Source organism: Nomascus leucogenys, chromosome 3, assembly GCF_006542625.1.
Source record: "Nomascus leucogenys isolate Asia chromosome 3, Asia_NLE_v1, whole genome shotgun sequence".
Lineage (NCBI taxonomy): Eukaryota > Metazoa > Chordata > Mammalia > Primates > Hylobatidae > Nomascus > Nomascus leucogenys.
The window spans coordinates 86034054-86106142 of NC_044383.1; the positions used below are offsets into that span (position 1 = coordinate 86034054).

The 72089-nt window shown below is 40.1% G+C and overlaps 2 protein-coding genes and 1 pseudogene across 3 annotated transcripts in view; 2 read left to right on the top strand and 1 right to left on the bottom strand.

Moving 5' to 3' along the window:
* Positions 1-621: 621 nt before the first annotated feature.
* CCNC (cyclin C) lies at positions 622-27462 on the bottom strand. Of its 2 annotated transcripts, none has more exons than XM_030809496.1 (12): positions 27124-27462; positions 21470-21576; positions 20227-20311; positions 19989-20058; positions 17069-17120; positions 10116-10171; positions 9265-9300; positions 8490-8581; positions 7776-7843; positions 4653-4732; positions 3358-3476; positions 622-1853 (listed from the first exon to the last, which is right to left on the bottom strand). In XM_030809496.1, the coding sequence occupies exons 1-12, from the start codon at positions 27153-27155 to the stop codon at positions 1799-1801; spliced, it is 852 nt and encodes a 283-aa protein (XP_030665356.1). In that variant the 5' UTR covers positions 27156-27462; the 3' UTR covers positions 622-1798. The 2 variants fall into 2 exon arrangements, with proteins under 2 accessions (XP_030665356.1, XP_030665357.1); XM_030809497.1 differs by lacking the exon at positions 622-1853 and adding an exon at positions 2021-2516.
* Positions 27463-34347: 6885 nt separating this feature from the next.
* Positions 34348-35163, top strand: LOC100606270 (annotated as a pseudogene).
* Positions 35164-65544: 30381 nt separating this feature from the next.
* PRDM13 (PR/SET domain 13) overlaps positions 65545-72089 on the top strand; it is an 8861-nt gene continuing 2316 nt past the window's right edge. The window contains exons 1-4 of the mRNA XM_003258371.2: positions 65545-65949; positions 67543-67674; positions 67989-68109; positions 71875-72089. The exon at positions 71875-72089 is cut by the window's right edge and continues 2316 nt beyond it. Coding sequence (XP_003258419.1) covers positions 65806-65949; positions 67543-67674; positions 67989-68109; positions 71875-72089 — 612 coding nt within the window. The 5' untranslated portion in view covers positions 65545-65805. The remainder of the gene's footprint in view (positions 65950-67542; positions 67675-67988; positions 68110-71874) is intronic.

Genomic DNA, 72089 nt, shown 5'->3' on the forward strand with positions numbered 1-72089 from the left:
TTTTTGAGGCACAATAATACTTTTAGTTTTTTTAAAGAGCTATTATTTCTTAGGAATATATGCTGAAATATTTATGGATAAAATTATGATATCTAGGATTTGCTTCAAAATAAGATGGGGGATGGCAACTTATGGAAAGTGGGTAGGAGTTTAGATGAAATGAAATTGGCCATAAATTGATAACTACTGAAGCTAGATGATAGGTACATGGAGGTTCCTTACACTACTTGACTCCTGTATATGTTGTTTTAAATCTTCCACAATAAGAGACTGAAAACAAAACTATGAGGCATGGTATTAATTTTAAAAATAAACACTTAAAGACTATAGGTCTCACCTAAGCCCAACATTAATTCCTTCAGACCTGAGGAGAGCTTTTTTTCTTATTAAGCCTAGGAAACCTATGTATGTCATCAGTCTGACTTTACACATAGTCTCCCTTTCCAGCTCATCTGATACCCTCCATCAGAAATAAATTTTCTATTTAAAATCTGTTTATAACGATTTGAAATTACCCCCTTGACAACCTATAAAAGGCTTTAATACTTAACTAAAGGAAGAAGAATTCTCAAAAGACAACATCAGGCAAATTCAAAAAGATAAATTCAAGACACTAGTCGATACAGCTGGAGAAGTTACTTTTATTCTTGCAGTTTTATACTAGGAAGTCAACATTTAATTTAATAAGCCATCATCCACAATTGATTAAAAATGTTTAATCCTTAAATTGTGCATCAATATCCTATGACTCCAAATTTTATTTATCACTCTCCTTCAAGTCTGAAGAAAATGATTAATTTGCTAAGTTCCACAGACAGTACAGTCCCACTGACATAACATTTAGTATGATGTCCTACTCTCATATTAGAATTAAGGACAGCCAGTATCAAACTGGCCTGAAACCTGATTGTGTTCCTGGTTCAGAATACCTGTAGTAAATTTGTAAATCCACACCAAGACACAACATTAAACTAGGGTGTGTATATCTTATAAAAAACTTTTCACAGTAAAAATCAACATTAAAATTTTACCAAATTCCAACATTATGGTTTTTGAATCCAATTAAGCTTTCAAAATGCCTGATTAGCTTTGAATTAATTATAAATAACTTCATGTAGTTTGCCCAGCATTTCAAAATGGTTATGGACTATCATGTTTAAAATGTCAAAGTATGCTATACATATTGCACTTTTCTGCTAGGCTGGGCTAGTATCTTCCATGGCAAGATCCTCAAACTATTGAATAAAATACACTTTTAAATCAATATAGGTACTTGATTAATTTCCCTGAAATTATCAACATCATTACCAAAATCTTCCAGGATTTTGTAAGATTTGATTCCTTAAATACAGTTTTAAAGTTAAACTTATGGAGGGGAAAAAACCCTCATAGACTGACTGTAAATTTTACGTCCTTTTTTGGTCCCTCAGTGACCAAAGAGAATTTTAAACAAATTATGCTTCATGTTTCCTGGCTTAATAAAAAGCTACAATTTCTATTATCCAAATTAAGAAATATTATACTAATCAAAAGCTATTAATTTTGAAATGTCTATGTATGTCTGTCTGTAGGTCCCCTTAGAACCTTTCCAAACATTTATAATCAAGAGATTTTAATCAATTATGTACTAGAATCATATTAGATAAAGAAAAACTTATTTTGCAAAAATAAAATCACTTTCCAATATGCTTGACAGAAACAAGCTATTCATTTTCATTTGTGTTCCACTGTAGACATTACTGAAATCTGTCCAATGGTTTATTTCCAAGTGGTCCACTATGGAATTCTTCGGAATGTTTTAAGATTGGCTGTAGCTAGAGTTCTGACTTCCATTTGGACCCTGCTCTCCTTCACTGTTCAAATGGGGGAAGAAAGAGATTTTATACCAATTAAAAGATCCATTTTTACACCCTGATAAGCCTACTGACTTTTAAATTCATTATTCTGTGGCACAAGTATACAGAACAAAGACATTCCTCATTATAAGACATGTGAAAAATTAAAATCCAGAAGACTAACATTTGGTTTTATGTTTTTATTCTTATATAACTTTGTGCCCTCACATATAACAAGCATTCTGGAAGTTAGTGTCCATATATACTCAAAAACTTTAAATTAGAGTATGGGATTTCATTGTTATTACAGGTATCACTCAACATAGAGATTACAGCTTCTTCTAAACAAATTTCCTATAAAATTAAATCTTACATATAAAATCCTATTCCTACTATTTATGAAAAATAAGAAGTGTTCTTCAAAAACAAAAAAAAAACCAAAACTGTTGTCCAAAGGCATAATAAAATCATATATAAATACAGCAAACCTTTATAAGTCAGCAAGAAATATGGTAATTTCCTGGAAAATGCTGAATACTTAAAATAAAAATGCTGAATACTTAAAAATAACTAAAACTGAAAATACCAGTAACTTTGGCAATAGGATTATTGCCTTATCTTGTCCACCATCATCTTGCAGCTTCAGGCCCTGCCACTAGTGGAGAATCACTCAGGGAATTTCTGCAAAAAATGCATCCAAAGGTAGCTGTTTGAATGACTGCCTTAAACAGCTCCTTGAATAAAATATTAACTTTTTCCAAATTGTAACATTAACTTATCAGTAGCAATCCATAAATCTATCTTGTTATATAACAATCATTTTTCTAAAGAAACAATTAAGATGGATGGCATTTCTTTATTTCCCTTCTGACTTTTTCTCCCTGCCCCAAATGAACTGATACACAGTGAGGGCTGAGAACCACTGAACTAAATAAACAGATCTTACTTAAAACACACATACACACACACCCCAATAACAATAAAAAAAACTCTCTTAGCACAGGTGATTCATTTTTAGCAAAAATATATTCTTATGTGCTGTAGATCTTAGGATCACTTAAAAACCAAAATTCTTTATCTTTACAATATCAGATCATTCATTGAAATTTTTGAAAATTGCTACTGAAATTTATAAAACAGGACAATAGCCAGCAGTGAAAAAAAAAACAAAAAAGATGGCACAGAATCCAACTGACATGAAACTACTATAGTTCTGAATTCTGCCCTGAATTTCAGATGAACTTGTCTAATTCTGTCAGCTTTAAATTTATGGTATATGACCATATGTTGAGAGATACCTGTAATATACCTCCACTGCATTAGGAAAAGTTACTAATCAGATTAGTGATTTTTTTAAATGAGACATTCTCAATCAAATCACAAATTTAAAAAATAAAATTAACATGGATCATGAAGTTTTGGAAGAAATGTTTTAAAAACTACAAAACAACATAATCTAAAAAAAATATGGTAAGTATGATATATAATTCAATGACATCAATAATTAAAGTCTACAAAGTACCTGTTTGGAGGTGGTTTTGGTTTTGGCATCTTACTAAGAATGGTTGCCATCTCTTTTCTCTCATCGAAATTCTTCCACTGCTCATATAGTTTTAAAATAACCCTGATTATTTCCAAAATCTAGAAGAAAATATTTGAAAAGTTCTCAGTGGCAAAAACAAGCAACATTTCTTATATAAAGAGCATACATCACTTACTACACAACCCTCAGAAAACAGTAAATAGTCTCTGTCCTTAAATCCTGATAAATTTGAAAGCAGTATTTTTCACCACAGTGCTGTTTAGGATTTTCCTTCTAGCCTCTCATTTTTCAGCATGTGTGCACTGTCCATTCTAATCTATCTCTGCAGTTGATTTCCTTACATCTGATGATATCTTTTAAACTGAAACATACTAAGAATAAAGGTTCTAATCATGAAGGAATATACCACTATAGAGCACACTCCTCTAGTATAAATTATTTTAAACAACTTAATCGGGGGTAGTGCACAAAAGATGTTTTGATTCTGTTAACTACACATACATTAAGGTGCTCAAAAACTGGCAGCTACAAATTTGAAACAACTAGTTTCCAAATTAGCCATTTTTTTCCCACCTGAGTAGAACCTAACCTTAGGATTAATTTCAATGCATTTAACACTTGAGCAGAAAAGCTAGAAACACAGCAAAAGCCATTCTGCCAGGAGATAGGCTATGTTACAGAAGTTCACAGTAGTATTCAGTGGTTACCAGGGAGATTTTAAAATAATCCTGGGAATTAGAGGCTACTTTGCAACCAATTAAACCAAAAGTTTACCATTCTGTTTAATCCTAAACTGAAAAGAGATATATAACTTAATAATCAGCATTAACTCTTCCTACCAAACTTTTTTTTTTTTTAGACGGAGTCTCGCTCTGTTGCCCAGGCTCACGTGCAGTGGCATGATCTTGGCTCACTGCAACCTCTGCCTCCCAGGTTCAAGCAATTCTGTCTCAGCCTCCCAAGTACCTGGGAGTACAGGTGCATGCCACCACGCCCAGCTAATTTTTGTATTTTCAGTAGAGACGGGGTTTCACCATGTTGGTCAGGCTGGTCTTGAACTCCTGACCTCAGGTGATCTGCCCACCTAGGCCTCCCAAAGTGCTGGGATTACAGGCACAAACCACCATGCCCAGCCCATGTTTCTTAATATTTTGTAATCAATAATCTTCTTAGCCTGGTGGACATCACAAGATTTTAGGCTCATGATAAGTAAATATGACATTAATTTTTAAACATTTAAGTTTACATACAACTAAGGGAATTTTACAGAATACCTTTTCCATATCCACAGAAAGCTCAGCAAACCATTGCCTGGCATCTTTCTGCTGTACAACACAGGCTACATGTAGGCAAGCTGAAATGAAAATGAGAGACAACTGTCCATGTTTAACTGCAAACACAGAATATATGATCTAACAAAGATTTTTCACTATTTCCTGTGTATTTTCCAACACTCTTAAAAAAAAATTAAACAGCTACATATGAGAGTTACCACTGACCATCTCATCAATGTAATCCGAGACAGAAAAAATTACTAGATTACATCAAGTTCTTGACATCTGGTCCTCACTGCGTGCTACTCATGGTGCAGTTGCCTTGAGAGTCAGGCATGTTAAAGAGGAAAAACATCCAATGAGGAGAGCAGAAAAGGGAAGTTATCCCTGAGTAGTGTACAAAGTAGCAGTTAAACTGCACCAGAAGTCAGTGTGACAAAACAAAACAAACAAAAATGTCAATTAATACACTAGGTTTTAACAATGTTGACTATGTTTCCACATTTCAGTTAAAAGCAGTGTTGCCTGGCCTTTTTTCTTCCTTTTCATTATTAGCGCATGATCAAGTTGTGTGAAAGCTGGGCACATCCTTACAGAATTCAGTGTTGTAATCAAATAAAGGTTAGAAAAAAAATGTAATATACTGTATACAATATTAGTTATATATGTTATATACAATATAAACTAACAAAAGAGAAGAATCTACATCATAATTTTGCCTAAAACAATTTCTACTGAGCAGCCTGGATACCCTGAACCCGCCCCAGCTTAAGTTATACTCCTTGGTCTGGTTATCCATGTCTTGGCTAAGGATGACATTCTAGGCAAATAGCAACTCAAATGTCAACTGACACACTGGTTGCCCTAAGTCAAGCAAAGCTCTGAGTAGGGCTTAGGTCAAGAAGGGGTTAAAAAACCAAAGGACTGAAATGATAAAAACAGGAAATTAAAATACAGTGGACAATGCTATTAACATGGGCATGCATAGAGTACACTGAAGATTGAGGAAGCATCCTAAACCTAGACTGAGGTGATGCTGAAAGGGTGGGGGGAGGGTCACTGAAGAGGTGATATCTAAGCCAAGTCTTATTAAAAAAAAATGAAAGTGGGAGAAGAGAATAGTATGTGTATCAATTGGGAGATGAATTCGGCTAGCTCTGGGTTTCTCAATCTTGGCACTACTGACATCTTAGGTTGAACAATTCTTTGACACTGTCTTGAATACTACAAGATGCTTGGCAGCATCCCTGGCTTCTACCCACTAGATGCCTGTAGCACCCTACCCTAGTTGTGACAACTAAAACCAAACATTGCCAAATGTCCCCTCGGGCCAAAATTATCCCCAGGTGAAACCATTAGCCTAGCTCAACAGTTTGGAGGATAGATAGGCTCTCTGAGGATGGGAGTGCTGGAGGCTAATAAGCCAGTTAGGAGACTGCTGTGGTAACATGGATAGAAATGAGAAGATGACTATGAGATTACAGAAGGAACAATCGAGAGGAAGGCACAAAATGTATTGATAAACAACTACATGTGGGTATTGAGGGAGATGAAAGGGCCTAACTGCTGGGTTTCCAACTAAGGCATATAACTAGTGCTATTCACCAAACTGGCAAAGACATTAAAAGGAGGAACACATTTTGGGACAAAGTGATAAGCTCAATCCTTATCATGAGTCTGATGTGCTGGTGGGATGCCAAGTGGAGTTATGTAAAACAAAGATGGATATAAAGAACTGCCAAGTGGCAAGATCTTGGCTAAATAAAGAAATTTAAATGTTTCAGCATGTAAGTGATAGTAGAAGCCATGAGTCTCAGTGAAAGTACCCAAGAAGAAGACAGTAGGGATGGCAAAGATGTGACACATGTTCTGTTATCCCTTGCTTCCTACCTATGCAGATCCCAGTATTCCTACCCACTGGGTAAGACACCACTTCAGAATCCTTTCAAATGGTCCTTTCAGGGAACTGCCAGTAATACAGAAGTGTAAGTATAACCTATTTGTCAGCCCTGATGTAAGAAGGCCAAGAAACATCAACATTTATGGAATAATTGAACAACTGAACAAAGACAAACCAATGGAAAATAAGAGGGGAAAATCAAGAGGATGGAGTTACAAAAATCAATAGAAGGGGCTGGGCACGGTGGCTCATGCCTGTAATCCCAGCACTTTGAGAGGCCAAGGAGGGCGGATCACCTGAGGTCAGGAGTTCAAGGCCAGCCTGGCCAACATGGCAAAACCCTGCCTCTACTAAAAATACAAAAATTAGCCAGGTATGGTGGTGGACACCTATAATCCTCCTGTAGCTACTCAGGAGGCTGAGGCAGGAGAATCGCTTGAACCCAGGAGGCAGAGGTTGCAGTGAGCTGAGATCACACCACTGCACTCCAGCCTGGGAGACAGAGTGAGACTCTATCTCAAGAAAAAAAAAAAAAAATCAACAGAAGGAAAAGGAACAAAAATTAACAAGTACCCAATATATAACAGGCATTATTTGGTGCTCTACAACCTATCTCATTTAATTCTTCAAATGGCTCAGTGGAATTATTAGTATTCTCTCCATTTTACAATTAAGGAAACAAACACGGAAAGGTCAGATAATTTTCCCACAATTGTAAAGGAAGTAAAGTTTAAGCCTAGGACTATCTGACGCCACCCATTACAGCACTGCTTTCCACAGACAGTAGAATGAATGTACTTAACTTCTTCCTCCAGCCAAGCATTATGGACCACAGATGCTCCTTTACTCAACCTCTGAGTATTTGTTTGGGCTCAGGATATGAAAGGCCCAATTATTTTACATGCTACAACTAATATTAGCTGGCTTAATTCTGAACTTTTCCCTCTAAACAAACAAATATGTTCTATGCAGACACTGATTAAAACTATTTTGAATGGTTTCAAAAAAAAAAAAAAAAAAACTTACCAAAAAAGGGGGTGGGGGAATAATAATCCTGATTTGTGACAGTTGCAGTTCATATTATTGAAAGCTCACATGCAAGGATTAGTCTATTACTTCATGGAACATAAAAACATAAAGTACAATAGGGTGAAATTTAGTTTAGGATGACCTAAATAAGTTTATAACAATTTAACTCATAAAGGCACACCATGCTTACATACCTAAAGCTATCATGAAAGGAGGATACAGTAGGCAAAGATCCGTTCTGTAGGTATCATTCACTATCCTCCTATAGAAATGTAAATCATATTATTACTGAAAGCAGAACTACCTCATCTGATTGTACATTTCCTCCAGAGAGGGCCAGATTTCCCATCTTTGCACACATTTATTTCCTTTTTATGCTACTGAAGCACAGCTATAAAAGTGAAAACATCAGGGCAAAAGGATGGATACATGAATGTGACAACAAATAAGCACATATCAATGAATAAAATTACAGCTAAATATATTTTAAACTTCAAAATCTCATAACAAATTATAAACACATTTTTCTAATTTTTTAAAAATCAGAAAAATCAAATTAAAAAACTAGAAATTATACAGTAAATTTATACGTATGTTGCATACTACCAAAAAGTATTCTGATTACTTTAAAGATAACTTCAGTCTTAATTCTTATGTTAACAGTCTGTGTTTTGTATAAAATTAAATTTTAATAGGTATATTTATGGAACAGATAATAATTTAGGATTGTTTTCATTTTGGCATTTACACCACTATAGTTATTAAAATTCAACAAGTGGTATTTTGCTCAACATAAAATATCTTGGGGCAATAGTTTAATGACTTTAAAAATACTGAACTTCATATTTAATTGTCAACCTTCCTATCTAATAACATGTTACACTATTAATAACTTCTGTTCTAATTACCATGCAAGGGGAAGCAACATGTCTTCTTGGCCCATGTCCTGCACATACTGGAGCAAAGGTCTATAAGGATGATACACTATCAAGCAACAATCCTAGAAACAGTTTAAAAAATGTGTATGTATAAAAAACAGATTTATTACAACACAAAAATGTTATCATTACCCAACTGATTTGTAATTGTGTATTTCAAAGTGAATTTCACTAACTCATGCTTGCTTCCCTTTTATTCTCTTAAGCTAGCAGTATGACAGCCCTAAACTCTACTATAATAATGAAGGCAGTGCTCTCTCTGGAATATACCTTGGTAAATCGGTTGGCAGTCAGTCAGCATCCATTCATTCCCTTAGAGACTCAAAGTGTCACATCTGCAACACACTGAAACCTCTTATTAGCCTATAAATTCATAATTCCCAACTGGAGGAGCAGAATTCTGCCAAAGACATAATCTATCTTTAAATAACACTGCACGCACACACAAATTGTGCACATAATTTACAGTGGTTTAATGTCCTGACTTGTCTGTTTGTAATCCTTTCATTATAGTTACTTACTATAGAACAGAAAAATTTTCCCATCCTAAGTAGGATATACAAATTATTTTACAGGCTTCAGAGAGACTCTAGATGCTAATATAAATAGGCTACCATTATTTCACCATCACATATCAGGTGGATGGTTTTAAAATGTACCTCTCTAAAATCATTTCTTTAAATAATTTCCAACTTCATTTAATTTAAAAATGTTTTAATCTATTAATCACAGAAGATTTACTTACCATTAGTTCTAACAGATAGAATTCACATTCTAATATCTGTTTAAAACAAAGATTATAAATGAAATGTCAATATGAAACCAAATTAGATAAGTCCACTTAATCTAACATAAATTACAGACATTATAATAATTTATCAAAAATTTTTACTAAAAAGTTTTAAAAATCCAGACAATAAACATAGTTTATATTAAAATAAATATCTGCACTAAAAAATTACTATTATATTATAAATGCAATTATGATTATAAGGATTTTAATCCTTGTAAGGAAAAGCCAGCTTCTCACTATCATTCTTATTACTCACTTTTATTTAAAATATCCTGTAAAACCATCAGATTTTCCAGTATACTTTCTACTCAGCAAATGCAAAAATACAATTATTTCTACTTAATTAAAAAAATGTAACTTAAAGAGAATAAACAAATCCCTTGCAAGGTGGAAAAAGGACATACCACTAGAATGTCAATAGAAATTCACCTTATATTTCATATTGTTCCATTAGTTTTTAATCCCAGCTGAGTAGTAGTATCACCTGGGAGCTTTTATACAGTACCAATGTTGGGAGCCCCAAGCCTGAAAATTCTGATTTTGTTGTTCTGGAAAGGATCCAACATCAGTATTATTTACAAGTTCCCAAGGTGATTTAATGAGCAGCCAGGGTTGATAATCACTACTATGAAGTATTTTTTTTAAATGGTAAAAGCTATTTAGCTTTAATTTAGCATGATGTCTGTATTTATGTAATATTTGAAACTGCCATTTCTAGGAAACTATTAAATTTAGTCTAATATAAAATAGAGCTAGTTTATATATAGCTTTGATAAGTGTTCCATTTTATACCATATACTTACATGATTCATCCTATAAGGAAATTCCTTTGGAAAGGCATATGAAAATCTAGTTTTTACTGCAGAAAATAAAAAAAAAATTTAAACTGAGAAAATGGGAAATAAATTAACTCAAAATTCCTTTAACAGAGCAGAATATTAGAGGGTAGAGCAAAATTATTTTCAGCAGGAATTCTTGGCAATACTTAGGGACCCAGATTTTTATTTGTTTTCAGGGAAGGGGAAAGACTGGGTGGCAGGACACTCTACACAGCTTCAATTTTATATTTACTACCTTAACAAAGGGTTCTGATGTTTAAAAAAGAAAAAGATCAGGAAAAAAAAAAATCACTGGCTTTTATCATTTCTAAAATCTTTTCAGCTACAGAATGGTATTCTTCTGTTTTCCAGTGACTGAGCTTAGAAGGAACGCAGGGGTTATATATGTGTTTACAATATATACAATTGGTAAAAAATATACATATAAAATATTGGGAGGATAGTACACCAAAAAAATGTTAACAGTGGTTATTTGTGAGATTTAAGAACTTTTTACTAATGTGCACTTTCTAAACTTTTTACAATGACCAGGTATTTATCAAATATTTATTTTAATAAAAGCATTAATATATGTGCAAAGGTCTCTAAAGTTACTCATAAAGTAGTAGTAACACATAAAGTTAGTACTCTATTATCTATTACTTTATTGTTTAGTCACTAAAGTACAAATGAAAAAACAATGTTAACCAATCCCCCATCTCCTTAAAATGGTGTGAGCATATACATATAAGTACTATTTGAAAAACTGTATTCAAGCCATTATGGCACATTTAATTCAACCAAGTAACTACTGACAGGTCCTAAAAAATGTTTGGTGTCGGCCGGGCGCGGTGGCTCATGCTTGTAATCCCAGCACTTTGGGAGGCCGAGGCGGGCGGATCACAAGGTCAGGAGATCCAGACCACGGTGAAACCCCGTCTCTACTAAAAACACACAAAAAAATTAGCCGGGCCTGGTGGCGGGCGCCTGTAGTCCCAGCTACTCGGAGAGGCTGAGGCAGGAGAATGGCGTGAACCCGGGAGGCAGAGCTTGCAGTGAGCCGAGATTGCGCCACTGCACTCCAGCCTGGGCAACAGAGCGAGACTCTGTCTCAAAAAAAAAAAAAAAAAAAGTTTGGTGTCAGCTACCATTTGTACAAAGCCCAAGTGATCTCACTGAAATGAAAAGAAATTCCATTTCTGGCTAGGCATGGTGGCTCATGCCTGTAATCCTGGCACTTTAGGAGGCCAAGGCAGGTGGATCACCTGAGGTCAGGAGTTTGAGACCTCCTGGACAACATGGTGAAACCCCATCTCTACTAAAAATACAAAAATTAGCCTAGTGTAGTGGCATGCGCCTGTAGTCCTGGCTACTCGGGAGGCCGAGGCAGGAGAAACCCTTGAACCCGGGAGGCAGAGGGTGCAGTGAGCTGAGAACACACCACTGCACTCCAGCCTGGGTGACAGAGTGAGACTCCATCTCAAAAAAAAAAAAAAGAAAGAAATTCCATTTCTTCTATGCACTATATTTTCAAAATGATTTGTTTTGCAAATTAAGTGCCCTACAGCTAATTTAGATGTGTAATATCTGCCAGGATTTGAAACCTAGAACAATTTAAACTTGACATTAGTAAATTTATAATCTTTCCTTTCTTCTCTCCTTTATTTAAATTTAAGACGTACCTATTAAGGTTTCTGAGTTTTACAAATCCTTGTGATGTAAAGTATACCAGCACAACAGGTTCTTATATAATGGTAGACAATCAACAAAGTAAAATTATCTCTCTATATAAAACAAATCTACATCCCTATCCCCTGGACCTTGACACCTAACACCTCTATTGGGAATATATTTACCTGATACTGTCACATGTCTGTTACTCCACGCTAAAACTGCTCTGCATTTTTTTCTATCTTTTAATCCTTTTCTTCCAACTTGGAGAAAAATACATTCCTCCTCTCTATTGTTTGTCTTACCACTTATACACTTGTTATCATCTATTCAATTGATAACTCCTACTAATTTTTTTCATCTTTAACCTTTCCTCCTTCAGCAAATCTTCCATCACATACTAATATGCTCAAATTTCCCTTGAAAGAAGCAAAACAAACTCTACCTAATTATATTCCTCTGCCTTTTATTTTTGTAGACTCACTGAGATCATACACAGTTCTCTTATACCCACCGTTATTGACTTCCCAGCCTCCAGAACTGTGAGAAATAAATGTCTGTTGTGAAAGCCACCCAGTCTATGGTACTTTCTTATATTAGTCCAAGTGGACAAGACATGCCTTCACCCAGCTTCCCCTACTATTAACATCTTACATTAGTATGGCGCATTTGTTACAATTACTGACCCAATATTGAAATGTTATTATTAACTAAACTCTGTACTTTTTTCAGATCTCCTTAGTTTGTACCAATGTCCTTTTTCTATCCTAGGGTCTTATCTAGGATACCACATTACGTTTATTTGTCATGCGTTTCCTTAGACTGTTTGGCTGTGACAGTTTTCTAGCCTTTCCTTGTTTTTGATGACTTTGACAGTTTTTAGGAGTACCAGTCAAGTATTTTGTCAAATGCCCCTCTACTGGAATTTGTCTGATGTTTTTCTCATTAGACTAGAGAAAATGGGTTTTTGACAGGAAGACCACTGAGATAAAGTTCCATCTTCATCATATCACATCAATGATACATGATATTAATGTGATTTATCACTGTTGCTACTGACCTTGATCGCCTGGCTAAGGCAGTATTTCTCAGGTTTCCCCACTGTAAAGTTAATTTTTTCCTCCCTTTCCATATGTACACACTAGCAGGAAGTTAACATGTATAGCTAGCACCTTAGGAGTGGGGAGTTATGCTCCCTCTACTTGAGGGCAGAATAGTTACATACATTATTTGGAATTCTTCAGCATGGAAGACATGTCTCTTCTCCCTCATTTATTTATATCAGTATGGACTCATGGATATTTAGTTTATACTTTGAGTTATTATCCAATGCTATTTTTAAAATTTTGATGCTCAAATTCTTTCAGCTTTGGTCAGTGGGAGCTCTCTTAGTTGGCTCCTATATCCTTTTGACATATCCTCATCAATGTAGGTTTTTGTTTTTCTTGTTTGTTTTGAGTACTTCTTTATTACTGGCATTATGAGATGGTCCAGGTCCATCTTGTGTATTTCTTGCCCCAGTCCTAGAATCAGCCATTTCTCCAAGGAGCCCTGGTATCTTTTATTGGAGAATGATATTAGAAACCAAGATATGGGTACTAGGTGAGCTCATTGCTACTGGTATGTCATTGCTTACAGACTCTTTCAGCTGAGAAAGCCAAAAAATATACACACTAACCCATGTATATACACATATCTATAAATATTTCTATATGTAACCATCTATATTGTATTAAGGTACACGAGTTCATGCTGTTTCCAGCCCTTTGCTTATCTGTAAATTCCCACTCCAACAACGAGAAACCCGGCTCTCAAACATTTGCTACTGATTTATGTAATTGTTTAATTCCCATATATATGTATAGCATTATCAGAATTGTTAACTTGTACACCCATGGGTAATAACTTCATCAACTAGAGTACAGTGCTTATGTGTAGTTCGTTTTGCCTTTACTTTTATACTCTAATCATTTCCAAAGCTACTTATGTCAGCACCTTTCCCCCAATTCCCTTCATTGAAGTTGTTCATATATTTGTAATATAGTTAGACTATTCCTTTCTCAGCACCTATTCGTTTCTTAATTCCTTGCAATCTGGCTTCTACCTCCACCCCCACATTGTTAATGACACTATGTTCTCTCTCAAAGATCTGTTTTTTTCTTTGGCTCACGTCTTTTTCTAAGCAGCATAAGACATTGTGCAACTCTTTTTTTTTATTTTTAGAGACAGAGTCTTACTCCATTGCCCAGGCTGGAGTGCAGTGGTATAATCATAGCTTACTGCAACCTTGAACTCCTGGGCTCAGGCAACCCTCCCACTTCAGCCTAGTTGAGTAGCTAGGACTACAGGTGAGTAGCTAGGACTACAGGTGTGTGCCACCAAGCCCAGTTAGTTTTTCTTTAATTTTTTGCACAGCTGGAATCTTGCCATGTTGTCCAGGCTGGTCTTGAACTCCTGTTCTAAAGCAATCCTCCTGCTCCAGCCTCCCAAAGTGTTTGGATTATAGGCAGGAACCACCATGCCTGGCCTGTACAACTCTTAAATGTTACCAAATTCCAAATTTCTACTGCTGGCCTCACATTTTTAAGAGGATGTTCTACTAACATATTTATACTTAGAATGTCAAAGATTAAATTTAATTCTTTTCAGAACTCACTTACTCTCTTTTTCAGTACCAGCTTCAGCTCCCCAACCCCCGGCAAAAAAACTTCAAAACACATTTCTGACTCTTCTTAAATCCCTTCTTTTTACAAGAAATGCTGACTCTATCGCTCAAATCTGGCTCGTTTGTTCTTCTTGCTGCCTGCCAATATTATTTTAAGCCTTCATTAGTGTTCACTGGTATGACTTCAGCAACTTAAAAATTATTTTTTCCACTTTAAACTTGTTAGGTTTTATTTCTCACAGCACCCTGTGGTAAGTGACAGCACTCAATACAGTTTGCAGTTTTACTGTATTTCAGAAGGTTTTTGTTTTTAAATTGTGTTAAGATACACAAAATTTTTGCAAAACTGAAACTCTGTACCCATTAATCACTCCCTATACCACCCTTCCTCCAGCCCTACCATTCTACTTTCTATCTCTATTAATTTGACTACTCTAAGTATTCCATGTAAGTGTAATCACACAATATTTGTCTTTGTTACTGGCTTATTTCACTTACCATAATGTCCTCAAGGTTCATCCATGTTGTGGGACGTAAATAACTTCAAAATTTGTCTAATTCTACCTGCCCTCTCCTCCAATTCATCTTACATAATTCTGTCAGATTTACCTTCCTAATGCACAATGCTAGCATTACCCTCATGTGTAAAAACAAATAAAACTGGCCAGGCACAGTGGCTCATGCCTGTAATCTCAGCACTTTGGGAGGCTGAGGTGGGTCAGATTTACCTTCCTAATGCACAATGCTGGCATTACCCTCACGTGTAAAAATAAATAAAACTGGCCAGGTGCAGTGGCTCACGCCTGTAATCTCAGCACTTTGGGAGGCCTGAGGTAAGGAGTTTAAGACCAGCCTGGCCAAAATGTTGAAACCCTATCTCTACTAAAAATACAAAAATTAGCCTGGTGTGGTGGCACACACCTGTAATCCCAGCTACTAGGAAGGATGAGGAGGAGAATCGCTTGAACCTGGGAGGCAGAGGTCGCAGTGAGCCAAGATCGTGCCACTGCACTCCAGCCTGGGTGGCTGAGCGAGACTCCGTCTCAGATAACTAACTAACTTTCATTACTGTCAATAGAACAAAGTGCAGATTCCTTCATTTAGCATCGAAGGCCCTCTATTAGCTGATGTTAGTCAGGTAAGGATTTTTCCCCACTATTTCCTTACTCACCATTCAGTTAATCTAACTCATGAGCTTTCCCTATTTGACTAAACTATTCAGTGTTCTTAGACTGTCTATCTCTTCCATTTCCCCAGTTCAACTTCCTTCACCAAATTCTACTTAATCCTTTCTGGATTCATGAAACAATCTTTTCCCACCCGAAACATTCACAGCATTCTCTGTAGCTCTCTTATACTATTTATTTCCTTCTGTATTAATATTTTTATGTGTCTTTTTTTGTCCTTAAATTCCTTGTATTTTATCTTGGTACCAATGGCACTGCATTGGTACAGTGTTTTCCAATGATAATGATGTTGTTGTCATTGATGATGATGATGATGAAGATAGCCCCTAAAGTTTACTGAATATTGTGGACCAATATATGTCCCCCTCCAAAATTCGTATGTTGAAGCCCTAACTCCTAGTACCTCAGAATGTGACTGTATTTGGAGAGAGGGCCTTTAAAGGGATAAGATTAAATGAGGACAGGCTGGACGTGGTGGCTCACACCTGTAATCCCAGCACTTTGGGAGGCCGAGGCTAGTGGATCACGAGATCAGGAGTTTGAGACTAGTCTGGCCCACATGGCGAAACCCCGTCTCTACTAAAAAATACAAAAATGGGCTGGGCATGGTGGCACATGCCTGTAGTCCCAGGTACTCAGGAGGCTGAGGCAGGAGAATCACTTGAACCCAGAAGGCGGAAGTTGAAGTGAGCACTCCAGCCTGGGTGACAGAGCAAGATTCCATCTCAAAAAAAAGAAAAAAAAGATTAAATGAGGACATAAGAGTGGGGCCTAATTCTGTAAGACTATTGTCCTCACAAGAAGACGGCAAACCAGGAGTGTGTGTGCTCAGAGAAAGGTCCATGTAAAAATAGCCAGACACCTTGATCTTGGATTTCCATGCTCTAAAACTGTGAGAAAATATGCTTCTGTTGTTTAAGGCACCTATTCTGTGGCATTTTGTTACGGCAGCCTCAGCAAAGTAACATACTAAGCAAGGCACTGTTCTAAAAGCTTTATAAATATTTACTCATTTGGTCCTCATAACAACCCAACCCAGGAACGGGTTTGCACATAGATATTAATATCTACCCATAAGAATGACATAATAGCCATTAGAAAACAATAAAATACAATAAAATTCGGAAACAGAATTTTTTCTTTACTCTTATAAGATTAAAAGCCACTGAGTTGATGTTTTTGGATTGATAATTACTATCCATTTTAACATTAAAAGTAATATATTTATATCTTTTTAAAAAAACCTTTTTTAGCTTGATTTTTTGCCAAATACACTAGACATAAAGGTATCCTCAGGAAATTTAATAAAGCCAACCAATCTCTCATATGTCTCATAAACTAAAAAAAAAAATCTATGTACTCTGGAGCTTTCTTTAGAATTACATCCTTAAAGCAGATATACTTTTTGCACTTACATACAGAAGTAGCAGCAGCAATCAATCTTGTATTTGAAACTACTCCAAATTCCTAAAGAAAGAAAAGCAGGTACATGTTAACCCAATGAATCTAAGGGTATCTGAACTCTATTCAAAACAGGATTTCCTTGGTCCTGTTTACAATCTGTTCATCTTCTAACTACTTGAGGCGTGAAGTACTTAAACCCCTAAATGTACAGGTTGATTACCCCTTATCTGACATGCTAAGGATCAGAGATTTTTCTGATTTAGGAATATTTTGCATTACACTGGTTGAGCATCCCTAATCTAAAAATCTGAAATGCAAAATGTTCCAATGAGCATTCCTTTGAATGTCATGTCGGCCCTCAAAAAGTTTCAAATTTTGGAGCATTTAGGATTTTCAGATTAGGGATATTCTGCCTGTATTACCTTTCCCCCAAATTGCTACAACTTAAGACACATTTTAAAATAATTTTATAATTTAATAACAATAAAAAGTACCAAATTAGAAACCAAGCCTTAAGGTTACAGTGTCAGTTTTTGCATTTAAATTAGTTTCCAAGAAGATTGTTTACACTCTATACTTAATTGCAAGAATAGTAAGTATGTTTCCTATTCAATTCAACCTGTACTAACAGATACTTTATGCCATTTTATGATAAAACAGTCGAATCTGTGAATAAGATAAACCTTAATTAATCACCAAAAGAACTAAAAAACACACACACAAAAAAAACATATAAACAGTTACTATCCTTTTTAGAACAGGGAGATAGGAATTATGTAACACTTCCAAAGTCAGTTCCCATTTCCTCTTTCAAGTGAACAACGACCATTGTGAAAATACTAAAATTTATTATGATCCACCTTATATATACTGTTTCATTTATTGCCTCATAAGAGTTCTAAAGCCTTCACTTCATTTTAAAATAAAAAAATCAAGAGTTGGTTTCTTATCCAACAAAAGGAGCTAAACTAAAAATCTATTTAAATACCTTCAGCCTACATCCTTATCCTGTGTAGGGGAAATGTATGTGTACTAATATATTTGTTTTACATTTAAACCTCCAACTATAACTGAAAAGAAAAAGTAAAAGCCTGAGACATGTTCTTAAATGAGATTTCCATACAATTTCCATAAAACTAGAGAAAATACAGAAAGATTTGGTCACAGAGATAAAAAAAAAAAAATAATGCTACAACCAAATCTGAAAGACTACATTCTCTTTCTCAGGAATAATTTTTTTTTTTTTTTTGAGATGGAATCTTGCTCTGTCACCCAGGCTGGAGTACAGTGGCACAGTCTTGGCTCACTGCAACCTCCACCTCATGGGTTCAGGCGATTCTCATGCTTCAGCCTCCCTAGTAGCTGGGATTACAGGCATCTGCCACCACATCCGGCTAATTTTTGTATTTTTAGTAGAGACGGGGTTTTGCCATGTTGGTTAGGCTGGTCTCAAACTCCTGACCTCAGGTGATCCGCCTGCCTCGGCCTCCCAAAGTGCTGGGATTACAGGTGTGAGCCACTACACCCGGCCTAGGAATAATTCTTTATCCAAAATTGAAAGGGAAAACTTTCATTCAGTAAATCACATCACAGAGTTCTACTCAGTAAATCAAATAATAATATTTAACAAGTACAATAGATTAAAATCCTCAAATTAATCTATAAGATTAAATGTTTATAAAGATTTTTTGGTCTTGGTCCTCCATACTGCCTGTGCTTAAGAGACTTAAAATTAAATTATTACATGGTAATATTTAAATAAAATCAAATATTACATAGAATTATTAGAATTAGAAAACTCAATCCATAATAAGGACCTTTAATAAACATTTTCTTTTCCATTAAAGAACTTAACAAAAACAAAGCTGATTCTGCCTTCTTAAACTACCACTCACAATTAGAAAACATAAACTTCTAGAAAGCTTGTCTTAATATTATTTCTAACAGAGTCAATTGTCATTATTTAGGTAATAGTTGGGGAAGATGTCATGGATAATCTTAAATCATGGCTAAAACAAAACTAAATCAAAGTGGGTGCCAAAAAGAATGTAAACTTACTAGGTAAAAATCACATTCAATATTCAAGAATACAACTCTAAGAATACAACTCTAAGACATTATCCAAAAATAGAAACATAATGCAAAGATTTCACACCACCAAAGACTACATTAATTACTTATGAAAAACAGCCAATATCTGCTATTATTTTCTGGACTTTAGCTGAGCTCTTTCAAAAACACTACAAAGGTAAAAAAATTGAACAGAAATTCAGTCTCTGCTGCAAGTTCCTATCTATCTTCTCTCCCTTACCTAATTTCTCTATGCTCACAACCTCAACTTTTACTTGTTAGACTCTACATAGCTATAGCTTCCCCTAATCCTTGCCTTCCTTCTGGCTTGGTAGGCAGCCAATCATCAGGATGATGGGAGGGAAGACAGGAGAAGATAAGCATATGGATGAGAAGGATAAGGGACATTCTCAGGTTATGGTAGGCAAGCTGTGGTACTTACTGAATACTACTCAGTGCCAAACAATAGATGTCTCAAAGGCAGCAGAGGAAAGTAGTTAAGAACACAGGATTGGTAACGAGACTCCCATGGTTCAAACACGGGCTCTGACACTTACTAGCTATATAATCTTAAGCAAGTTCTTCATCTCTGTCTGAGTTTCTTCATTTATAAAATGGGAATACTACTACTATGTATTCCAGTTTGTTACAAAGATTAAGTCAGCTGGTACACAGTAAGTGCTGTCTGTGTCTGTTAAGTGAATATATAAGGATATGTATATATTTCTTTGATTTTGTACAATTTCAGTATTTTGCATAAATTACCATTTATTAATTTTACATAGGCAATGTGAAAACTGGGGCAGATTAACCAACATACATTGACTACACTTTGATGAAGAACAGAAAATTGTTTTATACCTCTACTTTGGATGCCAAAAACACACATGTAGGAGCCATTAATACAGGATCTATACTTTTCAGAGAATACCTAAAATATGATAAAACAAAGTTAAATATTATTCATATAGAAAACACACTGGGAAAAATCAAGATAACTCTATGGTAGACACATGATTCATTTACACTGTGCTAAGGTTCATCAACATTAGATAAGAGTTCAAATAAATAAAATAAAATAAATTAAAAATAATCCTACCTGGCATAGAATCTCTTGAAATATACCGTAGCAGTGGCAATAACTTGTTGTCTTAATTTAAGATGTTCACCTAATGCTTGGATAACTAAAAGGTAAATAATGAAATTTTAAATGTATCTTCTGGTATCATTATATATTAACACTGAACAGTAACTTCCATGTGGTTAAATCATAATTATGTTCATTTTTAACAAAGGAAAAAACCTACACATGGTCTATGTGAGTCACAGTTGTCTAATACTAGGATTTGCAAATGTGTTAAGAAATATATAGGTATGCATAAATAACGACAAAACAACAACAAAACAGAAATTGCCCCACAGCAAAAAATTATTCATCCGTTGATGGAGTTGAATAAGTATTTCCCATCTATCTTCTAAATATTTTTAATGCTTTTCATATTATCTTTATAATAAATATAAAAAGAAAATATTAGACACCGATGAAACTTGTTAATACTACCACTTTTTTTGTTGTTTTGAGACAGAGTCTCGTTCTGTCGCCCAGGCTGGAATGCAGTAGCACGATCTTGGCTCACTGCAATCTCCACCTCCCAGGTTCAAGTGATTCTTGTGCCTCACCACGCCCAGCTAATTTTTGTATTTTTAGTAGAGAGGGAATTTCACCATGTTGGCCAGGCTCGTCTCAAACTCCTGGCCTCAAGTGATCTGCCCACCTCTGCCTCCCAAAGTGCTAAGATTACAGGTGTGAGCCACCACACTTAGCTTTATACAGCTCACCAAAATAAATAAATAAATAAAAATCCATAATGAATCCTCAAAAAAAAGAGGTAAGTTTACAAAATAGTGAACTGAAAGTTAAAAAAATTATGTGACAAACCTATTACATGTCAGAGTAAAGACCTATCCCTACATCCTCTTCCCTTCAAAGCAAAGTTCTAAGAGAAATGATCACTATAGGATGTCAATCCAAAGAATCATTTATCCTCAAAGTACTTTGCTTTAGCCAACCTTGAACTGGGTCTAATAATTATTATAAAGCCTTAGGGAGATTAGGTAACACTTTCAAATTGTCTTGAGTGCCTGTGATATGTAAAATTCACACAAAAAAACTTTATTTGGATCACTAAAAAGAAAGATAAATGAATACGTTGTAAAAAGAATACCTGTATAAATAAAAATGTTAGGTATGCACTAAAACAGTTCACAAATTACCACATAAAGACATTTTTATTCAGAGGTAACCAACTATACAATTTGAACCAATTTTTTAAAAAGTTTACCATTTGTAAAAAATATTTGTAACTTCCAATATTCTTCCTCTGAGAGAAACTTTAAATCCTTTTGGCGCTCCTTCAACAGATCTTGTTTATCCAAAATCCACTGCAAACTAGAAAAGACATGTTACAGAAAATCAACAAGCAAGGTCAGAGGAAACACTCTAAGATTGAACACAATTGTTCATATTCTGAGAAGTACAAAGTGCAAAAAGTAACCTTAAAGACAATTATTTCTCACATTTCTTGAAATGTGACTAATAAGAATTATCTCACTAATAAATGTAAATACGTCCTGAAAAAAATTCTGCTCTAATCTTTTCCTTCTTCCTCCTTAGTCTGTTACTAGCTTGTATTTCATCGATTCTGGCTCTGATATCAAGATATGTCTTACAATCTGTGATGCCTTCGTGTTTTAATTGGCAGCATGTTTATTCTTTCTTAGTGATATAAGATAATGGTGGAATTATTTGGCACCAATTGATGGTGGCTTAGATTTGAGGAAGTATATTGTTTTCCAGCTGTTCATGGGTAACTATGGCATTTAATTTCCTTACTTCACAAATCTAATTATATTAAAAACTGCCTCAGAATGTGTTACACTGATAGCCTCCTCCTCTTGCCTAGTCAGGTGTGCTATTTTTAACCAGATATGAAATTGACATGACTCAAAGAAAAAACTATCTTGAACCTGTGTTTGTCATTCAATATGTATTTGAAGTCTTATGTCAATGAACTTGTTATTCAGCATTCTTTTATACAGCTTTATGGATGGATCATTATTTAGCCAATCTCCACTGATGGAAATATAGGTCATCATTTTTCACCCATATTTTCTAATACCCTTAAGGGCTTTTTTCCTTCAATTTATGATCCACCTGTAATTTATTTTGGTGGAAAGTAGGAATCCAGCTAAAATTTTGTCAAATGCTTATCCAAATGCACGGAGGTATTTCCTGATTTATAATTCTATCATTATACTTGGATCTTCTTTATAATTTCCTATTTTTTTTTTGTTCATATGCTGTGCTATTTTAAAACACAAAAAATTAAGTAATTAATAGCTGATATAAAAAATACTCTCTTGCTACTATTTTCCTGGATATTCTTCTTAATGAATATCTTTGTAATTCTCCTTGCATATTTGATTAATAATATATTTGAAATAACTTCCCAGAAGTAGGATTAATGGGTCAGTGTTGCTGGTAACTTATTGATACACATTGTCAGTTTACCCTCCAAAAACATTATACCAATTTCCATTTGTATTGACAGTTCATGAGTGAATCTTATAATATTTAATCCTGGCCAGGCGTGGTGGCTCATGCCTGTAATTCCAGCACTCTGGGAGGCCGAGGTGGGTGATCACCTGAGGTCAGGAGTTTGAGACCAGCCTGACCAATATGGTGAAACTCCGTCTCTACTAAAATTACAAAAATTAGCTGGATGTAGTGGCGTGCACCTGTAGTCCCAGCTACTTGGGAGGCGGAGACAGGAGAATTGCTTGAACCCGGGAGGTAGAAGTTGCAGTGAGTTGAGATCATACCACTGCACTCCAGTCTGGGAGACAGAGTGAGACTCTGTCAAAAAAAAAAAAAAAAAAAAAAAAAAACATCCTAGGGCTTACTGCCGCTTTTAAATACTTTGTAACTTAAAGGCAAAGTAGTATGTCACTGTTTCTTTTCCCTGTAGTTTACTTTTGAGGTTAAACATCTTTCCATGTCTTTATTGGTCAAACACAGTTCTTCTTTTGTACAATGTTAATTCTAATATGACCATTTTTCTAATGGGATTACCGATTTTTTTTAATGATTAAGAGATTCTTCTGATCTAAAATTTGTATAGTATGAATAATAAATCATTTGTTTGTCAAATAAGCGCAAAATTTCCCCCAAGTTTAAATATCTCTGAGTATTTATTTGTAATACAGAAATCTGAATCACTTACTTAAATCTACCTTTTACTTCCATGTTTGTCAGGCATAGCGAGGCGTTTCCTGATTCAAAAACATAAAAAACAATTCACCCATATTTTCTAATACCCTTAAGGGCTTTTTTCCTTCAATTTATGATCCATCTGGAATTTATTTTGGTACAGAGTATAAAGTAGGGATCCAGCTAAATATTTTGTCAAATGCTTATCCAAATGCGCTAAGGTATTTGCTGATTTATAATTCTATCATTATATTTGGATCTTCCTTATAATTTCCTATTTTTTTCTTCTTCATATGCTGTGCTACTTTAAAACACAGAAAATTAAGTAATTAATAGGTGATATGAAAAGTACTCCCTTCTATTCTTCTGAAAATTTCTGACTATTCTATCACAATTATTATTCTAAGACCTAAACTTTAGAAGCATTATGTCGAGTCCTAATGAAGAATATCCATTCAAATTTTGTGATTACATTACATTTAAAGATCCATATAGGGAGAAATGACATCTTACCAAGAATTCAAACTCTATTAAAATCTGTATGTGCCACTATGGACTTTTAAAGTTTTCTTCCTACAGGTTCTGTATATTTCTTTATATTTTTCCCTCTGTATATTTTCTGTTGCTAATGTAAATTATACTTCCCTATCCATTTTTTAAAAGCTTTTATTTTTGCATTTTATAACTGGTCACCTTCCTAAACCTTTATTATTTCTAATAACTTCTCAATTAACTGAGTTTTCTCATTAATTTTATTTCCACGTATTGATAATTTTGTCACTGTTTTGTCTTTCTTTCTATATCTCCTTTGTATCAATTGTATTGACTAGCATATTGGTAAAATCTTAAATAGGCACCCTAATTATCTCAATGTTTCACCACTGCTGATGCTTAATGTTTTTCATGTTAAGGAAGCATCCTATTTCTGTTTCAGTAAGAGCTTTAGTCAAGGATAAATGTTGAATTGTATTAGTTTTTTAATACCTTTACTGCTTAATAGATTTCTTAATATTGACTATATTTCTATAATAAAATCCACTGTCACGTTTTATACTTTCAATGTAATGTTAGACTGCATTTGGTAATAATTCATTTACAATGTTTGCATCAATATTCAAAAGTGAGACTGTTTTTAGTGTTCCCTTTGCTAGATTTTTCTGTGTTATCATGGCTTCATAAAGAGAATTAGAAAGCTTTTCTTCTTTCTGTATGAAATGGAACAATTTCAAAAGGAGGTTCTCTTGAAAGATGGAAAGTATTTACCCATGAAATAACGCATAGCTCTTGGGTAATATTCTTAACTTGCTTTGGCTTTCAAATTTAAAACACTGGAGATAAGCCAAAAGTACCCCTGGGTTTACTTTTCTCATTCCTAATTTTGTATTTTTGTATCATTCCTTTTTCCCCTGATTTAACTAGCAGTAGTTTGGTCTACTGTTTTTGTTTACTCTAAAAATGAGCTTTTATAATTTTTTTCCTTTTAATATATTAGCATCGTTGTTATCTATTTTAAGTCCTTTCTGTTTCTTTAGGTTTATTTCATGTTTCCTTCTTAATATTATTAAATAGAATATTTCTATTATCTCTCAATTATTCAGGATATTGATTTTCTAATACATTCAAGCTTTGGTTACATTCCATATATGGTACTATTATGATGTTATTTTCTAGATAGTAAGTAACTGTATTTTGTTTCCTTTTTCACACAATAAAGTATCCACAGTTAGTTTTGTAGTTTTTATTTTTGTTACTTGTTCATTAATGCATTCAATCAACCAGCAAATACTTAGTGCCCTTCTAGTTCATTTTGGTCACAGACTGTGTTTTGTTCTACCTCAACTACACTGTGGTTTGCTAATTAATTTCATCCCCACAGAGTCATTTTATGTTTTTAAAAAGATAAATTTCACAAACATTTTATGAGTTTTCCTCACAGAACTTTGTATGGAGGATAAACTAAAAAAATTTATAAATACTGCATTTCATCAAATTTAAGATTACATCTAGGATTCATCGTTATTTCATATGCTATGAAAGAAACTGCCATGCTGATTTCAAAGATGTTAAACTGTGAAAACGTGCATCTTAGAAGCATGAGCTATAGCATATTTAATGTTAATTGCCCTCTTTCACCAAATTCACCTAAGACAATGGCCTTTCATAATCTTTTCATTTGTTTTTCCAGAATTGTCTTGTCTTCTACACTTGCTACCTTCTCCAGATGAGAAACTCCATGATTGCTCAAAGGATTTGAGCAAGGCAAAATGGTCCCTTCTTTTAGGACTCTTTGAATTGGGAGGAAAGAACAGTTTCAAAGAAGTACACTTAACTTTATAATAATTTTATATTTGAAAAGTGAAAAAATGTTTTTATAATGCTATGAATAAATGAAAGCATAATGAGAACACTATTGAAAATAAGGCAGGATCTTTTTTTTAAGTTGAAAAACTGAAAAATCAACAGTCAGCTACTTGTCAATTCTCTCAGCTTCTTTCAAAGTTTATCAGAATATCTCTTCTCCACTACCTAAACTTTTTTTTCAGGAGCTCTAACTCCAATACCTAAACTTTCGATACTTTAATTTTGCCCAAGCAATATTTCAGTGTGTGAAAACAATGCAACATATATATACATATATATACACACACACATATATATACACACACACATATGATCAGTGGTAAAGCTTCTTTAACATGTCATCTCCACAGAATCACTTTATAGCAAGAGGAAAACCTGCTTTTCCTTAAATAGGTTACCGAGTTCATTGTTTCTTTTTTTCTCCTTGCGAAGGGCTAAAAAATGAACATCAGGAACAGATCCTATTCACAGAATCGAAATTTAAATTACTTACTAATGCTTTCTTAGCATAAAAAATTATACTAAGATACCTTCTTTGTCAAATTCTGTTCATCTTTCAACTATACAGTGGAAAGCCTACTCAATGTTCAATTAACCCCATGACGCACCTTCCTGCCTACTTAAACAAATGTATTTAGGGATAAATGTTTTTAATATTATTCTAGCTCTCACATGGTCACTGACAGAAACAAGAACTTATTCATGAAAAAGGTTAAAGAAATAGGTAAACAAAGTCACTGGAAAAATAGGCCTTTAAAACAAAATATAAAGCACAGGCTAATGAAATGGATAAATTTAGAGGGCACCTGCCCTATACCTTATCAATATAAAACTCCATCTAGACATAAAGTACGGGCAAGAAGCGGTTAGTAGGCAGAAACAAGCCAGACTCTCTCCTCTCCTCATAATACTGAATCCACTCAAGATATACAGTGAATGACAAAAGACCACGACGCCGATCACCCGAAGAAATCCCAGGCAAAAGCACGCCACAACTGTCCTGAACAGGTAGCCTCACAGTCTTGAGCTGAGTCACACCTCCCGTACCTGTGCCCACTCTATCCGACCCCCCGCGGCCTAGCTAAACCAAGAATCCGAAATTAAACTCCGAAACGTTCCTTCCCAGGAGACTAAACTCTCTCCCACCCCTCCCCCTCACAGATCCTTCCCTCCCCGAAACTGGGGCTGGGGGCGGGGAGGGGAGTCGCCTCAGAAAAGCGCATCTTGCTTCTGGCCGCTGCGGTCTCCCATGAGGACCCCGGCACTCGGAACTGAGCCGGGATCCAGGCCCAGGGGAGTCACAGGCCCCGTCCTCACAGCCCCCCCAAAAACCGGCCCCAGGTGAGAAGACGGAAGATCGCTTACTAGTGGGAGCTCTGCCAAAAGTTCCCTGCCATGGAACACAGCTTGCCCTGATAAAAAAGCACCAGCCGGCGGAGCGGCCCGCGGAGCGACCATAGACCCAGCCCGTCCGGTAACCGCGCTCCTCGATCAAATCAGCTCGGCTCGACTCCGCTCCGCGGCGGCGACGGCGAAAGGAAGAGGATGGCCCCCTAGTCTCCTTCACGCCGGCCGACAACACTCAACTGTGCAAACCCGTTCCTATCGACAAAAGTTCCGGCCCGCGGTAGCAGAGGGAGCCGGCGTGTAGGTGCTGACCCTTGGGGGTGCTGAGATAGGAAACTAGTGCTCACGAGAGCTCGCGGCGGTTGGAAGGCTCTCGCGAGAGCGTCTTGCCAATTCTGGCCCGGGGCCCACGCCGTTCGGTCTCATGTCCTCAGTCCCGGAGTTGCTGAGTGGGTCTAACCTGGGCGAAGTGGCTCAGATACGGGGTTCTGTTTTTACCTCTTCCAGGACTTCAAAAACAGAACAATGGCATTGTAATAAAGTATAAGATTTTGTGACTTATTTTTCCTGTGATTGGAAAGAGAAATAAATGAAGATGACTTTGTTCTCAGGGATCAAGTGTTCTTTTTTTATTTTAAACTTTATTTATTTATTTATTTATTTATTTATTTATTTTGAGACGGTGTCTTGCTCTGTCTTCAGGCTGGAGTGCAGTGGCACGATCCTGGCTCACTGCAAACTCCGCCTCCAGGAGTTCAAGGGATTCTCCTGCCTCAGCCTCCCGAGTAGCTGGGACTGCAGGGGCACACCACCACGCCCAGCTAATTTTTGTATTTTTAATAGAGATACGGTTTCACCATGTTGGCCAGGATAGTCTCAAACTCCTGACCTCGTGATCCACCTGCCTCAACCTTCCAAAGTGCTGGGATTACAGGCGTGAGCCACCGCACCCGGCCTGTTTTTTGAGACAGAGTCTGGGTCTGTCACCCAGGATGGAATGCAGTGGCACAATCTCGGCTCACAGCAACCTCTGCCTTTCGAGTTCAAGTGATTCTGCTGCCTCAGCCTCCCAGGTAGCTGGGATTACAGGGATTACAGGCACGTGCCACCACGTCCGTCTAATCTTTGTATTTTAGTAGAGAGGGGATTTCGCCAGGCTGGTCTGGAACTCCTAACCTCAGGTGATCCATCAGCCTCAGCCTCCCAAAATGCTGGGATTAACAGGCGTGAGCTACCAGGCCCGGCCTGGATTGAGCGATTTTTTTTTTTTTTTTTTAGACGGAGTCTTGCTCTGTCGCCCAGGCTGGAGTGCAGTGGTGCTATCTAGGCTCATTGCAACCTCTGCCTCCCAGGTTCAAGCGATTCTCCTGCCTCAGCCTCCCAAGTAGCTGGGACTACAGGCTCACACCACCACGCCCAGCTAATTTTTGTATTTTTAGTAGAGATGGGGTTTCACCATGTTGGCCAGGATGGTCTCGATCTCCTGACCTCGTGATCCACCCACCTCGGCCTCACAAAGTGCTGGGATTACAGACATGAGCAACCGCGCCTGGCCGCGATCTCTTTTTTTTTTTTTTTTTTTTTTTTGAGACGGAGTCTCGCTCTGTCGCCCAGGCTGAAGTGCAGTGGCGCGATCTCGGCCGCGATCTTAGTGGAGTTCTTTTGGAGTGATAAAGTGCAAACTTACAGAGCAGCGGAACCCCCACTTTTGCAGAACATCTAAAAACATTCATGCATATATGTATGCACATGTATGTACATATATGCACCAAATAGAAACATACTGCAAAAAAAAGCCATAATTTAATTTTACAAGATGAAATATTTTGTATTTTCCATTTCATTTTCATTGTAGCAATGCATTTATTGTAAAACTTATAATTATTTTTCTAAATAATTGGACACGCCAGAAAATTGTTTATAGACAGTCAGCATCTGAGGCAACTTAAGACAGTATTTTTCACATTGTGGGTGGAGACCTATTAGGTTGTGGTAAAATTAAGTATAATCATTTTCCTAAATAGAACAGAAAATACTAAGTAAATCAGAAATAGCAAGGATATTATATTTAAATTTGGTTCAGTTATATATGTGTATGTATATACATACACACACACACATACACACAGTCAAGATGTGAAATGCATTTATTTATATGTGAGAATTAGTCTGCATCAGGTGTGGTGGCTCACGCCTGTAATCCCAGCACTTTAGGATGCCGAAATGGGCAGATCACTTGAGGTCAGGAGTTCGAAACCAGCCTGGCCAACATGGTGAAATTCTGTCTCTACTAAAAATACAAAAATTAGCTGGGTGTGGTGGTGCGCACCTGTACTCCCAGCTACTTGGGAGGCTGCAGCACAAGAATCGCTTGAACCCAGGAGGCAGAGGTTGCGGTGGGCAGAGATTGTGCCACTGCACTCCAGCCTGGACAACAGAGTGAGACTCCAAATCGAAAAAGAAAAAGAAAAAAGAATGAATTAGTCTGGGTAAGCTACACTAGGTGAAATTGTGGTAACACCTCCCCACCCCCACCCCAATCAGCATAGCTTAACATCAAAGTATTTTACATGTCATATGTCACTCCCATAAAGTCCCATAAAGTCGGCTTGCTCTCCTTGGTGGTTGTGTTCCAGATCTTCAAGAATGTAATATTTATATATCCTTCAATTACTCCATCTTGATGGTCTTTACTTCTAGGTTTAAAATCTTTCTAGAGAGAGCACAGAGGACTCATACTAGCGCTTACCCAGGGTTAAGAGCCTTGAAACAGAAACAACCCAATCACCTTCTCTCATGGGCCATTGACCAGAATAGACACATGCCTCCAATTTTTAACTGTGAAGAAAGCTGAGGCCAGGCACGGTGGCTCACGCCTGTACTCCCAGCACTTTGGGAGGCTGAGACAGGCGGATCAGGAGGTCAGGAGATCAGACCATCATGGCCAGCATGGTGAACCCCGTCTCCACTAAAATACAAAAATTAGCCGGGCATGGTGGCGCATGCTTGTAATCCTAGCTACTTGGGAGGCTGAGGCAGGGGAATCGCTTGAACCTGGGAGGTGGAGGTTGCAGTGAGCCAAGATCACGCCACCGCACTCCAGCCTGGGTGTTGGAGTGAGACTCTGTTTCAAAAAAAAAAAAAAAAAAGAAAGCTGAGAAATGTAAAGGAGTGTGTAGTATACTTGATGAACACTACTGTCTGTTACACTACAGATCACAATAGAAAATATTGGCCGGGCGCAGTGGCTTAGGCCTGTAATCCCAGCACTTTGGGAGGCTGAGGTGGGCGGATCACGAGGTCAAGAGCTTGAGACCATCCTGGCTAACACGGTGAAACCCTGTCTCCACTAAAAATACAAAAAATTAGCCAGGTGTGGTGGTGGGCGCCTGTAGTCCCAGCTACTCGGGAGGCTGAGGCAGGAGAATGGCATGAACCCAAGAGGCAGAGCTTGCAGTGAGCTGAGATTGAGCCACTGCACTCCAGCCTGGGCGACAGAGTGAGACTCCATCTCAAAAAAAAAAAAATATATATATATGTATATATATATATATATATATATCTTTATGTTTATATTTAAAAGACCCTACCTTAAGAAACTCCAGGCCATGGGCTATTTCACAGATTCAGGATTTCTTCAACTCTTTCAGGGTTTGTTTTGTTTGTTTTTGTAAGCCTGGCATCATCCAGAGGATAAGGATACTGCAACGAATTAGTATTACTAATGTTTTATTCTAAGCGATCCTATTACACTTTGTTACTATTACTGGACTAGCACTTTTTTTTTTTTTTTTTTTTGAGGCAGAGTCTTGCTCTGTCACCCAGGTTGGAGTGCAATGGCTTCAGGCGATTCTCCTGCCTTAGCCTCCCAAGTAGCTGGGATTACAGGTGCCTGCCACCATGCCCAGCTAATTTTTTTTTTTTTTTGTATTTTTAGTAGAGATGGGGTTTCACCATGTTGGTCATGCTGGTTTCAAACTCCTGACCTCAGATAATCCACCCACCTCAGCCTCCCAAAGTGCCGGGATTATAGGCGTGAGCCACCGTGCCCCGCAATTTTGTTTTATACCTAATTCTGCACTCTTCTTCCTACAAAACAGTGAGATCCTTCATCTTTGTATAAATCTCTTATAGAATTTGCTTTGATATAACATTATGGATACAAAATTATGTTGAAAAGTGAGTACTACATTTAGAATGCAAAAAGAGCCACAAAAACTTAACTAGAGCTGTGGAAATTCAGGTCCTTTCCTTCTGTGAACTCTTTTAGGCAATTTACCCTAAGTGCTACATAGAATCTCTTCCTGTTTGTGACCTGGTTTCTGCTTCCACCAAATGCCCAGCAGCTCCCAGTGCTCATGGGGGCTGTGCAAGTGACAGGCCTGGGGCTTAGGCTTCCTTAGTTTCAGAGTAAATTGCTTTTGAGGGCATTCTATAAATGTAGGTTGAATTAAATTGACTTGAACCGAAAGCTAACTTCATTTAAGGATATCTCTAGTGGAATAGAGAAATTTACAAAAGCTGTTAAAATGCATAGATATCCCAGCTTACCTGGATGCAGAAAGATCATGAGCTATCTAGTAGATTTGCCTTTTTTCGCTGAGGATTTTTTAAACCTTTCTTTATAGTTTTAGGAGTATTGTTTTTCAGGCCTCACTACCCACTAATTTAAACTTGATGAAATAAATTAATGTTGTCCCTTCCAGTTTTCAACTTACCTTGTGCTTTTCAAGTGGGATGTGTTCAATAAATTCTTTTTAAAAAATTTTTAATTTTTCATTTTCGTGGATACATAGTAGGTGTGTATATTTATGGGGGTACATGAGCTATTTTGATACAGGCATACAATGAGTAATAATCACATCAGGGTAAATGGGTATCCATCATCTCAAGCATTTATCCTTTGTGTTACAAACAATCCAATTATACTCTTTTAGTATTTTAAAATGTTAATAAATTCTTGATGCTAGTGTTCAATCTCCTGTGACAAGAAAGCATTTATCCCTTTAATTCTTACAGTGCTTTCTCCAGCAGCATGAATACTATTTCTGGTAAACTAGAAGCTAGAAGGTTAGTGGCTTTATCAGGCTCACTTAGTTAAATAGTGGCAAGAATACCTGGAATCCGATTCTTCTGATTCACAGTGCAATAACTTTTTTATCCAACTAGACAGCTTCAACAGAACTACTATGACTAAACTGCTATAAGCACATTATTCCAAGTTTGTAGTACAAGTTTTTCTTCTCAAACACAATTATTGGAGATAATCCTCTCATTTTTAATTAAATTATTATGATAATTACTTTGCTTTGTTATTAATAGTCCTTATTGTGAAAAACATCCTCTTCTTTATGTAGTCATCCCCTGTACCTCCCTTTAGTTTCGTTCTGGTATACCTGTATTTGTTGAAGATGAATACACTTCTAAATTATGGAAAAGTGTCTTTGTTTTGTGCTATAAGAGAATAGCACAGACTGGGTAATTTATAATTGTCAACCAAGGTAACAGAGAGAAGCTCTGTAAAGGAAAATGGTCTTTATTCAGGAATAGGGCATTGCAATAGGAGTATGTGCACCCTTAGTAAACTACGTGGGTATTTAGGGAGGTGAAAGAACACAAAGGTTTTTAAAGAAAAAATGAAAAGGGTTACATAATTGTTTTGAGATCATTTAGCCATGGCTACAAGGATCAATTACAAAGGTGACACCAGTCCAAGGTTAGATAGGCAGTTGCTGGGCAGATATCCTCACAGAAATACTGTTTTGTGTGCAAGGTTGCTGTGGTGTTTGTGCAATGTTATGGTTTTTGCAGCATCTTTTGTGATAGTTTTGTTACCAGGCATTTATTTGTGAGAACCCTTCATTCATGGCCCTTTGAGGCTCTATTTTTTATTTTTATTTTTTAAGCCAAGTGACTCCATTTTGATCTTGACAACTTTCACATAATGAACAGAAATTTATTAGCTCATGGGTTCTTGAGGCTGGGAAGTCCAAGATTGAGGGGCTGGCATCTTGTGAGGACCTTCTTGCTACATCATCCCATGGCAGAAGGACAAAGAGAAGGTGAGAGAGAGAGAGAAAGAGAGAGAGACAGAGAGAGAGAGCAAGATGGGGCCAAACTCATCGTTTTATGAGGAACCCATTCCCAGGATAACAGCATTAATCTATTCATGAGGGCAGAGGCCTCATAGCCTAATCACTTCTCATTAGGCTCCACCTCTCAACATCATGGCATTGGGGATCAAGTTTTCAACATGTAAGCTTTGAGGGACATATTCAAACTGTAGTATAAAGTGTATTAGTTAAGAACTCAGTCTCTAGACTAACACGGTTCAAATAATAGCTCTGCCACTTACCAGTTTTCTAACCCTGGTCAAACTACTTAGTCACTCTGAGCCTCAGTTTCTTCATCCGTAAAACAGGGATAATTATTGGTAAGTCATAGGGTTGTGGTGAAGTTTAAATGAACTTAAATGAAATTAGAATAGTGCCTGATACATAGTAAAAGCTCAATAACTGTTAGCTTTTTTTAAATTTAGAACAAATCTGGACTTTATAACATGGACTATAAAGAACTCTGTTTTCAGAGATGAGGAAGATCTCTTTGTATCTAGCTTGATACAAGGAGGAACATGCTCTGTCTTTTAAGACAAGCCTTTGACACTGTAATGCAGTTGTATTCTGCAGGGAACAATAATCAAATATGTTGGGTTACAATATGCCAGCTTACTCATGCCATTAGATATTTGTTCTGCCCTGTACACTCCGAGATTTGGTGTCCCCAGACATTTGGAGGGATTCCAGAATTCACCTTTCATTTTTGGTTAGTCTAGAATGGCCTTTGAGAGAACAAAATGTATCAATAAGAAATCTTAGAGCCAGATCTCTTCAATCCTATTGTCTGGAGATTCCCAAGATCAAGAAATGGCCCGCATACAAGATTCGCCAGAACAAGAAGTGTCCAAATAATTGGTGAACACCAATCAAGGTGATCCAGCTGGGGAAGCCTGTCTGGATTGTGATGTAACTAAAAGTTTACACCAAGTTATTATATTAGTTTGCTTTAAAAGATGGTGAAAGGAAAATTTATGGAATCCATAAATAGAGGTCAGAAAGATCAAATTTTGGCAGGGTGTCTGTGTTCATTTCCCATTGTTGCTATAACAAATTACCTTATTTTACAGTTCTGGAGGTCAGAAGTCCTAAATGTCATCCTTTCCTTTCACTGGTGTGCCACAGCAAGATGGTGGTTCAGTTTTCCAAGAAGAGGAAGTTTGTCACTGATGGTATCTTCAAAGCTGAACGGAATGAAGTTCTCATTCAGGAGCTGGCTGAAGATAGCTACTCTGGAGTTGAGGTCTGAGTTACACCAACTAGGACAGAAATCTTTACCTTAGCCACCAGAACACAGAATGTTCTTGGTGAGAAGGGCTGGCATATTTGGGAATTGACTGCAGTAGTTCAGAAGAGGTTTGGCTTTTCAGAGGGTAAATTAGAGCTTTATGCCGAAAAGGTGTCCACAAGAGATATGTGCCATTGTCCAGGCAGAGTCTCTGTGTTACAAACACCTAGGAGGGCTTGCTGTGCAGAAGGCCTGCTATGGTGTGCTGCGGTTCATCATGGAGCGTAGGACCAAAGGCTTCAAGGTCATTGTGTCCGGGAAACTCTGAGGACAGAGGGCTAAATCCATGAAGTTTGTGGATGGCCTGATGATCCACAGCTGGGACCCTGTTAATACTATGTTGACACCAGTGTGCACCATGTGCTGCTCCAACAGGGTGTGCTGGGCATCAAGGTGAAGATCATGCTTCCCTGGGAACCAGCTGGTAAGATTAGCCCTAGGAAGCCCCTGCCTGACCAGGGGCAGGGGACCCATCTTTGGGTTCATGGAGAAAGATCACGAGCTATCTAGTAGATTTGCCTTTTTTCGCTGAGGATTTTTTAAACCTTTGGGTTCATGGAACCCAAAGATGAGATACTCTCCACCACTCCCATCTCAGAACAGAAGGGTAGGAAGCCAGAGCCACCTGCCATGTCCCAACCAGTCCCCACAGCATAACAGGGTCTCCTTAGCAGCTGTGTCTGGAGTCTGGATGGTGTTCTATAAAGAACTTTAATAAAATCTTGTACAAAGAAAAAAGTCCTAAAGTCGTATATGCATCTCACTATGCTAAAATTAAGGTGTCAGCAGGGCTGTATTCCTCCCTAAAGAATCTAGAGGATAATCTGTATTGTTGCCTTTTCCAGCTTCTAGAGGTCTCCACATTTCTTGGCTCATGGCCCCGTTCATCTTCAAAACCAGCCATGGCCAGTTGAGTCTTTCTCATATTGCATCACTCTAAATTGTACCTCCTTCTTCCACATTTAAAGAACCCTTGTGATTACTACCCTGGGCCTACCTGGATAATCTAGGATAATTTTCTTATTTTAAATTCAGCTCAATAGCAACCTAAATTCCATCTGCAACCTTAATTCCTCCCTGCCATGTAACATGACATATTCACAGGTTCTGGGGATTCAGATGAGGACATCTTTGGAGACTATTATTTTGACTGCTATAGTGTCTTCAGATTGTTAATCAGCTCTGGCCCACAGACTTAAGTATCTAGGCTCTTCAGCAAGTATGTTCTTAGGACACAAGTGGATGCATCAGATTGTTATAGCTTGATAGCACTAACTTCAATCAACTTCTATTGATCTAATTTTGTACTTATGAAGCAATCTTTCAATAATAATTTGGTTTCCCACATTAATTTGCCTATGGAAATATAATGCTATGAGCAGTAAAAAAAGTATTTAGTCAATTGGCAATTATCTTTATAAATCAATTAATTTGTATTGTTTTTTCTTTTTTTTTTAACTCTAATCCCGTGACAGATTATATATTAGGTTTTTTGCAGGGTTTTTTTTTTTTTTTTTTTTTTTTTTTTACAGATGGGGTCTCACTATGTTACCCAGGCTGGTCTCAAACTCCTGGGTTCAAGTGATCCTCCTGCCTCAGCCTCCAAAACTGTTGGGATTTATGGGTGTGAGCCACTGCGCCTGGTTGGGTTTTTATGTATGAGTTTCTATGAGCTTGATCAATGCATTTACACCCAAGAGACAGACTAGACTTAGTACTCTGGCAGCTCATGTTTCTGAGTCTGCAAAAATAAAGACCAGATCTGCAAACTCTGGGGAAGTCTATCTGTCTAGTGGTCTTCTGAAATGATTGATTTTGATGTGCTTTTCAAACTAAAGCTCAGAATGGATCTCACTTTCTGGCTGTAAACTGGATACTCCCCTAACTTCTTTCATTATGCTATTTATCCCTGCAGCATTGGCCAATTCTCTTCCTTGTTTTTATTCATTTTTTTCACATCTACATACTATAATTGAACTTTTTTCATTGCAAAGTTACTTCCATAAATTTACAGTTCATTAAAAAAAGAAACGTGGATTGGCGCTAGAATTGTAACTAGAAAACTATCTGGAATTGAGACATACTTCTTTTTGTGTGTTTCTTGTTTTCCTGTTCCAACTGGCCTATACTATTTCCCCATTCTGTGTATTTTCTGTCTGCTTCATAGTCTCTGCATTGTAGCTTTAGTTTGTATGCTCTTAGTTTTTCTATTTATCATGAACTTTCAGCTTTAATTCCATTCTACTTCATTCTCTCCTTATTTCCTTTGTTTATATACATAGAGGTTTCACACCAAAAAAAAAAAAAAAGTGTCTAGGGCCCCACACAACTAGGGACTGCCCTGACGAGAACAACCATAATTGGCTTAGGATGGTTGGTGGTCCTTAATCTTCACTGTGCTTTAGACTTACTTGAGGGTGCTTCTAAAACAATCATCCTTTTCAGACTTGACTTCCAGACCAAATTTCTTCTATAGAATAAATACACATACAAACATATTTATACGCCTGTGTACTTATTTATATCTAAGCAAGAAGAAATAAGTGGAAGAATGTACATCAAGACATTGAAATGATAATGGGAACAACCACATGATAATGAGCAACAACTATATTAGTCAGGGTTCTCCAGAGAAGCAGAACCAATATGAGATTATATATATAATTGGCATGCTTGATTATAGAAGCCGAGAAATTCCACAACCTGCCATCTTCAAGCTGGAGATCCAGAAAAGCCAGTGGTGTAGTTTCAGTCCAAGCCTGAGGGCTTGACAACCAGGAGCACTGATGTCCAAGGGCAGAAGATAAGATGGATGTCCAGACTCCAGAAGAGAGAGTGAATTGACCCTTCCTCTGTCTTTTTGTTCTGTTTAATCATGCAACAGTTTGGATGATGCCCACCTCATTGGTGAGGGCTATTTTCTTTACTCAGTCAACTGATTGAAATCTCTTCCTACTATGTCCTTTTTCTCTTTGAGGAGAAAAAACTTCATAGCCACACCTAGCAATAATGTTCTACCAGTTACCTGGGCATACTTAGCCTAATCAAGTTGACTCCTAAAATTAACCACCCATAACAACCAAACAGTATAGTATTTTAACCCAAATAATAAAATAAATATACCTGGATCTATGCTGACATACATATGTAAGTATATGATTAAGTAAATAAATAAATGGGTAAAAGATAAATCCTCCTTACTAAAGAATTCCAAATAATACATGTAGACAGTTTCCCCTCCAGAGATGGAATTTAAAGCTTCACCCCTTGAGTATGGGCTGAATTTAGTGTCTTGCTTCCAAACAATAGATTATGTAAAGAGAAAAAATAGTAACTTTACAGCAGAGACACCTGGCACACACTACCTGAACAAAGCGATCAAGGTTAGCATCAACAGTGATAAGTCGTGTTGGTAGTATGTATTCCTGACATGATGTGATAAGGAGAGAACTCTACTTTTACCTCTGTGGTCTTCCTCTTAAAAGTCTGTAACCCTATAACTAGTCATGAGAAAAAAAAAAACATCATCAGACAAACCCAAATTTAGGGACATTATACAAAACATCTGACCAGCACTATTCAAAAATATCCAGGTCATCAAAAACAAATAAAGACTGAGAAACTGTCACAGACCAGAGGGGAATAAGGAGACTTAATTGCTAAGTGTAATGTGGTATCCTGCGTGGGATCCTGGAACAGAAAAAAGACATAGTAGGAAAAATTGGTGAAATTTGAATAAACTGTGAAAATTGATTAATAGTCATGAAGCAATAACAGTCTCTCAATTTTAACAAATGTGCCATAGTTATGTTAAGATGTTAATATTAGGGGAAACTGGGTAAGAGACAAATAGGCACTCTCTGTGCTATCTTTATAACTTTTCTGTAAATTTAAATTAAATTATTCCAAAATAAAAGGTTTGATATAGTTTGGATATTTGTCCCTGCCCAAATCTCATGTTGAAATCTAATCTTCATTGTTGGAGGTGGGGCCTGGTGGGAGGTGTTTGGGTCAGGGGGAGGATCCCTCTTGGCATGGTGCTGTCCTCATGATAGTGAATGAGTTCTGATGAGATCTGTTTGCTATAAAGTGTGGCCCTCCAGCCTCCACCTCTTGCTCCTGTTCCCGCTATGTGATGTGCAAGCTTCTGCTCCACCTTCTGCCATGAGTAAAATCTTCCCGAGGCCTCCCCAGAAGCCAAGAGATGCCTGTTCTGTACAGCCTGTGGAACTGTGAGCCAGTTAAACCTGTTTTTTAAAATAAATTACTGAGTCTCAGATATTTCTTTATAGCAATACAAGAATGGCCTAATACAAAGTTTACTTTAAAAATACACTCCAGGCCAGGTGCAGTGGCTCATGCCTGTAATCCCAGCACTTCGGGAGGCTGAGGTGGGGAGATCACTTGAGGTCAGGAGTTTGAGACCAGCCTGGCCAACATGGTGAAACTAAAAATACTAAAAATACTCTTTACTAAAAATACAAAATTAGGTAGGCATAATTTTAATTACATGGCATGAGCCTGTAATCCCAGCTACTTTGGGAGGCTGAGGCACTAGAATCGCTTGAACCTGGAAGGCAGAGATTGCAGTGAACTGGAATCATTCCACTGCACTCCAGCCTGGGTGACAGAGTGAGACTCTGTCTCAAAAAATTTTTTAATATATATACATAGGTGTGTGTGTATGTATATATGTGTGTATATATGTATATACATATATGTATATATACATGTGTCTGTGTATATGTGTGTGTGTGTGTATATATGTGTGTGTGTGTGTGTGTGTGTGTGATATATATATATATATATATATATATATATATACTCCAAAGATGCTGAGGTATGGGTTGGTATAGCATCTCACTTGCCTGAGTCTGAGGGCTGCATTGATTCCCATTTACCTTGTATGTGGTTGGTTTAGGCATGAGCAAGTGACAATTCTAGCCAATGCCATGGGGAGGAAGTCTGCTGAGAACTTCTGAGCGAGGTCTTAAACTAAAGTATTTGGAGGAAAAAAAAATCAGTCTGTTTTCTGCTACTGACTGTTGTGTCTATAGTGAGCAGTTCTGGGGGTGATTTTGCCCCCACTCCCCATGGGACTTTTGGCAATGACTGAAGAGTGAAGATGCTTTTGCTTGTTGTAACTGTGGGGAGAGTGCTATGGGCATCTACTGGGCAGAAAACAGGGATGCTGCTAAACATTCCGCAATGCACAGGACAGCCCCCCATAACAATGAATTATTCAGCCCCAAATACCAACTTCCAAAGTTGAGAAACTGCTGTATGTGATCACTGTTGTGTGGCAGATGTGCTATGACTGTGAAGACAAGCTGAGGATGACAGAACCAAAGGGCATGAAAAAAATTAGTTCATGGTGACAATGTTGAGGAACCATTGAATTAAACAACCTCTCAAGTGCCTATATCCGGATTTTTTTTTTTTTTTAGTTGATTTGGCAGGTGAGTTGCTACACACTCCTTAGTGGATTCTAACTTCCATGGTCACTGTCCTGCTCGGACATTTTTTTAGGTAAAAATAAATCTCTTTATTGTTTTAAAACTCTGTTGGCATTCTAATTGACATAGGAAAAGAAGAAGAAGTACAACAAATTTTGTGGGGCCACAAGCACAGTGTGTCCTGGGGAGGGGAAAAACGGTCCATCTGATAGAAATTCTAACTGAAATCCCACTTGCTTTGAGAAGTCACCAAAATAACTTTCAGTGTTGTCAAGACAGATGCTCAGCTGAACACTTCCGGCACAGTAGGCTATGCTTATTTTATTTGTTCCACTTATCAGGATTTAGAACAAAACTTATCTGAAAGTGACTTGAAATCAGGGAACATTGTTATATTTTTATATATTCTTTGAGGAAACAGCTCCCAAACTTTTCTGTTCAAAGACGTTCAGTTTATTATTATTATTATTATTTTTTGAGATGGAGTTTCACTCTTATTGCCCAGGCTAGAGTGCAATGGCGCGATCTCGGCTCACCGCAACCTCTGCCTCCCCGGTTCAAACGATTCTCCTGCCTCAACTCCCAAGTAGCTGGGATTATAGGCATGCGCCACCACGTCTGGCTAATTTTGTATTTTTAGTAGAGACAGGGTTTCTCCATGTTGGTCAGGGTGGTCTTGAACTCCCGACCTCAGGTGATCTGCCCGCCTCGACCTCCCAAAGTGCTGGGATTGCAGGTGTGAGCCACCATGCCTGGCCAGATGTTTAGTTTTTTATTAAAAATTTTAAAATGTACATTTGCCATTTGTACTAATCAAGAAGCATTGACCTTCAAAGACATTTAAAGCGCTGAAAAGGAAAAAAGGACATAATCTCTTTAAATTTGCAATTTAGGCTGGATGCAGTGGCTCATGCCTGTAATCCCAACACTTTGAGAGGTCAAGGAAGGAGAATCGCTTGAGCCCAGCAGTTCAAGACTAGCTTGGGCAACATAGCAAGACTCCATCTCTAGAAAAAAATTAAGGCTGGGCAACACGGTGAAACCCCATCTCTACCAAAAAATACAAAAATTAGCCAGGTGTGGAGGTGCGTGCCAGTCCCAGCTACTGGGGAGGCAGAGGTGGGAGAATAGCTTGAACCTGGAAGGCAGAGGTTGTAGTGAGCCCAGATTGCGCCATTGCACTCCCGCCTGGACAATAGAGAGAGAGACACCCTGTCTTAAATGAATGAATGAATGAATACATAAAATAAAATAAAAATAAAAATAAATTAGCCAGGCTCAGGGGCACACACCTCTAGCCTAGCTACTCAGGTCTGAGGCAGGAGGGTGCCTTGAGTCCAGGAGTTTGACATTGCAGTGAGCTATGATTGCACCACTGCACTTCAGCCTGGGTGACAGAGCGAGACCCTGTCTCAGAAAAAAAAAAAAAAAAAAAAAAAAAAAAATCGCAACTTAGAAACATTTTTGGGCCGGGCGCGGTGGCTCACGCCTGTAATCCTAACACTTTGGGAGGCCAAGATGGGCAGATCACGAGGTCAGGAGATCAAGACCATCCTGGCTAACACGGTGAAACTCCATCTCTACTAAAAAAATACAGAAAACTAGCTGGGCATGGTGGCACACGCCTGTAGTCCCAGCTACTCGGGAGACTGAGGCAGGAGAATTGCTTGAACCCAGGAGATGGAGGTTGTAGTCAGCCGAGGTCGCGCCACTGCACTCCAGCCTGGCAACAGAGCAAGACTCTGTCTCAAAAAAAAAAAAAAAAAAAAATTGCAATTGAAATTGGAAAATAATTTTTATGTGAATTATTAAAACAGTGGGTAAATGGGAATAGATTAAAATGGAGAAAAAGCTGTTATATTTTTGTTTTTTTCTCCCTCTTTCTAATGTGATAGGAGGGGGAAATCAAGGCATATTGAGCATAGTGAAAAGTTTAAATGGTCTTACAGGAAGTATTTCTTTAAGAAGAGACAATTAGTGACAACACTGGAGGCAAGATCAGGCTCCTATGGCCAGGGCCTTGGATGTGCTAATTTAAAAGTTTTCCTTAATGTGAAAGCCATGATTTAGTCAAGTTATGATAAAAACAATACTTGAATTTGGTAAGCCAGCGATACTACTTTTTATCTAGGATTTTATTTTATGTAATGCTACCTTTACTCACAAATTGTAAAGCCAGTAGAAACACATTTAATCTCACTAGTCTTTTAATGCACATTATTAAAAACAGAAATCCTTATTCAGCTCCTGGGTAATAAATTCTTGATCTACCTATGTAAAAATCTAACTCAGCAGTAAAAATCTAACTCAGGAGTAAACATCTAACTCAGCAACCTGAAATGTTACCCTAGTTAATAACAGTTACATGCACACATTTTATTTGGTCCTGTTGACAAGCCTGTTAAGGAGGTATTACTATGATGTTCTTTTTATGGATGAGAAAACTTAGGCTGAGAAAGGTTAAATAACATGCCCAAGTCCACATAGACATGAGCACACTTTGGAGACATTGTGGGTTCATTCCCACATCACCACAATAAAGCAAATATTGCAATAAAGGAAGCCACACATTTTTTTTGTTTGTTTCTCAGTGCACATAAAAGTTATGCTTACAGTATATTGTAGTCTATTAAGTATGGAATAGCATTATGTCTAAAAAACAATGTATGTACCTTAAACAAAAAATACTTTTGGCCTGGTACGGTGGCTCACGCCTGTAATCCCAGCACTTTGGGAGTCTGAGACAGGCGGATCACGAGGTCAAGAGATGGAGACCATCCTAGCCAACATGGTGAAACCCCATCTCTACTAAAAATACAAAAATTAGCCGGGCATGGTGGCGGGCGCCTGTAGTCCTAGCTACTCGGGAGGCTGAGGCAAGAGAATCGCTTGAACTCGGGAGGCGGAGGTTACAGTGAGCCAAGATTGCGCCACTGCACTCCAATCTGGCAACAGAGTGAGACTCTGTCTCAAAACAAACAAACAAACAAACAAAAAACCCCAAAAAACAGAAACAAAACAAACAAACAAAAAGAAAAACTTCATTTTTGAGACAGAGTCTCACTCTATCACCTAGGCTGGAAGGCAGTGGCATGATCTCAGCTCACTACAACCTCCATTTTCCAGGTTCAAGCAATTCTCATGCTTCAGCTTCCCAAGCAGCTAGGATTACAGGTGTGTGTCACCACACCCAGCTAATTATTGTATTTTTAGTAGAAATGGGATTTTACCTTGTTGGCCAGTCTGGTCTTGAACTCCTGACCTCAGGTGATCCGCTCACCTTCGCCTCCCAAAGTGCTGGGCTTACAGGCGTAAGCCACCATGCCCGGCCAAAAAACACCTTAATGGTAAAAATTCTAATGATTACCTGAGCCTTCAGTGGGTCATAATCTTTGCTGGTGGAGAGTCTTGCCTCCATGTTAATGGCTGCTGACTGATCAGGGTAGTGGTTGCTGAAGGTTGGGGTGGCTGTGGTAATTTTTAAAAACTAAGACAACTTATGATTTGCTGTATTCATGGCAAACTAACTGAAGTGTTCTGATTTGAAAGGTGTGTGTTTATTATTATACATTTGTGGGTACAGCGAGTTTGTTAATTATGTGGTTAAATATTTTATATTCTTACTGATCTTTTTGTCTGCTTTTTTCTATCAGTTACTATGAGACATGTGTTAAAATCTCTCAGAAAGAAAGAAAGAAAGAGAAAGAAAGAAAGAAAGAGAAGAAAGAAAGAAAGAAAGAAAGAAAGAAAGAAAGAAAGAAGAAAGAGAAAGAGACAACCGTGAAGCTTGCTGCATCGGTAGACTCTTCCTTTCACAAAACATTTTTCTGTAGCATGCTATGCTGTTTGACAGCATTTTACTCACAGTAGAACTGCTTTCAGAATTGGAGTCAGTCCTCTCAGGCCTTGCCAATACTTTATGAACTAAGTTTATGTAGTATTGTAATTCCTTTGTTGTCATTTAAACAATGTTCACAGCATCTTCACCAGGAATAGCTTCCATCCCAATAAACCGCTTTCTTTGAGCATTTGTAAGAGGTACCTCCTTATCTCTTCAAGTCTGATCATGAGTTGCAGCAACTCAGTCACATTTTTAAGCTGCACTTCTAGTTCTGCTAGTTCCACCACACCTGAACTTGCTTCCTCTACTGAAGTCTTGAACCCCTCAAAGTCATATACGATGGTTGGAATCAACTTTTTCCAAACTCCTGTGAATAACATGTTGATATTTTAGCCTCCTCCCATGAGTTACAAATTTTTTTTTAACACTTTAACTTTTTTTTTTTTGAGACAGAGTCTTGCTCTATTGCTCAGGCTAGAGTGCAGTGGCATAATCCCAGCTCACTGCAACCTCCACCTCCTGGGCTCAAATGATCCTCCCACCTCAGCCTCTGAGTAACTGGGACTACAGGTGCATGCCACCACGACCAGCTAATTTTTGTATTTTTTGTAGAGATGGGGTTTCACCATTTTGCCCAGGCTGGTCTCGAACTTCTGTGCTCAAGCAATCCATCCACCTTGGCCTCCCAAAGTGCTGGGATTACAGGTGTGAGCTAACATACCCAGCCCACAAATGTTCTTAATGGTTATGACAAATGATGATCCTTTCCAGAAGATTTTCCTTTAAAGTTTGAAGCCAGGCATTGATTTCTTTCTAGCTATGAACATCCTAGATGACATCTTCTTCCAATAGAAGGCTGTTTCACCTACATAGAAAATCTACTGTTAAGTATAGCTACCTTCATCAGCAATCTTAGCTAGATCTTCTGGATAGCTTGCTGCAGGTTCTGCATCAGCACTTGCTGCTTCACCTTGCACTTTTATGTTTTGGAGACCACATCTTTCCTTAAATCCCATGAGCCAACCTCTGCTAGCTTCAAACTTTTCTTCTGCAGCTTCCTCACCTCTCTCACCTTTCACAGAGTTAAAGAGAGTTAGCGCTTTGCTCTGGAATAAGCTTTGGTTTAAGGGAGTATTGTGGCTAGTATGATTTTCTATTCAGACCACTCAAACTTTCTCTGCATCAGTAATAAGGCTGTCCTGCTTTCCTGTCATTTGTATGGTCACAGGAACAACACTTTTAGTTTTCCTCAAGAACTTTTCCTTTGCATTCACAACTTGGCTAACGGTTTGGTGTAGGAGGCCAAGCTTTGTGCCTATCTTGTCTTTCCATATGCCTTCCTCACTAAGCTTACCATTTCTGGCTTTTCATATAAAGTGAGAGACATGCAACTTTTCTTTTCACTTGAACACTTTCACTTTTCACCCTACACTTAGAGGCCATTGTAGGGTGTAGCTGACCTAATTTCAACATTGTTGTGTCTCAGGGAATAGAGAGGCCCGAGGAGAGGGGAAGTGGTGGGGACTGCCAATCGGTAGAGCAGTCAGAACACACACATTTATCAATTATGTTTGGTGACTTACATAAATATGGTTAATGGAACCCCAAAACAATTACAACAATAACACCACAGATTACTGATCGCAGATCACCATAACAGATAAATGGCACCAATAGATGTACTCAATGCAGAGTTGCCACACACTTTCTATTGTAAACAGCACAATATCTGTGAAACACAATAAAATGAAGTGTGGCTGTAGAATCCTGGAGCCAGGAAGTAATTCCAGACTGTGTGCCTAGAGTGTGTATGACTTCTATATTATACTGGTAGTGCCAAGAAGGAACAAAGCAGGTATGTGTCAAAGTTGAACACATTAAGGACCAGCAAATAGCACAGTTCCACAGGCCTTCCTACTGTGCTGAGCTACTAATAGGTCCTCAATAGATATTTATTGGTTAAGTTTTAAAAATTTTTTTCCTGTTGCAGAATGGTGGGCAGAACGCTGAGCTGAGTATCAGACCCAGATGCTAACAAAGGCTCCTCTATTAACCAACCATGTGGCTTTGGATAAGTAACTTATCTGAGGCTCATTTAAAAAATTAGAATAATAATAACTGCTAGGACTACTTCCTAATATTGGGACTATGTATGGAATTCTTCAGAAAATGTGATTAAAAAAATGAAAAGCTTTACAGACCCAAAATCTAAGTTCAAAGAGGCCCACTAGACAGGGTACCACACTTCTGAAAAAAACAGCTCAACCTCTTAATCACAGACTGTAAACCTAATTCCACATCCCAGTAAAAGTCTGGCTAATAACTCAGGAATCTTTCATTTGGTCTTACTTCCCTGAACTTATCTTCCTGACTTTTTCATCTGACTCCATCATCCCTCCATCCAAACTAATCAGTTTCCTTTACAAAGTCATTTTCAGGAGCTGAAGTGAAAAAAGTGTGCCTCCCAGAGGTTAGACTCTCAGGGGCATTCTGTTCAAAGAACATAAGAAGAAACACTTTGTCTTTTTTCTCTTACCTCAGGCCTCACAGGTCTTTTTCAAAGCCAGAAGCTAAAGTGGCTTAAGAGAAAGCTAGAAGTATTGGGGTAGTGGTATTCCCACTTCAGGGTGAGGTTGTCAGGATGTACCTGTTTTATGATTCTAGTTCCTTTGATTGGCAGTCCTTGAACTAAATTAAAAACAGAGAAAAGTTCATATGATTTAAACTCATGATGCTTCTTTGTGAAAAGGGAAAACGAGACATGTGGTTAGCCCCAGCATGTTTTTTGAGATGGGGGTTTTACTATGTTGCCCAGGCTGGCCTCAAACTCCTGGATTCAAACTATCCTCCCCCGTAAGTGGAATTACAGGTGCATGCTACCGTGCTTGGCTATGGGCTTGTTTTTAATCGTTGGGCGGTCTGGGTGCCCCTTTCACTTTATTCTTTTTTTCCCCTCATTTTTTTCCTCTCACTTATTAAGTCTTTGTCCTCTTTAAGTCCTCTTCCAAAGGACTGGAATTGCAGGTTACATTTATACCTAAATCTTCCTACCTAGGTAAAGAGAAAATATACCAAATTCCATAGAAAGCAGGTAATTTGTCCACAGGACACAGAGCTGATCACTGTGGAAGATCCCTCCAATCACATCGTCCATTCTCTCTCCCTCTTTCTTTCCCTTGCCTTTGCTCTCTCCATGTGACGTGCTTACTCCCCCTTCACCTTCCACCACAATTGTAAGATTCCTGAGGCTTCCCTAGAAGTTGAGCAGATGCCAGCACCATTCTTCCTGTAAAGACTGAAGAACTGTGGGTCAACTATACCTCTTTCCTTTATAAATTACCTTTATAAATTCCTTTATAAATTACCCGGCCTCAGGTATTTCTTTATAGCAATGCAAGAACAATACCTTGTTCTTTTCCCATTCAAATTAAGCTTCCCGAGGCCAGAGGCCTTGCGGTATTTAGGACATAGTGAGTGCTCAACAGACACATGTTAAATGAAAGAACCAATACTTTACTGTGCGCTGCTGTGTGCCCGGTATCGCTCTAGGAGCTGAGAGTAGAGAGGTAACGACTACACTGCGTTTCCTTTGGAGAGAGACCCTGGAGAACTAAAACCGACCCAAGCGCTAAGCGATCTGCCTAATAGAGGGAATGCCGGCTGAGACCAGCGCAAGGCGGGCGCTGGGTGGCGTGCGCGACTGCAAAGTCTGGCGTGCCCAGGTTCTGCTCCTTGGGCTCCTGCTGAGTGAGCCGATCTGCAGATCCAGCAAAAGACTCGAGAGCGGCTTGAACGCCAGATGATTTCTCCCTGAGGATGCGCCCCGGGCGTTCTGCCCTGGCTCCCAGCCGCCTCCCAGTGCTCTGGGGTTCGGCGTCACACACCTGTCGACCGCGCCGGCCCAGCTGCGGCCCAGGCCTGTGGGACTCCGGGGAGCGAGGCGCCCCCTGCTCCGGGCTGGGAACCAGAAATGCAGCAGGGCCTCAAAAAGAAACAAAATTCTTTCCCTCGGGGTTGCTGCTGCCGCACAACCTCACCCAGCCCGCTCTGGGGATGGGGCGTAGATTCGGGTTGGAAGCCGAAGGAAGTGCATAGAGGGCAGCTTCAAAAGCCGAGGCTGCGCTGCTCGGCGCAGGGCTTCTTCCCTCGAGTGCCCGCGCCAGGTGCCCGAGGAGCCTCCGCAAGCTGCTTTCATCTCGGTCGGCTGGGGCAGGGTCGAATCGCAGCTGTGGGGCTTCCTCTCCAAGCTTCGATTTGAGCTGGATGGAGACAGAAGAGCCCGTGGTGCCCAGAGGCCAGTCTCACGGGGTGTGGGAGCGGGTGGGGTGGGATCAGAAAAAGCTTGAAATTACTCCTGTACCTTAAACCTAAACAGCTGCGAGAGCCCCGGAGGAGGAAGCGCGGCTGCGGCGGAGAAGCTGGAGGAGGGCCGGGGCGGGGAGGAGTAGCCCCAGCAGCAACAGCAGCCAACCCGGTGGTGTCCTTTCCCAGCGGTGTCCAGGGCCAGCCTTTGCCAGCCTGCCCGTCCTTGGACGCCTGGGGAACGTACACACACCCTTTTGCTTAAACAACGCGCTCTGAAGCCGAATTACGTCTGCCTGGCATCCCCAAACACGGACGGCCCTGCCATGGCTGTGGGCAAATTCAGGGGTGGGGGTGTGAGGGGGGAACTAGCAGAGAAAGAGTTAATCTCCCAAGAGGAATATACATCAGTACTCTCCTGTCACTTGCGTTTTATTTAATGGTAATGTTAGACTTCACCAGATATTTCAACTGACAATTTCAACATTTTCACCTACAGAATTTCCTGGAAGGAAAAAAAAACTTCTTAATAAACATGTTTTCCTGTTTGTGCTTCATAATATTGTCCATTGTGGACACAGGAAACCAATCAACCATTTACGATCACAGTCATCATTTTGTGGTGCTTTTTCTTAGGGTGTGAATACTTATATTGACTGCAGATTTAGTTGAGCTATAATTGTAACTCTTTGACTAAATAGAACTGATTTTACATATTCGAACCTTTTTAAACAAAAGTAATAGGGCACGATGGCACTCGCAGCTGTTGGGAGGCTGAGGCAGGAGGATCGCTTGAGCGAAGGAGTTTGAGTCCCGCCTGGGCAACACAGGGAGATCCTGTCTTAAAAAAAAAAAAGGTAAACAGTTTAGCATGAGAAAAATAATCTTTCCAGTCTTCCTAGTCTTCCACAAGGCAGTGACTGATGTCCCTCAAACCATCGACTTTGGTACATTTTCTCCAGAGGATCAAAACCTAGGCCTCACTCTGGCATGGAGCCTGGAACAATACAAGTAAATTAGACATCATTTTCCTATGTATGACTGTGCCTTTCTCTGTCATGGTCACCAGGCTCTCCAGACCTTTTGAAAACTACGTGTAACAGTTACCTTGCAGTGCTCCTGAAAACACGGGGGAAGTTCATATTTGAGAGGCCTGGGAGGGGCTAGGATGATGCTAGTCAAGCACGAGCAGAGCTGCCGCACAGTAAGTGCTCACTGCGTGTTCATGGAAAGCATGAATGATGGTCACACCAAGAGATCTGCTACCAAACTCTTACAGACGAATGTGAGCGCCAGGATCTCTTTTATTATTATTGATGTCATTATCATCAGCAAAAAAGCATTTAATGAAATTATTTTAAAAGGCTTCTTGCCTAGGGAGTCCAATACCAGCTTAGTACAGTCACAGCGGGCATCTGCCTTCCTTCCCCTCCTCGCCTTCCTCCCACTTGTGCGAGCTTCGGAACCCTGAGGCCGGCTCCCTGCGCATTGCCCCCGGCAAATTAGCGGCGCTCCCCGAGGGATGTGAGGCGGATCGGAGGCACCAGGTAGGGTGTAGGGCGCGAGCGCGGGGCGGTGGTGCCCGGCAGGGGCGGGGTGCCCACGGACGCAGCCGCCTAGCTCCGCCGGCTGTCCCGAGGCAGCTGTTGGCGCCCGCCGGGAGGCGCGTGGCCACTCGCACTTCAGCGCGCGGTTCTCTCTCCGCAGGCTGCTTTCTAGGATTTGAAAGGGCCAGAGCGACAGAAGCCGATCTCTAAGAAGGCATAAGCTCGGCCTGAGACTTGGGGGGAGACACTGTAGGGAAGAGGCGAAGTTCCAGCGCAGAATGGGGGCTCCACGGGGCCCTGGGATTGAGGAGACAGGAGCGAGCCTTCCCTTTCCGTCCTCGCAGGAAAACAGCCTGATCTGCTGGCACGTCCACCCCCAAGAGGAGAGGGACCCCGGCGCGGCGTCCTTACCATCCCCATCCCCCGACTCCTGAGGAAGCCAGGGCTCTCTTCTTTCCCTGGGCGCCTGTCACAGGGGCAGAGGCCGAGCCGCGAGCTTTTTTGCACGTGAGCTCGGTGGTCCAGCAGAGTCTTCTGGCTCCCGGGAAAGCAGCGTGGCGCCGCCCCAGCCCCCAGTCCCCAGACTAGGGATTGGGACGTCAGTCATTTGCTGCAGGTTACTGGCCTGGGCTGGGCCCGCAGAGATCCCAAGCTCTTCTCTGTCCGTGCTTCCTCAGCGTCTGCGTTTCCGAAGATGCCGGAGGTCAGACAGTTTCGCAAGAGGCCGGAGAACCAAATGGGGAAATTGATGGAGCCTCACAAGTTTATTCCTTTCCCACGTCTGTGTTTGTCTAAGGGTGCTTTCTGTGCGGCTTTCTGAACTTGAGCATCACTTTGATGGAATGAAGTACAATCTTATGCCCTGAGCAATAACTTCTTGTCGGCGATGACCCATTTAATCACTGGAAAATCTAATTGCATTGCTCCAGAGAGAGAAGTCTTTTTGAGATTCCAGCGTTCATTGTAACATTTCTTGTATCAAGAATGTAGAATCGATTGTTCACATTTATTTTCGGAAAAGGTGATAGAGTTGTAATGTTCTTACAAGTTTCTAACCAGTTTTTAAAAGACCAAACAATACTGAAAAGTAAATTAATTGCAAGCATAGGAGGCAAAACATTAGTTAGAAAAATTAGTCAAAACACCTTCTCATTTCAATTCCCAATGTGCAAGAGAAAGAAGCAAAGCAAAATACCCACATCTCACATTTAGATTACAGAAACTATTGTCTAATTATTCAAATAAACACCTAACATTTCTTTATTCTTTGATGTGGATGTTGGTTTCTGTCCTCAGGTTTGTTTCTTCACAATTGATTGCTGCTTTTCTAAGAATCTCATTCTTACAAAACATGCAAAGACAGAAATAATGGAGACTGTTTTCTTTTAGATACCCCTTTTAAGATTAAAAAAAAAAAAAACATGTACTTCCAAAACACTTGCTCTTTTTTTTTTTTTTTGCCAGAATTGTTTCACATGCCTGTTCCTAAACCAGTCAAAAATGAGCGTAAAGGAACTACCATGACTGACTTAAGTTAATCAAGATTCACCTCTTGGAGTCTGGAGGGACTTCGCAGTCCCTAAAGCACTTGACCACTTTTACACAAACTCAGGGTTCTGCTAGCAAAAAACATATGGGGACGATGGTTGTTGGGTTGATATCTTAATATCTTCCATACTTGTGATCAGTCACAATCCCCAGTTTGTTGGCTATCTCTTGTCTAAATAGTTTACCTTCTCACATTTCTAGACCACTGATCATTTGAATCAAGGCAGTCTCCCCCACATTTATCTCTGTTGTATTTAATTATATTCATTCAGAGGAGGTGTAGCTATCTATTACCTGTCATTGAATAACTAATTGGTTGTTAAAACTTAGTGACATAAAACAATACTTTATTTGTTCACCATTCTGCAATTTGTGTTGGGCTTACCTGGATGGATCTTTCCCTAGTCTCACCTAGGCTCACTAAAGTGGCTATACTCATTTGGTAGAGAGCTGAGGGATGGACCTCTTGCTCCACGTGGTCTTTTAAGAAGACTAGATCAGGCTTCTTCATATGGTAATCAATAGCATATTAAAAGGGGATGACACACAGGTACAAGTACTGAAACTTCTGCTGTGTCACATTTACTGATGTCCCACTGACCAGAGGAAGTCATATGGCAAAGCCTAACATCATTATGAAAGGAGATTATACAAGAGAATGAATACCAGGAGGTTCGATTCACTGGGGATGATTATGTAACAGTTTACTACAAGAAATTAACCCCTGAAGAGAGTAAAAACAATCACTGGAAAAATTATGTGGAAATCAAAAGAGCCATTCTTTTTGGCAATATTACACAACTTCTCTAAGCTGTGACTGAGTGAAATGTAACAATGAGAGAATGAGAGTATCAATTCTACAGAATAAAACTTTTGCTATGCATGATTTGTTATATATTTTAAAAATTAAAAATAAGTAATTAAAAACTGAATTCATATATGCTATGATGGCAACAGAATAAGGTAAAGGATAAAGATGAAGCATCTTTCTAGATATTTTTCATATTCAGAAACAACCAAGTCCTGTCCTGACTTCTCTGTCAATTGGTTTTATTTTATCCAGCATCATTGGGTTATAAAAAACAAAGTTAAGTTGTTGTCAAAATAAGAACCAGAAAATTGCCTTCAACTTGTCAACTTCATTAATTATTCGGCAACATATTCTAAAAAAACATGTCCTTTCCTTTCTGGTCTAATTATGAAAGAGTAAATAGCTTCTGATTGCTGCTCTGTGTCAAGCTCCTCTTTTTGAGGCAAGTAGGCACTGAAGTGTCTGTCATGTTATCACAGAAGAGAAAGACTTTTGCTGAATTACATTTTTTCTTATAAAGTATTTAATCCAGATGCTGTCCTGCAGAATCCACCCATCCCCATATTTTCAGTTATACTAATCAGCAAATCATTCCATTTTTATCTGTTGCTCAAGTATAGAACTTATTTCTAATAGCTTCTCACTTCCTCCTTTCTTTTACTTTTTTTCTCCCACTCCTTTATCATCTATTTCTCTCTACTGAATTCTTTCTTATTATTTCTTTCTATCAAATAATCTCAACGCTCACATGACTCAAGATGAAGCAGCTTAAATTTTTTTAAGTCCTCTGCATCACCATCAGTGATAAAATTAAGAACCATATAATGATAGCCTTTGGTTTGACCTTGGAAACATGTATGGGTATCTCTTTCATGTTCAGTGATGTGAACCTACTTCTTCTCCCTGCATTTGAAATATTTTTGCATTTGTTACTTTTCCCTTAGAAGCCTAAAATATATCACAAAGCTGGTTTAAGATTAGGAATGAATAAATTGATCAACTCTGAAGAAGATAGATGCTATATGAATAGTTTAATATCCTTCATTAAGCATCTACTAAAATATAATTAAATGTTGGGGTTGACAATATCCGGAATTTAGACCACAGACCATGCTATTGGTTTGATTGTGTTCCCCAAAGTTCATGGGTTGGAAAGTTAATCCCCAATACAATAGTTCTGTGATGAGGGGCCTAATAAGAGGTGATTAGGTCACAAGGGCTCTGCTCTCATAAATGGACTAACGTTGTTATCATTATCCTGAGAGCGACTTAGTTATTGGGAGAAACGGCTTGTTGTAAAAGTGAGTTCTGCCCCCTCTGTCTCTCTTGCTCTCTCGAGAGCACTTTCTTGTCCTTCCACCTTCTTTTTTTTTTTTTTTTTTTTTTTTTTTTTTGACAGTGTTGCTCTTGTTGCCCAGGCTGGAGTGCAATGGCGCGATCTCGGCTCACCGCAACCTCCACCTCCCAGGTTCAAGCAATTATCCCATCTCAGCCTCCTGAGTAGCTGGGATTACAGGCATGCGCCACCACTCTTGGCTAACTTTTTTTTGTATTTTTAGTAGAGATGGGGTTTCTCCATGTTGGTCAGGCTGGTCTCGAATTCCTGACCTCAGGTGATCCACCCACCTTGGCCTCCTAAAGTTCTGGGATTACAGGTGTAAGCCACCATACCTGGCCATTGTCCTTCCACCTTCTTAACAACTAGAAGGCCCTTGCCAGATGCCAGTGTCATGCTCTTGGACTTTCCAGCCTCCAGAACTGTAAGAAATAAATTTATTTTCTTTGTAAATTACTCAGTCTGTGGTATTCTGTTATAGCAACACAAAATGAATCAAGACAGACTACAAATTCATAAATGCACAGCAATGATGTCCTGGATTCAAAGGATGTCTTTATTTTTAAACATTAAATAGCAATTTTCAGAAGAATGGTTCCTATGTTAATGACTTAAACATTTGTTTTTATTCTCCAAATATTTTTGGTAAAATAAAATCAATAGTATCTCATTTTAAAAGGTATATTTATGTATAAGACTCTCAAATATAAAAATGAATACAAATTACAAGGAAATCTAAAAAGTTAATTTATTGATAACACACACAAAGCCAAAGCCAAAAAGGCAACAAACCAACATCTTCCATATGTTAGTAGTACCACTTCGGGATTGCTATCAGCCTTGAGTAAAAGAACTTTCTCCCTCCCCCTGCCAAGTAGTGGTTTAGACACCAGAGTTTATTTTCACCTAAAAGAAGTCCAGCCATAGGTAATCCAGGGTTAGTGTGGTTGTTCCATTAAGTCATCTGGGATCCTGCTTCCTTCTATCGTTCTGTTTGGCCATCCTCAGTACATGTCTTCTATACACAGGATTATATCATGGACCAAGATGGCCTCTGTAGCCCCAGCCATCATGTCTGCCTTTCAAGCATGAGGAAAGTCAAAGGGGGCTGAGTTGTCTCCTTAGTCTTAAAAGACATTTCTTTTTACATCATATTGACCAGGACTTACACAGCCACAAAGAAGCTGGGACACATAGTCTTTTTTCCAGACAGCAATGCAACTAGCAGTAATATGACACAATCACAGTTCTATTAGAAGATGGAAAAAATGAATACTTGGGAAGGTAATAGAAGACTTTGTTACAGCGACTAAGGCAGTGTAGTGAAATTGTATCATGCTTGTGAAGACCTTTCAACTATGACTGGGAATATCCTAACTTATGGCTCCATCCTTTCCCTATTTATAAATCAGATGCTCATTTTCTCAGCTTTCTTATTGCATATAGGACATAGCAATATGGCTTAGGTTCTAAGTCAGAAACTATCACCCAAGACTTTGATTTGGAAATAAGTAATGTGAAAAAGCAAACACCTGTGTGGAATCCCTTTCTGTGAGGTCAGCAGCAGAGTATCAAACTTCTTGAGGCAGTAGGGGCAGAGAGCCATTCTCAGAGATAGCGGTGTAATTTGTCAGGTCTGTGTCCTGTGCCTTGGCTGTGGTGTCTCCAGTCGAGCCATCTTATGGTTTAATTTGAGTTTTCTTGGGGAAGTAGCCTTGAAGTCAGTATTTCTTACATTTACATAGAATCAGAACCACCTCTTATCCCTTTCTGCTTCAACCCTTCACAGAGAGTTTTTGGTGTTTGTACTTGTATCAGTTTGCTAGAGTTGCCTTAACAAAGTACCACAAAGCAGGGTGGCTTAAATAACAAAAATTTATTGTCCCACAGTTCTGGAGGCCAGAAGTTCAAAATCAAGGTTTTGATAAGATTGATTTCTTCTGAGGGCTGTGAAGGAAGGATCTGTTCCAGGCCTCATTCTTTGCTTATAGGTGGCTGTCTTCATGTTCACATGACATTCTCCCTATATGCATGTCTGAGTCCAAATGCCTCTTCTTATGAGGACACCAGTTATATTAGATTAGAGTCAACCTAATAAATTCATTTTAATTCGGTTATCTTGTTAAGACCCTGTCTCCAAATAAAGTCACATTCTGAGTGGGGTACTGGTGGGTAGGACTTCAACATGTGAATTTTGGGAGGACACAGTTCCCCATTACCTCAGAACCCTCACTGATCCAGACATGTCTTAGGATATTGTTAGGAGCACAGTATCCCCAAACTGAGGGATAATATTGAAGACTCTTCTCCTCCATGCTATTTTCCAAACATGACTTTGAGGCTTAAAAGTCAAGGATGAATGTGGAATAACTTCACCAGTTTTTTTTTTTAACAAGGAAGGTATTTGTATAAGTAAAATGAATTCAGGCCATTATAATTGGCTTAAGTTCAGACTACATTTAGTGGTTCCTACTCCAACTGAGAAGAGTAGAAAGACTTTTATTCAATGCCACAGAAGTACCTTTTTTTTTTTCATTGTGAAGCCTGTGGATTTCTTAGGTCTAGCAAGGTACCACTGTAGCTTTGAAGATTCCAGGCAGCTATTTAGATTGTACACCCTGCAACTCAGCACATTCTCTCCAGCCCATAGCTGGTATAGCTTCTTAAAAGATCACAGAAGCAAATAACCTGTTTTTGCTTTTTTTTTCCCTCTCAGATTTGAGAGCATGTACACATACCCACTGACTGTCTCACATCTCTTCTCTCCTACTGGACTTTTAAAAAAAATCTTATTTTTGAATAACATTTTATTTTGAAAAGTTCCAACACATACAAAAATAGACAGAATATTGTAACAAATGCCCATGTACTCATCACTCACTCAAATTGGATAATTATCAACTTATGGCCAATTTTGTTTCATGTATACCCAGTGGTTCTCAACGAAGGGTGATTTTCTCCCTCAGGGACATTTGTCAATGTCTGGCACCACAATGGGGGAGGGATATTACTGGCATCTAGTGGGTAGAGACAAGGATGCTGCTGAATATTATACAATGACAGGACAGCCCCTACAACAAAGTCCAAAATGTCGTTAGTGCTTAGGTTGAAAAATCCTGATCTATACCTCTACTCATTGCCCTCTCACCTTAGAATTACATAAAGCAAATCCCAGACATCATATTTCTTTGTGAATATTTCAGCATGTATCTGAAAAATAAGGATTTAAAAAAACATAACCATACTAAAATTATTTAATTTAAAATTAACATTAATTCCTAATATCACTAAATATCTAGTCAGTGTTGTAGAGATATCAAGGAGGAATGTTCAATGACCTAGTCTCAAAAATCACACACTGTCACTTCTGCCATATTCTGTTTGTTACAAACAAATGATTAAATTTTGCCCACACTCAAGGTTCTGCTTTTTGAGGTGTGAGTTGTTAAAGAAACTGTGGACATATTTTTAAACCATCACACTCTTTAAATCTCTTTAAATGTGTTGGTTCTCCCTCCCTCTCCCTTTCACCTTGCAACTTATTTGTTAAAAATAAAAATGATTTGTCCAGTAAAGGGTGCCACAGTCTGTTTTTGTTTTGTTTTGTTTTTGCTGATTGGGTCCCACCGATGTTGATCATGTTCATCTTTCCTCTCTATTTTCTATTATGAGAGAACAATCAGGTTCAGGTTTGAGTTTGTTTATTTGCTTGCTTGCTTGCTTTGGCAAGATTATTTCACAGGCGGTGTTGCTTATTTCCGTTCAGAGGCACATAATATGTAGTTGTCTTGCTTTTTGTGCTGCTAGCCATCACTGACGATCATTGCCTGGATTCATTATTTCACTAAGGGTTCCAAAACAATAATGCTTGAATTCTCAAACTCTTTATTCACTTATGAGATAGAATACATTACAAAGAGAGGCTTCCCTTCATCAATTATTTGTTGCCCTGAGCTATGCATGACTGTATCTTATGTGACTGTCCAAGTAGCCTCTGGTGCCAGAAGTCCTGCTCCATTTAATTTATCATATACAATCCCTAGCCTAACGGTACAAATACATTATCATAGGGTTCAGTAAACGGTGAGCATAGTATCATTATTAGAATATTAATAAGTAACATTTCTAAGTATATCCTATGTCTTGAGTGCTCTGCTGAGCACTTGTGAAGTAGGTCTTTTTATTACTCATATTTTACAGATGAGGAAACTGGAGAATAGAAAGGTTACCCTTGCTCAAGTTCACGTGTCTAAGTATCAGAAGAAGGATTTGAATCTAGGCACTCTGACTGCAGAGCCCACTCTCTCAACTACTAGGATGTCCTGTGGTAACTTAATCATTTGCATAGAGAAGAATGGATAAGTGACATCAATTAAGCCCCTTAATGCAGTGAGGTCGAGTGTAAATGGCCTGGACTTTAAGCCCAGAATGATGTGAGAGGAATTCTGTCTCCATTGTTTACTGTGTGACCCCAATAAGCTTCTTAACCTCTTTGAAATTTTCTCATTGGTAAAAGATAGATAATAAATTCTACCTCATAGTGTTGTTATGATCGTTCAACCTAATAGCCTGTTATGTGTTGGGCATTTAAAACGTTATAAAAAATGTGTGTGCTCAATAATTAAAAGACAAATAACCCAATTGAAACATGGGTAAAGGACCTAGATAGACATTTCCCTAACAAGGATACATGAATGGCAAAAAGCACATGAAAGTATGTCTGAGCATTATTCATTAGCCATTAGGGAAATGCAAATCAAAACTACAGTGAGACACCACTTCATCCCTACTAGGATGGCTATAATTAAAAAGATAATAAGTGTTGGCAAGGATGTGAAGAAGCTGAAGCCCTTATACACTCCTGGTGGGAATGTAGAATGGTGTAGCTGCTTTGGAAGACAGTTTGACAATCCCCCCAAAATTAAACATAGTTATTATATGGCCAAGCAATTCTACTCCTAGGTATATATCCAAAAGAAATAAAAACAGCTGGGTGCAGTGGTTCACGTCTGTAATCTTAGCACTTTGGGAAGCCGAGGTGGTTGGATCACATGAGGTCAGGAGTTTGAGACCAGCCCGGCCAACATGGTGAAACCCCATCTCTACTGAAAATATAAAAATTAGTTGGGCATGGTGATGCACACCTGTAATCCTAGGTACTTGGGAGGCTGAGGCAGGAGAATCTCTTGAACCCAGGAGGTGGAGGTTGCAGTGAGCTGAGATTGTGCCATTGCACTCCAGCTTGGGCAACAGAGCAAGAGTCTGTCTCAAAAAAATAAAATAAAATAAAATAAAACAAAAGCATATATATATATATGTGTGTGTGTATATATACACACACACATATACAAACACAGACACACAGACACACACACACACACACACAAACATGTATACCAATGTTCAAAACAGCATTATTCATAATAGCAAAGGCCTATTAACAAATGAATGGAAAAATAAAATTTGATATATCTCTACAATGGAATATTATTTATCCACAAAAAGGAATGAACTCTGATACATGGATGAACCCTGAAAACATGCTAAGTAAAAAATCACGACCACATGTTGTATGATTCCATTTAGATAAAATGTCCAGAGTAAGCAAATCTTTAGAGACTGAAAAACACTGGTGGTTGCCTAGAACTGGAGAGGCTGGGGATGAATGGGGAGTGGTAGCTACTGTGTACGAACTTTCTTTGAGTGAGGGAGATGAAAATGTTCCAGAATTAGCTTGCGGTAATGGTTGTACAACCCTGTGAACTGTGAATACACTAAAAAAATTGTACACTTTAAATGGGTGAGTGTTATGGCTTGTGAATCTCAATTAAACTATTTTAAAAATATCTTTGTATGTACATAAAATTTACCTTGTGTAACCTTACCAAAATTTTAGATTGTGATTATTTATGTGTTGGAAAGGTTATCTGAATGTTTATCCTACTGTAAAATGAGGGATATATAAAATTCAACTATACTTTCAGGAAATTGAAATGTATCATCACTTGCTCACGCATATAAATAACATGAGTGTGGATAACACGAGTGATAGCATTGCATCAGACACATAATTAGTGACAGTAGAAGAACACACAGATCCTACTAGTGAACTTTCTAATTGCTATTCGAAGATGCTGGTTATGAACCTAAATTTGGCTCTTAGTTGTGACATAAGCAGGAAATTTGTATTGTTTTGTTTCTTTTGCTATCATGGTGACCACTGGATCAACTTCAACTGCTCACAGGTTCTCCCAGGGGCTACCAAGGTATCTGCCAGGCCAGCTTCCTCTGATAATGCATTACTTTCCAAAAAGTTTAAAACCAGATTTGTGGTTAAAGGAAAATCCTGTGCCTCCTGAACACAGATTCACATGTTCTTTCTTTATGAGGTGGGCTAGCCTGGGGGAGAAAGAAGGTTTTAGGAATTGAAGGAGAAATAAAATATTCCACTCATGGCTTGACGTGGTTGTGGGGTGGGGGGAGCTTGTCACTCTGTCGCATGGTCATCCCCTTTATCAAGAATCTCCTTTGTAGTTGGAGAACACAGCTTCCCACCATGGCTAAGCCTGTGGTTAGCAGGTGTTTCTAGAGTGAGTTTGGGAGCCTAATTTTGAATAGGAATTTATTATAAAAATTGCTGGTTGTCATCTCTTCTTCATATTTCCATGTTACCATCCTTTTATTTCTTCCCTCTTTTCCCCTTGTCCTCATACAGATTTAAAAAATGTAATACCAAGAATAACTTATTATTAAAATTTTTTTGTAGACGGAGGGTCTCATTATGTTACCTAGGCTGGTCTCAAACTCTCAAGCAATCCCCCAGCCTCAGCCTCCTAAAATGCTGGGATTATAGGTGAGAGCCACCACATCCAGCAAGAATAACTTTTAATTGGAAATATATTCTTATGTACCAAATCCAAAATGATACCAAAAGGAATATAGTGAGAAGTCTCTCCTATCCTGAGCTCAGACGACCAGAGTCTCTCACCTTTCCTGGGAACCAATGTTTGCAGATGAATTTAAAAAAAAAAAGAAGACACAGAAAAGAAAATCCAGATAATTTCAGAAGTATCTGCTTTCCCCCTCATTCTTTTGTTTAGTGTTCATCTGTCCTTTCTGGCTTCTCTGCTCCTTAAGGGCTAAAAGAGGCTGTCACTTCTCTCTGCCTAGACAACTGTCCTAGCCTTAGTTCCATGTCGATTTTCAGGTTTTAAAAGGCCTTGTGGGCCGGGCACCATGGTTCATGCCTGTAATCCCAGCATTTTGGAAAGCTGACTTGAGCCCACAAGTTCGATACCAGCCTGGATGGAATCTCCAAAAAATAAATAATAATAAAAAAACAGCCAAGTACCTGTAGCCTCAGCTACTCTGGAGGCTGAGATGGGAGGATCGCTTCAGCCCAGGTGGTGGAGGCTGCAGTGAACCATGATGGAGGCTCCAGTGAGCCATGATTACTCCACTGCCCTCCAGCTTTGGTGACAGAGCAGGGGGTTGGGGGAAGCTTTGTCACTTCAGCTCAGAAACCCAGCAGCCTCTTCTAGGTGGAGATTTACCACGCTATATATCTACACATAGTCTTAATTATATAAATACATATTATGATTGTGTTTAACATAGCATGTGTATACTTTACACACACATTCATAGGTCAGAAAATACTTTCATTGATTTATTTGGGTGTGAAGACTTCAACATACAAAAAAAATTTTTTTGTTTCTTTTGTGACTTTTCCCCTCTCTAATTCGAGTACCAAATTGTTCTTCTTATTGCTCCAAGAGAGGATATGTTATTTAGTGTGGGTGTGGGAGGGTAGAGATAAAAAGAAATGTATCCAGGCTCTTCAAGGAAAAGAAAAAAAAGAAGAAAAGGGGGAAATACCGTCTGGGAATCTCAAGAACATCTTTATTTCGCCTTTTAACTCTCCGCCTTTCTGATTAAAGAGTTCAGACCTGCTCCCCCGCCCGCGTTCAATTATTCCCTAGCATCTTTTCTCAGAAGCTGTCACCACCACTTGCGGAACCGCAGCCCCATCGTGAGCCATTAGCCCGGTTGTTTCCCGTTTCGCTTTTCTTTCCTCAGTTTCTCCGTGCAATCTTTATAAATCTCCCCTGGAGGAGGAGTGTCGGAGCGGGTGGAAGTCTGAACACAATGCAACCTGAGAATTTCTGTCACTGTCTGCATATGCTCCTAAGTGCTTTAATCCCAATTAGGGGCGGCTGACACACGGTCCTATTCATTCCCATCAGCTCTTGAATACATTTGCCTAGAAATGAACTTCACAAATAGAGGCGCTCCTAAATGTGCCCAACAGCAAGGAAAATCGAATTGAGTGCGGGCTCATTCGGCAGCGGCCGGCAGAGAAGCCCTGAATGTGGAGGTGCCCCGAGACATTGCAATTCAGCAACACGCTCGCTGACTTTTCTTTGCACCATGTCAACCGAAAGAAGCAAGAAATAAGTTGGAGAACTCCGGTTAAAAGGCAAGTTGAGGGGGATTCTGAATACTTTTATTGAGCCGTTTCCAAAGGAGGACTTAAAAAACAACAAAAAAGCCACCACAAAACCCACCAGCGGCGTCCGGGCTGCGTCCTGGCTGCCACTTTGGAGCCTCCCGGCCGCCGCGCATCCACCGGCCATGCAATTAAGGGGAAAATGGCCTCATCGCCGGCGTGTCATCTGGTGGCGTTCCCAGAGCCCATCGCCGCCGCCCTAATTCAGACACCGCCTTAATGTCCCACCCGCGCCTCGGGGGCCGCGCAGCTGGTCCGAACTGACCCGCCCGCCCGGCCCGCGCGGACACCCTCGGGGGGTGCAGCCCAGGCCACCTCAGGCCAAAATTCGGCTACTGAAAGCGGGGCTTGCAGGCCTCTCTCTGCTTTCCCTAACCTCCTTCGCCTGGGGTCTCTGACCCCGCGCGGCTCTCTGTATTCCTGGGTTCAGGACTCCTCCGCCCCCAGTTTCGGGATTCCGTGCTGACCTAGGAGGGAGGGGTGTTTGGTGAGTCACCAGCACCAAGGCCTCCAAGGCTAAGCCTCCCCCAACCCCCGGGACAACTCACTCGGTCCCCTTAGGGACCTGAAACTCAAGGCCTTTGAGCGACGGTGACGAGCAGCCCCGGAGAAGTGTGGTCTGAAAGAAGCCGCTCATCTCAGCCTCAAAGTCTTAAGGGGCTCCTTTCCTCTAGGAGGAGCCGAGTCAGGTCACACGTGCTCGGCGCCGGCCGCATTCCCAGCTCTTCGCTCATTCGCGACTATGCGCCGGGCGGGGCCGCCCCCTAACGCTGCCGGGTTCGAAAGCCGCGCGCGGGTGGGACTTAGCTCTCCGCAGCCTGCCCCTCGGAGGGCGGGCGGCTGCTGGTGAGCATTCCAGCCTCGTTAGGGCAACCTGTTACCGGAGCGGGAGCCTTGCCCGAACGCTTCCACTGTGGGCAGGGAGCAGGACGCCCCTAAACCGCCTTTCCCCGCACCTCGGTGTAGGAGAGATTTCGCTTTAACGGGGCCTCTGGACGCCCATTTCAAGTCGATAAAAAAAAAAAAAAAGCCGAGTGGAATGTTTTGATTGAGTCTCAACATTGTCTTTGAATAAGGCTGAGACCATGTAATTAATGTGTCTTTTTAATAAGGGACAATACGGCCGTTCAAGCTATTTAATTTCATTTAATTTTCCATCCCATTTGCTGCACAGCCCGCTTTTACTTTTAACACCCAGCCTTTCACGGCCCATCTTGCTCCACTGGGCACATTAGATTGGTTTCACCCTTGCTTTTTAGGGGAGGAAAAATAAAAGAAAACGTGTTCCTTTTCTCCTTTGTGGACAATTTATTTCACTTGGGGAACTTCAACTCTGAGCCACAGGACAGAATAAAACTCGGCGAGCTGGTGTGAATGCCTCTGGCGCAGTCTCTTTCTTCTCGCGGGGCTGGGAACCAACCACAACTGGCTATATTAATAAATAACTTTCCTCACAGTCGGCCTTTACATGGTCCTATTGATAAAATTGTTCGCGTGTCGTTCACGCTTTTTTCACTCTTTAAGGAGGGCCGGGGAGGCGCCCCGAACCCAGGCCCAGCGCTCGCCCCTTCCCGCTTGCAGTGCTGGTAATTTAAACTGGGTGTCATCCCGGAGTCGCCAGGCCAGAGGTTAGAGGGACATGTTCATGGCTTAAATTTATTGCCCTGACTCTTCGGAGCCGCTTCCTCTCCTCCTCCCCACCCCCCGGCTTTTGCCATTCATGGGCCGCTGGATCAAAGGCTCCCTCTTCTCCGTTGAGGGCAGTCTTCGCAGCCCTCAGAGGCGCAATTGGAGGCTTCCGAGGAAAAATCAGTGGCAGCTCCCTCAGAAAGTGACCTGGGCATAGTGTGGCTGCACGGTCCCAGAGGCCGCAGTGTGTGGCCCTCCAGACCTTTCAAGCGGCTCTTCTCTGCCTCGGCAGCCATGTATACACAGGCCCTGGAGTTGGCCCGAGGCCAGTCATCCATGTGTCCTCTCACGGTCTGACTTGAGATGCTTAGACTTGAAACCTTTGGCCTGGCCTGGATTTTCCCATTAGGCAAACAACCAGTTTTGGAGCTTCCAGAATGCATGCACTCTACAGATTGTTGTTACAAACCGAAGTGAACCGCGGAGAGGAAGCAAAGTGTTTATTTGTATCCATCATTCCCATTTTACAGACTAGCAGGCTGAGCCTCCGAAGCAATCCACTAAAGGTTCCCCGAGTCTTGAGTGGGAGAGCACAGGGTGAATGATTCTGAGTGTCCTGGACCTGCCCAGTGTGGTGAACATAGGTTTCGAGTGAGGGGCACCACACGGAGCTTCTTTGAAGACCCTCCTCAGATAAACTGCTGAGTTGCAGGTGTCGCCACCTTGCGTCCTGCCACCCTTGCTAACCACAATCGCTCCAGCACCTTCAGCCGACAAAGCCTCGAGGAGAAGCTAGCATGGGTGCTGCTGAGGGCCCTCCGCCCTGTTGTGCAGTGGTTGGGCCTCTGGCGCTAGGCTTGGAAATACACCACCACTCAGGCCTCTCTTGGAAGAACTGCATCGGGCTCGGGTGCTGGCTTCATAGGATTTGGGGAGCTGTGCCCAGAACGAGCAGCACGCGGCAGGTGCCGGCAGGAGTCACAAATATCTGATGAACTTGATTACTAGGCTACTATTTATGAAAATAAATGTCCTCACGCTAATTGGAGGCTTCCCTAAAAGAAAACGGGGAGCTCTCCGGTTTAACTCTGAAGTACAACGTCTTGTTAGTTCACAAAGTAGATGTAAGAAAGAGTTATCCCAAACGCCCACCTCGCCCCTCTTTACAACATTTAACAGATTGCGGTGATTTTCGTTTTTGTTTATTCTGGTTTTTTTTGTTTAATAGAAAAGTCCAGGTTGTTGGTTTTAGGGGAGTTAGTCCAAGGACCTCTTCCAGGGGACGTGATCAATAACCCACTTGTAGAACTTCTTCCTCTTCAACCCTGGGCCGCGGACCAGGGCACAGGATCCCCATTCGAAACTATTGGTTCTGGGGCTGTTTCCCATTCTCCAGAGAAAGTGCAGGCCGGGGGTGTGCCCGAGAAAAGTGATGAACAGTTGACATCGCCTTCTCAACTTGGTCTGGAGGCTTCATCATATTTTGGGACGAAATGGGACAGAAGTGAGAAAGCGGTTCTAAATAGACAACTGGCCTGAACCCAATCCCCTGAAATGGTAATATGGTCTTTATTTAAAAAGTGTAGGTATTTTCTGGTGTTTTCCCATCAAGTACCTGCCTAATTTCTGTATGGCACACGCCAGAAATCAATAGAAGTTAACAAGTCCTCCAAACAGTCTCCATCTCTTTGTTTAATCTCCTTTACAATAAAGCCAAGGGGAGAGAATTAAAAATCTTTGAAGTAGACCAAGGCTCAAAGGAATCAGCCAAGTAGACTTAAAGTAGTCACTTATTTCCCAAAACTGGTTTGTCGGGGAACAATAAAAGGAAGTAAAATTTATGGAGAAATTATACAGTGGATTTGTCACTTAAAATATCGTAACTGTCTCGAGGACAATACCCCATGCTGAGGATTAATGGTCCCGCCGGACCTTTGATTCACCAGTGCCTTTTCTTCGCCCTTGACAAATTGGATTTTTAGGAATGGGAAGGTCGCCTGGACCATTGTGTGCTAGCCATTCAGAGGCCTCGATTATGCAGGGGGCTGAGGGAACCACTCCATGTGACCCTCTCGGGTGGGACTCTGCAGCTGCTTCGCAGCGCAACTCTCTCACCAAACTCCGCGCCCTTGCGCTCGCGGTGCCAAAAGGCTCCCGCCCCGATTGAAAAGGCGCAGTGCATGCCCGCTCGCGTCACTCCGCCGGCGGAGGACGCACGTCGGGGAGCGGCTCCCTGGCTAGCGCGCAGCTCCAGCTCTGTCACTTGCGCCCTTCCAAGGACCTGGAGCACCCGAGAGCCTGCCTGGCGGCGGCGGCAACAATGCACGGAGCCGCCAGAGCTCCAGCCACCAGCGTGAGTGCCGACTGCTGCATCCCGGCCGGCTTGCGCCTCGGACCGGTGCCTGGTACCTTCAAGCTGGGCAAGTACCTGTCAGACCGCAAGGAACCCGGGCCTAAGAAAAAGGTATTGACCATTCAGACCTCTGCCCACTGCCGTTCGCCTTTCAGTGCCCTAACCCGGGAAAGGGGTAGGAGAGAAAGTGGAGGAAGGAAGTGATTGAGTCGTTACCTGCTAATTCTGCCGGGTGGAAGGGGACTCCTATTATTCTGAGCAAGTAGCCTCTTTAACTGTGAGAACTGGACGGGGTCGGGCTGAGAGGAGAGGATGTGGCCGAGAGGCGACAGCCCTGGGTGGGGTGCACTGAGCGCTGTAGGCGCCGGGACCATTCGCAGCTTGTGTTTTCCTCTGCGCTCTCGGGTCTCCTCAGTCAGAAGCCAGAAGCCCACCCCCGCACGCTGTCCGCAGCTCTCTCTGCAAAAGCACCCTCTTTCTGGGGGCTCAGGGCATCGAGACCCTTTCTTCCCTTCTGCCCTTCAATATGTTAATTTGAGGCCTAATTTCGCCTTAAAATAATTTAAATTTTTTCCCGAAAAAAAAAATCTTTCGGAGGCTCTCAGTTCCTAGAACCTCCTCAGATATATATTTTTTTCCCCTTGCTGATGTCGGCTTGTGGGTTTGGGGCATATGGAGAGAGGATAAGCAAGGTACTGGCTCTGACGCGGGCTCCAAGGGCGAGGGGCGCCCATCCGCGCGGGGCACCGGGTCAGAGCGCCCGCAGCGGGGCTCTGAGAGTCCAGAGTCCCAACTGGGAGGCGCCAGGGCCAAATCACTAGCTTTGACTCCCACACCCCAAACACCGTCGCGACCCCTGACCAGAGAGACTTAAAGCACTCGCCCGCTTTGGGGGCGTCCCAGGAGCCAAAGGTCGGCAAACAGCGACCGGGAAATGAAGGCAGAAGTCTGGGGTAGAAGGAAGGACTTTGGCTTCCTTGGCTTTAGCTTGCCTTGCTTGGAGCTTTCTAGTAAGAAAAAGCTCCGGTGTCCAGCCAGCGGGACTTGCACCTTGCTCCTCCTGCAATCACGCCGCCCCACTACAGTCTAAAGCAGGGTTTGGTGCCCACCGCGCATTCCTCTTTAAACGCGTTTTAATTGCTTTTAAATGGCCTGCCAGCTGCGGGCAAGTTTTCCCCGCTTGGGCTTTGTTCCGAGACTAGCTGCAGGGCTCACAGGCACCTAGGTGCGATGCACACAGAATAGAGGAGGCATAAGATAATTTGTTTGTTTGTTTGTTTGTTTGTTTGTCGGTGGGGGGGACGCTCTGGGCCCTGGGACTGACCTAGAAATGTCTCTACGGTGATGTGAGGGCTGCTCTCAGAAGTGCAAATGGGAGAGCTGGGGTAGGGTGTGGGGGACAACTTGGTACGAGATGTGCCTAAGCACTCAGGGAGGATGTTCTCAACACCCATCCCCCCTCCCCGTCTTGCCAAGGTGGGGCGCAGGGAAGTGGGAGTACTGTTAGCATAGGTAGACTTTCCTCTTTCTCCCTCCCCCAGGCAAGGTCCTAAGGAATTCTCCTCCTCCCAGTAGCGCATAGTGGTCTGGCCAAACCAAAAACAACCACTTTCCTGTGTTGGGTGGGGGTGGAGGATAAACTTTCTGTCTGGGTTGTGGGCCTGGCCAAGGTGCGGGGGAGAACGACCACTACTTGTGTTGCAGGTGCGCATGGTGAGAGGGGAGCTGGTGGACGAGTCGGGGGGCTCCCCTCTGGAGTGGATAGGGTTAATCCGGGCAGCCAGAAACTCCCAGGAACAGACTCTGGAAGCTATTGCAGACTTACCCGGAGGACAGGTACTGCGGGCTTCTCTCCACATCCCCCACTCCCCACCGCCAATTCAGTCTACCTAACGGTCCCTGCGGTGGCCAAAAATATTAAGAGCAAAGTGCTTTTAGCTAGACGTCTCATGTAAACGTTTCGACAACCCTATAAGGTAGCTACTATTGTTTTTCCGTTTGAAGGATGAGGGAAGTGAGGTTCAGAGAGCTCCAGTAGCTTCTCCAGGGTCACACAGCATCAGAATCGGGATTTGAACCTTTCTTCTCAGTTGCTTTTTGACCGATTACCCAGGAAATGACATTGAACTGTTCTATTCCTTGCGTCCCAGATCTTCTACCGAGCATTGCGAGACGTCCAGCCAGGGGAGGAGCTGACAGTGTGGTATTCTAATTCCTTGGCTCAGTGGTTCGACATCCCCACCACGGCGACTCCGACTCACGACGAGAAAGGTACCCACTCCAAAAGCGTGGATGGGCAAAAGTCCAGCCCTCCTCCTCCTGTCTTGAAGCGAGTCCGTAGACATAGCTCGACCTATGTAAAATGGAATTCACATTCCCTGTATTTCAAGGCAAAGAGGAGAGAGGTTGCCGCTACCTCTTTAAAATCAACCATAAACAATAACAGTGATAGTAGTAATCTGGCTCACAATGGCAGGGGAAAAAGTAGGCTCTATGAACTTAATGGGGCCATCCTTTTTCTGTTGCATATTCAAAGAGACCATAATTTACTCAATTAAAATAAAAAAAATTAGACTTGGTAGCTCACACCTGTAATCCTAGCACTTTGGGAGGCCGAGGTAGGAGGATCACTTGAGGCTAGGAGTTCGAGACCAGCCTGGGCAACATAGTGAGACCTCTGTCTCTGCAACAAAAAAATAATTAGCCAGGTGTGGTGGTACATGCCTGTAGTCTTAGCTACTCAGGATGCTGAGGCAAGAGGATCACTTGAGCCTAGGAGGTCAAGGCTCCAGTGAGCCGTAATGTTACTACTGCATGCCAGCCTGGGTGACAAGTGAGACCCTGTCTCAAAATAAATAAATAAATAAATAAATAAATAAATAAATAAATAAATAATAAAAAAGGAGACTTAAGTTGTTGTTACAGTAATTACACCATGAGTTCCACAGAGTATAACTCAAACCTGGAATGCTTTTACAAAGTCCATGGACATTTCTTCTCCATTGGCTTTCCAGGAGAGCAGTGCATTTCTACAGCATTTTAGAAGTATTACGGTACTTACAGCTGGTCAGTTGGCAGGTACTGAGACCCTTCCATTTAAGTGGCATTTATTCATTTCCCCTTGCCTACTTAAATTGAATCTGGGATGTATCCCAGTTTCTTCTCAGATTTATTTGATCCCTTCAAAGCCAAGAGCGGATTTATGCAAATTAAGGTGCAGTAACTAAACAGAAAAACATTTTTAAACCTTGAACATTGAAGAACACTTCCTGTGGAAAGAAGTCTAGGAGGTGCTAGAATAGGTAAGGTCTTGGAGACTTCCTTTTCACACACAAAGCTTCCATGGCTTTTTTTCCTTGACAATTGTCTGTAATTTCTCCTAAAGACGCATTTATTATTTAACATCAAAATAATGAATGCTGTGAAATATTCTAACATGCTGTCTTCCTGAATTGCCTGCTCAATCTCATCCCTTTAGAAATAGGTTTAGAGAAATTAATACAAGTATGTGAATTAGGAAACACTTCATGAATAACACAGAATGAAGTTTATTCAAAACAATGAGTCACTGTACTTTAAAGTATCATCGTCCTCTGTAAGTTAATTCTGTTTATTTTGTATGTACAGTATTCAAATTATCCTAAGACAGTGTGTTCCTTGAATCATATTATATTACATTCTGTTGTCAACTTCTTCCAGTAAAAAGAGAAGTAGAATAAAAGCCACATAGTGGAGAACTCTCAAATCTGCCACTATAGAATTTGGCGGGCCACTGACCTTTAGGAGCCAGCCATTTCTACACAGAACACCCTTCCTTAGGTAGTCCCAAATAGTACAAAAGCAACTGGAATAGTGGTCCTTGTGTTTTCCTTTCAGCCAATTGAGCTTATAAACATCATATGGTAACAGATGTCAAAATAAACACCATGTTTTTTTTTTTTTCTGGAGGTGAGAAGGCATGGGTGATTTTGAACCCTGACTTCCCCAGCTTGGAGAAGTTTGAACTCTTGACCACCTTAGAGTTACATGAAGAGGAGGCAGTCACTTGTTAAATGTGTTTGATACTCTTGGCATGATTTGGATCTCAGAGTCTGGAGAACATGTCAGTTGGTTAGGATAACTGAAAAAAAGTATACATTAAACGTATGCTGCTTAAAGCTTGGAAAGAGGAAGAAATAAATAGGGATGGCTGCTATTCTCCTAATACTAGCTAAACTTCAGTGGGTTTCAATTTCATAGTAAGATGGAGGAAAATACTGCCCCTTCATTTTAAGAAAAAAGCTTATGTGGCTTTGCAGTGAGCTGAGTCATTCTGCGGCAGACTCTGAAAACTCCCTCTTTCAAAAGGGGTGATGAGAGAGAGAAAGGCTCTGAAGTGAGAAGGAAGGTTGTTTAAGACAACATATCCACCAAGAGAACCCAGGAGGTCTATTCTTTTTTTCAAGATTTATTTTACATGAATGTTCAGTACAAGGTAACAGAACATTGAAATGGTTTTATCTAAGACTTCTATAAACAATTAGGATACGGTGTCATAGGCAAATACTTCTCTCCCCATTTTTCTTTTTGCTCTCCTTGGACTCAGTTGGAATGCAGTGCTTATCACTTGAGTTTTCACAGGCCTTACGGGGTAGGGGTGGGAGCTACTTGTGTTATGCAAACCCAGAAGTTAATATACATAAAGGGAAGAAGATCTGGAATTCTTCCCTGTTGTTATTTCTGTAGTAATATTTCAGAAGTTTGAGCTGCTTGTATATGCAGAGGGAGAATTTAACTTTCCTGTTAAATTTTACGAGACTGATGTATATTTTGGATATTTCCTTGCAGTTCAACTTCTTTCTCACAGACATCTTTCCCTTCAGTATTATCAATCAACCACATTTTAAAAGAAACCCAACTGCAAGATCGTTTCTCTCTACAGCAGTAATATGACCCTTTTAAGTGGAAATTAACTTCTAGTATGTGATCAGAATGTCTCATATATGTGTCTCTTGATTGTGTTCACAAACTCGGGCAAAATGAAAAAACTAATACTAATAATACTAAACACAAAAAAAGATTTGACACCAAACACGTATATAGTGCCTGGTAGAGAATTCTGCACTTATTAAAAGCTGAGTATCTATATTTATTTATCGATCTATATCATTTATATATATTCATATAATAAAAAACTAATATATTTTCTCCAAAGACTTTACTAAGCTTGGATTTGTGCAGCTATCTAGGAGTTAATTAATTACCAAGTGGCAGACAAGACAAGACAATGCAACATCATCCTTCTTAGATTATCATCATCCTTTTTAGAGTATCAGGGCATAAGAATTTTTTCTTTTCTCCCAGCAAATTAAATGGGGTTAAAGAGGAAATAAAGATACAAATAATTTTGAAGAATGGCAAATCATAGTCCCTATGTGGTCCTTCAGTTGGTCACGCTCCAGGAAAACCTCGGGCGAAGTGTTTAAGGCTGGAAGGGGGTGGAATGGGTGGGTAGGAGACACAAAAGACATTGTTCTATGAAAGGGAATGATTACATATGGCCTATACATACAGGATATTGTCTCGCCTCGTAATGAGGCACTCACGACCATTAGATTGGTCTTTGTTCAGTTTATCCAAAAACTCCTTGACATACGCCACCTATTCTGCAAACGCCAACAGATGGGCCCAGGCACTGCACAGCCTCAACACTTGATTTAAAGCAACAGCTGCTCTTTGCTCTTACCCGGCCAGCCTGCCTAAGTGCTGCCCTTCCAACGAAGATTTTGCTGGGATGGCCTGGAAGAAGTCTTCGTTGGAAAGGCCCCGTCACCTTTTTTGGCCTCTGAGTAGTCCCAGAGGATGGAGACACTGATAAGGATTGGCCATTTGGGGCTTTTCGGGGTCCTTGATACAGTAGGGCTACCGAACTTACATTTCACCCACTCCCCATACCACTAGTCGAAACTTGGGCTTTCCCTTGGGTGCACTGGCGCTTTCTTTCTGTCTCGCTTGTTCGCCTCTCACCGGGTCGCTTTTCCATTCTTTCTTGCCCAGGGGAGGAGCGCTACATCTGCTGGTACTGCTGGAGGACGTTTAGATACCCCAACAGCCTTAAGGCACACCTGCGTTTCCACTGCGTGTTCAGCGGCGGTGGAGGCGGCGCCTTCCTGCACCACGAACACGCGGCTCGCCAAGGCGCCGTCCCAGCGGCTGATGGCCTCGGTCTCTCCCCAAAACCCCCGGCGCCCGATTTCGCCGCGCCTTCCCAG

What these genes read in the sequence shown, in the direction of transcription:
- CCNC (XM_030809496.1), bottom strand. Translation starts at nt 27,155, where the DNA reads ATGGCAGGGAACTTTTGGCAGAGCTCCCACTA. An exon ending in TGCTGCTGCTACTTCTGTAT is followed by an intron (nt 10,172 to 17,068) that starts GTAAGTGCAAAA and finishes TATTTTCTGCAG; the next exon opens with TAAAAACTAGATTTTCATAT. An exon ending in TTCCTTATAGGATGAATCAT is followed by an intron (nt 9,301 to 10,115) that starts GTAAGTATATGG and finishes TGTTTTAAACAG; the next exon opens with ATATTAGAATGTGAATTCTA.